The sequence below is a fragment of the Oxyura jamaicensis genome, chromosome 1 (genome assembly GCF_011077185.1).
Source record: "Oxyura jamaicensis isolate SHBP4307 breed ruddy duck chromosome 1, BPBGC_Ojam_1.0, whole genome shotgun sequence".
In the NCBI taxonomy this organism is placed as follows: domain Eukaryota; kingdom Metazoa; phylum Chordata; class Aves; order Anseriformes; family Anatidae; genus Oxyura; species Oxyura jamaicensis.
The window spans coordinates 72,520,764-72,582,854 of NC_048893.1; the positions used below are offsets into that span (position 1 = coordinate 72,520,764).

General features: G+C 39.4%; 2 protein-coding genes and 1 long non-coding RNA gene across 6 annotated transcripts; 1 reads left to right on the plus strand and 2 right to left on the minus strand.

Annotated features, from left to right (window-relative positions):
• Positions 1 to 1,672: 1,672 nt before the first annotated feature.
• On the minus strand, positions 1,673 to 20,741 carry SAMM50 (SAMM50 sorting and assembly machinery component). Of its 3 annotated transcripts, none has more exons than XR_004746240.1 (16): positions 20,588 to 20,741; positions 18,784 to 18,894; positions 17,189 to 17,290; positions 16,063 to 16,150; positions 14,595 to 14,701; positions 12,381 to 12,511; positions 12,075 to 12,162; positions 11,464 to 11,592; positions 10,690 to 10,761; positions 9,537 to 9,623; positions 6,988 to 7,058; positions 6,125 to 6,192; positions 5,502 to 5,648; positions 4,205 to 4,346; positions 2,808 to 3,388; positions 1,673 to 2,770 (listed from the first exon to the last, which is right to left on the minus strand). XR_004746240.1 is itself a non-coding variant. In XM_035310431.1 (15 exons), the coding sequence occupies exons 1-15, from the start codon at positions 20,606 to 20,608 to the stop codon at positions 3,343 to 3,345; spliced, it is 1,410 nt and encodes a 469-aa protein (XP_035166322.1). In that variant the 5' UTR covers positions 20,609 to 20,741; the 3' UTR covers positions 1,673 to 3,342. The 3 variants fall into 3 exon arrangements, 1 of the variants encoding a protein (XP_035166322.1); XR_004746248.1 differs by having other exon boundaries at positions 20,598 to 20,714; XM_035310431.1 differs by having other exon boundaries at positions 1,673 to 3,388.
• Positions 20,742 to 22,357: 1,616 nt separating this feature from the next.
• On the minus strand, positions 22,358 to 50,366 carry LOC118156369 (1-acylglycerol-3-phosphate O-acyltransferase Pnpla3-like). 2 transcript variants are annotated; one of them, XM_035310415.1, is made up of 9 exons: positions 50,270 to 50,366; positions 42,404 to 42,636; positions 41,401 to 41,466; positions 39,314 to 39,523; positions 38,103 to 38,163; positions 30,015 to 30,230; positions 28,947 to 29,079; positions 26,864 to 26,980; positions 22,358 to 24,689 (listed from the first exon to the last, which is right to left on the minus strand). In XM_035310415.1, exons 1-9 carry the CDS (start codon positions 50,358 to 50,360, stop codon positions 24,392 to 24,394), a joined length of 1,425 nt encoding a protein of 474 aa, XP_035166306.1. In that variant the 5' UTR covers positions 50,361 to 50,366; the 3' UTR covers positions 22,358 to 24,391. The 2 variants fall into 2 exon arrangements, with proteins under 2 accessions (XP_035166306.1, XP_035166298.1); XM_035310407.1 differs by lacking the exon at positions 50,270 to 50,366 and adding an exon at positions 45,919 to 46,210.
• LOC118156478 lies at positions 30,191 to 38,713 on the plus strand. Its single transcript, XR_004746289.1, has 2 exons — positions 30,191 to 31,902; positions 37,634 to 38,713. It is a non-coding gene; the product is annotated as an uncharacterized LOC118156478 (long non-coding RNA).
• Positions 50,367 to 62,091: the final 11,725 nt, after the last annotated feature.

Sequence of the window (62,091 nt, forward strand, 5' to 3'; positions counted from 1 at the left end):
CATGTGACTAAGTGCACAGCCCAAACACTTCTTAAACTCCAACAGGCCTGGTGCAATGACTACTTCCCTGGGGAGCCTGTTCCAGTGTGCGACCACCCTCTCGGTGAAGAACCTCTTCCTGATGTCTAGTCTAAACCTCCCCTGCTTCAGCTTGATGCCATTCCCACAGGTCCTATCACTGGTCACTAAGGAGAACAGATTGGCGCCTTCCCCTCCACTCCCTCTCGTGAGGAAGCTGTAGAGACCACGATGAGGTCTCCCCTCAGCCTCCTCTTTTCCAGGCTGAACAGGCCAAGTGACCTCAGCCGCTCCTCATACGTCTTCCCCTCTAGGCCCTTCACCATCTTCATAGCCTCCTCTGGACACTCTCCAATAGTTTCACTTCCTTTCACTTCCTTTTCGTACTGTGGTACCCAGAACTGCACACAGTACTCAAGGTGAGACCGTACAAGTGCAGAGGAGTGAAGGACAATCCCTTCCCTCGACCGACTAGCGATGCCATGCTTGATGCACCCCAGGATACGGCTGGCCCTCCTGGCTGCCAGGGCACACTGCTGGCTCAAATACAACTTGTTGTCAACCACAAAAGGTGCTCTTCTCCCCTCTCTAGGTCTTTTTTAGCCCATAGAAAGAACTGTAGGCACTGAAGAAACACCAGAGCCAAAGAAACTTTGCTTCAGATGGCATCTGCCACCCCAGTGCTGTTAACATAAACCTAAAAGCTCCTCAGGCATGTGGTCCAACTTCAGGTGCAGCACAATAGGCTATAAAAGCAAGGGCATCTCAATTACTCAGTAAGTGAACCAATATCCAAGACTCCATTTAAGCAAACACCATCCTTTGGAATCACAGTTATTACTGCAGACCTTCCTTACGCCTTTTATCCTTTTCCAGACTCCATGTCCAGAAATGTATCAGCTAAGAAGAAAATTACTTCAGATTCATTCTGCCACTGATTTTGCTCAGTGCTAGAGCAGATTCTACTGGGATTCTACTTTCTATCTTATCCATCCTAATTATAAGCATCTGCAACAAATTTCAAGTGGGAATATATTATTCATTTCAAAATATTCTATACAAGTAACAGTGCAATTCAGACATTGCTTTCAGAGTCTGGAATGCATTCCCTTCCTTTTTGTGCACTTGTTATATTGTGTAAGAAAATACTATCTTTTAATGTAGTGCAATACAGGTAGGGAAACAGTGACCCAGATAAAGACTCAAGGTTTTCCTCCCTTTATTATTACTGGCAATTCTATGGTATGCAGTAAAGCATAGTTTGTCAGCAGATGTTCTTGAAAGGCTTGTTTGTTCAGCCTTCAACAAAATTTTTCCATTCATCCCTTATTTTATTGTAGAGATCACAGTTTTCTCAAAACTTAAGCTAGATTCTTAGCACACAGTTTAAGACTCAGGAAGGCTACCTTGCCCTCTAGAACGGACAACTGATACTAGTTTAGGAGTCTCATGCAATATTAAAAGACAAAATGTGAGAAGACTTTAATAACAATGCGCACAAAACAGAGTTCCTAGGGTATCAGAATGCATCTAATTTTATCAACATGACCAAAATAAACTTGGAACTTAAACTTGGAACTCCTGGGAGAAAATCCTAGCAGTATTTTAGTATCTAAACATTCCCATTCTTCCCACCAAAAATATGTCAAAATATTATGTCAAAATGTAGATGGTGCTGGAGAAAAAGGTTATATTTGTTGACATTCTTAACATAGCATCATATTTTATCTTGTAACAACAAAAAATAATCAGAAATGCTCTGTTAAATATATAATTTACTACATGAACTGTTAGATACACACACAAAAAAATCTTTATATTAAATGTTGGTATTTGAAGAATATCTGATTTCTGTAATTCACACTGTTTTGAACATGTGACCCTGTTGAGAAGCTTTATAAAAAGGGGAAGCATATTCAGTCAAGTGGAGCTCTGCAAAGCTACACAGACCAGTTTCTAGGCTTTGTATTTTACAAAGTGAGTTATCAACATGAACAGATTTAGTCACTGTATTAGTACAATAGCACTGCTAAAGCAATGCATAAACCTGTAGCTTCTTTAAAGAACTGAGTGCCTGCTAGCACTAACTTGACTGGGAACAAGATTTCATGAGTCCTGACATCATTCAGCAAAGTCACACAGCTTCTCAGCATGTGTAAATCCATGCCTTTAGTTGGATAGAAGAAAGTGGGAATATAATAGTTTGTAAACTTCTGCTCAAGAACCAGTGCTAGACAATTACATGAGGAGATTTAGAGTCAAGGACAGACTGACAGACTGGACAAAGCTGGGAAGTTCTACTCTCCCAGAATATTATTTGTATTGTAATTTTATCTTTTCCACCGCCTAAAACAACAACAACAAAAAAGTAAATTTAGATGCAGGAAAAGTGGATTGCAGATTCAGTCTCTTAGAAAACCTAAAGACTGATGTAGGTCTATCTATCTAAACTATCTTCAAAGCTGAGTCATTAGGACTGAACTCATTAGGAGTGAATTACTCCAGTCTCAGAGGCCACTTTTGTGATTAGCATCTAAAAAAAGGTAGTGAGGCATGCCTCTGACACAAAAGCAAACAAGGTAGCATCATGTGATCACTTCCAGATGTCTGTTTTTGCAACTGCTACAGAAGATCTAACCAGCAAGACCCAAAATCAATGGCTTGGCTAAAATCATTACAGACTCAGAACTGCCTCAAAGTTTAGAATCTTTCAAAGCTGTTCTTGAATTTTAGCATTCACTGTGCTAGGCAGCTGGACTTGAGCATTTATAGTACACAATTCAGATTACAGGACACATTTACATATGGATGATTTTACAGTAGTGAAGTATACTTGAATCAGAACATTCTGCTTCACTTAATACCATTATTTTTTGTATCAAATCATTTTTGATGCATTTTGAAGATGGAGAAAAACTGTTACCCCTTAATTTCCGCTCTGACCATACACGCATTTGGTCATCCCAGTACTTGTGAGACTTGCAGTTGGAAGACTGAAGGCTATGCAGGCCAATGACACAGTCATGTCGAATGTATTCAAGAACCAATTTCCAACACAACTGTCTAACTTTTTAAGAAACTACTACTAAGTAAAAACTATAAATGAAAATAGCTAGAATCTTACATTCTCCCATCTTTGATAAGAATCAGAGGTACAATGAACCTTCAGAGCATAATTCTTTTAATATAGTTTCTTGTGGAGTCTGAGGCAAATCACTCAAATGTGTATTTCAAGAAAAAAAATAGACCATATCGAGCTGCATTATAGTCTTGATTTCAATTACAGAGCTCAACTTCATATTACTGATGTAAATCATTTCTGTATTATAGGAATCTGATTCCTGCTCCAAATTGAACACCATCACAGATCCTGAAAAGACAAATAATAAACAACCTAAGTGATTTATACCGTACTGATGAAATTAATTCTCCTTACCCCCAGATTTCCAAGACTTTCAGTCTCTGGAAAGTTACAGTTCAAACTTCAGGTGACAAAGCCTCTTTTAAATAAATGCTTTGCCAATCTGTCATCCATACGGAGTGCTTACATTTGTAAAATAAAGCCCATAATTTTCAAATTGCTGTTATTCATTCAGATTCCACACGAATGACAAGTAGAAACATAATCTGATTCCTGTACAAAATAGAGTTTCTCCTACAGTATTCATGGTACTTCACAGGCAAGAGCAGCCGCAATGAAGTTTTTCTATTACATATTTTAATATTTGCTTGGTGTAGGATAATTGGTTATTAACAAATTAATTTGTTCTCCCTTTCTCTTTATCTATACAGTTACACTTGTGTTCATTTTTCAAAAAAAGCCATTGAAGTTGCTATTTATCCAATCATTTGTTTTTGGAAGGCTTAGGAAAATCCCATGAGCTGTCTGAGTGATCATTTCCCCTAAAGAAATGAAACCTGCTACATAGCTATTCATACTTTTCAACACCTGATCTCAAGTTAAATGAACTACGAAACCTGATATAAACAAGTTTAAGCTAAGAAGTATTGTGAAATCAACATAAATATAACCAGCTGAAAGAAAAGAGCATCGAGTACTGAAAAAAAAATCTCTAAACTGTCACTGAATAAACAAAAGACAGCAGTTCTCTCTGCCAAAACCAGACAGAAGTGCAGTCCCTTTTAAAACTAGTTACTATTAAAGAAATTGGTGTAAAAGACAAACCTGTCACCAGACTGTACTCCCATGGGGAAACAGTAATTAAGTTCCAATCTAGCAATGTTTCCAAGTCGGAGCACTATTCCGGCACCATAAGACCATCGGATATACTCTGCCAGCTTCTGCAGGTGAGCTCTGGGACCATCACCTGAAAGCAAAAGACCAGAAGAACAAGAATCAAAGTAGATTGCCAAGATGTTCAAAGACAAGCTGGAATGCCAGAGGTAGAAGACAAACTACTTGGGAGCACCTCCTTCAAATTAAAAATTTATTACCCACAAATCTTGTAAATGCCAAGTAGTTTGGACTCAAACTACCCACTTCTAAGATTCCATTTGAGCTTCCTTTCCTACTGCAGGACACTTACTTGCAAGAATCCAGAAACGAGTACTAAAACTTAACTAAAAGTCTTTAGCAGATCTCTGCTAGTTTTAAAGCTGATTCATCTGTTTTTTTTTTTTCACTGCATAAAGTACAACCCTCCCACGTTGATGCCATCTCTCTTCATCAAGCAAGGGAGACTATATCAAATATCACAATATCCCTGTACTGTTTTTGTCTGGGAAAGTGTTAATTTTCTTCATAGCAGCCCATATGGGTGCGGGTGCTATGGTGCTGTTTTGGATTTGTAACTAGTACAGTGTTGATAACACATTGATGTTTCAGCTATTACTGAACATTACTTACGCAGCACCAAGGCTTTCTCTGTATCTCACTGTCATTCCGCCCCCAGCAAATAGGTGGACAATGGATGAGAAGCAGAGGGAAAGCACCTGGGACAGCTGAACAAAACCAACTGAAGGGATATTCCGTACCATGTAACATCACTCTCAGCAATAAAACTAGGCTGAAGTTTGCCTGGTGTTACTGTTGTTTGGGGCCTAGCTGGGCATCAAAGAAAAATCCCTTCAACTACCATACCTTCTTCTATCCTCTAACGCCACCACTTTTTATTTAGTCCATCCCCAAAAACATGAGAGTATCACTATAACATCACTTTCCAGTCTCCTTTTAGAATGTTATAAAATAACAGGCATGAATCAACTACCCCACACTAGTTTATGAACACCACCAATTCACAGATTCTGCTGTTGCCATTCTAACTCTCTTTCCTGTAAGTTGTGCTATGATTTATGCAAGAAGTAAAAAAAAACAAAACAAAAAATCACTGGCAATCTGTCAAACATACAAGTTAACAGCAACAGCTATTTGACAGCCTCCAAAATATCGGTAGTAAACAAATTGCTTTTGAATAAATACTCATAACAGTTCTCTTCTACTTTACAAGTCTACTGAGTTTTACCATAGTTAAGATTGCAGAGGTTTCCAGCATTGAGGAAGAAATGTGTTCGGAAAAGGTCTCCAAAACCTCCTCGACCCGGCCGGAAAGGTAGAGGAGTGTACAGATGCAAGCCTCCAGCCCAGTAGGCATCTCCTCCCAAGTAATCACCTATTTATGGAAATGCAGAAATCAAAGCATTTACTGCGGAATACACGAAAAGATCCAGCTCTTAAAGGTTCATCCCCGAGTTGTTCTTAAAGGAAGGGGGAGAAGGAGGGAGCTCTGGCACCTACTTGACTTTTTTTCGGAAAAAATATGCACTGGTGAAATTCCCTTTAAGAAACATTAGAAAATGGAGTGTATTTTTTATACACAAGAAGTCTAAAGTCAGTACAAAGAGAACAAAGAGTAACCTATGCAAGTACAAACACAGGCTTGGTTTATAGAAGTAACTATGTCTTAACTAAGAGCTAATGGGCTTTTTTCCATTGAAAACTAATATATAATGACAGATCAAAGACCTAACAAGTCCTGAAAGGGAGCAATTATTCTAAAGTTAATAAGCTAAAGGATAGAATTTGAATCTTTGTTACACACTAATATTTTCACTATTGTTAGAAGAGTGGGATTTATATGTTTCAGACCTTCATTCTGGGGTCCAATGCTGTACATACTGAATCCTCGCACACTTGTTGGTCCACCAAGGTAAAACCTAGTGAATACAGTCAAATTTAGTTTAATGCTTTACCTGTAAGGTTGTATTTGAAACTATCTATTCATACTTTTAACATTGCTTTTCAGAGTTACAGATGACCTTATAAAAAGTGTTGTAAAATGCATTTAAAGAAATAAAATAAATTATATAAAAATCAAAATCCTGACACATTTAGCAAAAATTTCAAACTAAATCAAGTATAAATATCAAAACTAGTTTTCCATCATTTACAAAGATGAAAATGGAAGGTACCCCAATACTGAAGAATCGGAACCCTGAATCTCAGTCTGTTGTAAGAATTTTGATAGAAATACTCTAATTAAGATCCATTACATGCAAAGTTAACACAACTGACATTTAGTACTTCTAATGAATAAATTTAAGTCTAAATGCTTTCTGCTAGTGATCTTTAAACGGAGGTGGTGGATGGCAAAATTAGAAGTACGGCTATAACGTAACGTGATTTTTTAGGTAAAGATACCTACAGTGTTAACTATGCCCAATATGAAATTTTGGAGATGGTAAATACTCATTTGCAATTGCAAACATTGGCAGACAGAGCTACTACTTAGCAGATTATAAATTTATCCCTCCCCAGTATGAAAATGAAAAACAGAATACTTGTTTTGATTATTAACATGCAACTAAAGCAAATTTTAAGTTTATGTTATTATCCTCAAAATCAGAGCTACTTCTGCTTCTCTCTTCTGCTATACCCTTTTTTTCATACATTACCTGGGTTGACTGCAAGAAATTAAGAAAAATTTAGAATGAACAAACAAACAAACTTGCCTATCAGCTATACTGGATGGTTTGTCTCCAATTGGTACTAGCATTCCACCCCAAAGTGATGCCGAAAAAACCTTTGTAGGAAAAAAAAAAAAAAAAGACTTTATTTATTTTTTAACAAATACGTATTATTTAGTTTCTCTAAAAACAGTATTAGTAAATTTCCAGTGTTTAGTGAATGCAGAGCTCCCATTAGTCTGACAGAAAGTTACAAATGATCACAGTGTGTGCATGGATATCACATCTTCAATAACTGTATTTTCAGGAAACTCTTGATCGTTGCTGCCCTCTTTCTACACTATGCAGTGCTAAATGCTGAATTAGGACTTTTAAAACCAAGTGGTACTTTCACAATAGCTAAGCGAACACTCATGCAGCTCCTACTTACTTACACATTCATGCCTTGAAATAAGACAACACCTGTTGACATCAATTGCTTCTGGCAATGTTAAGCCTGTAGAAGGCAAAGTCGAGCAAATAGCTACCAGTAAAGTACAATTATTACCTGCCTGTATATTAGCCTTGTAAGTAAATGAAACTATCTTCCATAACTCACTATGTTGACATACATTCCATATACATAATTACTGCTTATTTATCTAGTTCTTGGGAGCCAGACACTCTAACAAACACATTTAATCATTTGCCTCTTGTCTGTGTACAAAGTAGGAGTACCACTATCAAATGGTGAGATCTATTGGTAATACCAATGTTACAAGTGCTGGATAATTCCCCTCGTCTACACACCACTCCTGCTATGTTCTGCCCTGAGAGTCCCAGACACCTGCCCTGTCATAAGCACATGTGAACTCATCATGAGGTACAAGGACATCTTGTTACACAGCACATGCAAAGGCCAGTTGTACCCAAGTTCACATTCTTGGCAATGGATCACAGAAAATTATGTACACCTTATGACGAGATTTGCTTCACTTTCACTCACAGTATAGCCATATTAGTAGCCATGGGAAAGAACAAGATCCTTCTTATGTAGCCAAGAAGTCACCGAATTACTTCATACTAGGATATCCTGTCTTGGTCAACTGAAGATCAGCAAATATATATAAAATGACTAGAAGTACACATCAGGCAATGCCCTTTCTTCTATCACATGAAAGGTGCGCATATAATGATGTGATAAGAAAGGGGTATAGCAAATTGCCATAAAATGCCCTTTCACGTTTGTCTCACTGATAATTCTTAAAACTGCGTTGCACAGAGTCTATTCCAAATAAAAGTGTGGGAGAGCAGACCAACAGTTCCTTACAGCATTGGTTGATAAATATGCACACTACAGAAGTAGCTTTGAGTTTTTCAATTGTAGTGTTGGCATGATGTTAACATTTTACCAGGCTCCTAAAATTTCTTCCTTATTCAAATATTTCTTAAAATGCTATTAAGAGACAAAGACTGTCTCAACATTCCTTTTTTTTTTTTTTTTTTTTTTTTTTAGCATCCCGGGTATTGTTAGTTCTGTTCTTTAAATATTCACAATGGAAATTGCTCTGTTAACTCCCCACCCAGTTATCAGGAACATACTGCATAATCTCCATGTGATAAAGAATATCCTTTTATATACAGACGGAAATATTTCTAGGACACAGTGAAATTCTTATTTAAGTAATTAGAAAAACACCCATTTCAGCCTAATATAATGTCTATACTGTTAAAGCTGCCTGGGACTGTTCTCATAAGAAACCGGAAGACAAAAAAGCATGAACTTGATGTAGAATCCAGTGTAGTTTCCTCTCAAGAGGACATGGCTGGTGTCCACAAGAACTGCTCTGCCAATCTAATCAAGACATCATAAGGGGGGATGATACAGGAATTTGCTTCAGAACTGCACGGTAACTCCAAACCGAAGAGCTAATATAGATACCAGACCATAAAATGTGCTCTGCCTACAGGGTGGCTGGAGTTTAGCTGGAGTCTGTGTTAGACTGGAGTCTAACACAGACTTCTTACACTTCCATGTATTTTTCTTATTGAAACTTCAATTGTTCATTGTACATAAATACAAAGAAGTTCAAAACGTTGTGGTTCATGCTTAGTGTTGTAGTGAAATCAGTTTTCCCACTATTTCCCAATAATTTTACATAGGAGAAATAATTAACATATAATACACAATATCTTTCCAGAATTAGTAGTCATATAATTTACGATGACAAAAGCCAACTAAACCAAGATTAGCCAGACTATATATAAGCAGGTAAAAAAGACAGAACAAAGGCTGTAGTTAAGTTTTTCAAAAATCACTCTAACAAACAATTACAAAAAACAGACATGCCCAGCATTCCCTCTGAAAGGAAAATTGTTTCTGTTAGCCGTCAGACAAGCCCTTTACAAACTGTTCACTTCTCACATGACTGTACATGGTTATCACAGGTTAAAAATAGAAGTATTTCACTTCCAAAAATACAAATCAAAGTATCTACACCAATCTCTCACTTTCATCATATTTTTCTAATCCATGGTGAAAAATCATCGTAAGACACTGATTCAACAACCTTATTTGTTAATTCAATTCATAAGATATCTTTTTAAAAAATTACCGAATCCCAGAGAAGTTGCTTATTCAACTGAAATTCAAAATCCTCTTTCAGAAATCTCACATCTCCACCTGTATAGCCAGCCAGCTCCTGCAAAGACAGAAATTTGAAGTTGTAAAGGGTATTATGCATTTCTTCCAACACAAATTCATCATGCCTGCATCATCATAAGCAGTGTTTTCTGAATAAGAAACACAGACATTGGATATTGAGACACCTGAGTTTTGGAGCAATGAAAAAACATGCATAACCCTCAGAACTTTTTCTTTTCCCCAAATACTGTATAAGGCTATTGCTTTCTAAACCATTTCCATAAATGAGGGCACAAGAGAATGGAGCTTGAAAATTCAGCACCTGAAATCAAACCTCATTTTATTTACCTAGAACCTGAGCTTTCATATGCACTAAAACAGGGCTGAAAAACCAAAGACAAATGACTGTATTACACCAATGCTTGCTGAATAGAGTAAGTGACCGAAGCAGTGTTACAGGCAGCATGTAACAATATGCTAACTAAATCCTGAATTATAACCACCTTTCTTAATCAGAATAGTTTACTGCTGCTTATAGAACAGCAGTACTTCTAGTTCCAATGGCAGTTCAAAGCAGTCCACTTCTGAAACACTACAGAAGTTAATGCTTCTGAAACATTAACCCATACAGCAGAAAAGCCAGCTTTTCTAAAAGCTCTAAACATAACAAGAGTAAAAACCATTTTCTGTGTTAAAATGATGCATGTGTATGTGCCTTTGAGAGTTATTTTTACCCTTTCAATTTTAATTCTAAGATTTGCAAACTTTGTAAGTAGCAATATGACCACAGTCTGGTAGCTTTGCAATGCAGGGATAGGAAACAGGAGACTAATATCTGCCTAGAGTGTAGAAACTGTCAGTGATAATGCATCTCAGCTAATAAATAATTTAGTGCTAATGGCAAGAAATGAGCTGCATTGTTTTACCAATGGTATACAAATGAAAATTTACTTCCATTAAAAAAATCACGATTTTAAAAAAAGTAACTAATAGTCTTCACTGTATCCTAGTCAATTTACAATTAATTTAACTTTAGGCATTTTTAATATGAACAATAGTTCGAAATAGTAAGAGTTACTCAAACACATATAATATCCAATTATATATAAATGATTTAATACTACCTGATTAATTTTCAGCAAAGCACCTCGTTTTGGCAAGATTGCAGAGTTCCGGGAATCAATTACCATGGCATGCTGAAAAGAATCAACTGATTATTTTTCAGTTCTGTTATCTATTGAATACCAGAGTGATACTATTATTTTCAATCAAAAACTGTGCACATAGTGAAAGACAACCACAGCTCCAGGTAAGGCTTATGTAACTCCGTGGATCTGGAAACAGTATTCCTACAGAATAGCTTCACTTTGACTTTAGAGGCCACATCATATATATTTATAACTTTTGGTTGTGGTACACATCAGAAATATGGCAACAATGCCTCAGTGTGTATCACAAACTATTTGCAGTTACCATCACAAAATTCATCTCCTACAATGTTATCTACAGATCAAAGATGACAAGGAATCAAAAATTGCTTGTATTTAGAAACAGCAGAACAACCATAGGAAGAAGAACATTACTGATCTTGTCTTCTGCAAAGAAAGATAATACTGCAAAAATAGATGGCAGATGACAAGAAGGTTCTCTTACACAGCCTCGAAGAAAGAATGGGCCAGCCTGTGTAACAGTCAAAATGCAACAGTCATTTTTTCAAAGTGTTTTCTCTTTGGACCTCCTGGATGACTCTGTGTGAATGACCAAGCATGGCAGAAGACATCTGAAATAAGACATACTACCTACTAGGAAATAAGACAAAAAGCTCCTTTGCAATCATTCAAAAAGATGAGATTACTCACAATAACACATGCCATGTTTAAAATGGGTAAAAGCCTTACAGAGAGGGAAGATTTAAGAGAGTGTCCACTTTCTTCTCGAACAGAGAAGGATGCTGTTCTAGCAAGGCAGCCAAGCTCTCTCCACACACCCTCCCACTTCAGTGTGTGATTGGTCTTCCAGATTGGGAACTGAAAAAAAAAAGGGCAATTTTGCTACAATATTAAAATAAACATCTCCCTCTCTCAAGTCTTATTTATACATGAGTCTATGCTTTTTCTTTCCAAACTTCTTGTATCAGAGAGAAATACTTTTTCACGTGGGAATAATTCTGCTCCAACCAAGAGAGTTTAAAAAAAAATCTTGAACTGGATTGAGTGAGGCAACCACCTGCCTTTCTAAAATCCTGCTTTAAACATTAAAAATGTGAAGAAAAACACACTGAGCATTTTTATATGGCGAAAATAAAATTACATTCTAAGAAAGACTTACAATGTCTGTCATTTTAAAATTATTGTTATCTTTTAAATAATGACAAATTTGCTCTGTGCACAAATGTTTCCGTCACTTTTCACAAAGTAAAGCAAATATTTGCAACATATTTGCAAATATTTGTGAGCTGAATTAAATGTAAATGAAGCATGTATTCCACAAACACCTCTGCTACACTTACATTAAGTTCTGTTGATATTCCTCTATCAGTTTCACGAAGAGAGCTCCAAGGGAACTGTCCAGTTACTTTATACAGGTTAACTGAAACACTGAAACAACATTACTGGTAGATTTGAAACTATTTAAGTAGATGGAGTTTTACATTACCACAAAAAAAAAAAAAAAAAGAAACCAGATCTACTACATTACTTAAAGACTAACAGACCCTCAGTAAAGGATTAATTTTATTTATTACTCAATGAAATATCTTAATAATTGTTTTATATATCTTCATTAAAAAAGAAATACTTAGAAATGCATTCCCTACTTTCTTTCAAAGTTTCCAGGCTGTGGTTTGAAGAATGATAGGCCATATGAAGTTTCCTTTGTTCCATATGAGAACTGGAAGGTTACCTTTTCTGCACGTCCAAAGAGATTGGGGAACTTGAGCCCAAGTACCTACATAAATTAAAAAATAAAAAATAAAAAAAATACATAGTTAACAGTTTGCTAAGTTGCATCTTAATCATATGCTGAAAATATGCACATCTACCCTAAGAATCAGAAATAAAGGCATTAAAAAATACTTGTAAATGAACATGTTGTTCTTGTAAATTAGGTTTCTCTTTGCACTGGCAGCAGCCATCACAGTAGCACAAGTTACATTTAGTACCATCATCCAGTTTTTAGTGCTGTCCAATAGCTGCTGACATAATCTGCATTCTCACTGTATCATCAGTACTGCTATTACTTCAAGCAAAATTTCCCAGCCAGTCTGGAAGCATGGGATAACTATTTGGCAACTGCAGAGTTTCCAGCTGATCATCAGGAAAACTACCTGCCAGGTAGGGTTCACTGGTACCACAGCAGTAAGCCGATGGAAAATCATCAATACAGAGCTACTCCCTGGTATTTTTGTTTTGAAGAACAAAATATTTTTGCAATCAGTCCTGACTGCAGCACAATGTACCATTACAATTTTCCAGAAACTATAGTTAAATGTTTTCCTGTTCAAACAAAAATTCCCTGTATCCTATTCAGAGTACTTGGCCCTTTGGCAGAATGATGGAACAAGTTTCCCCCAGTCACAGATACATCCAGGATTGTTCTGTTGTGTGTGCTATTTTAAAATAACTTTAAACAGACAAAGTCGGTCAGGTTTTTAAAGCTAACAGCTATTGGAAGGAAATCAGTCATTTGAACTTTGTGATGGTGGCTACTATGCAATTATCCAAACAGAAACCACTAATCCAAAGGGGGCTATTTGTACAAAATATTGTATCAAGAAGCTTCAGGTGAATTTAAGGGATTAGAATAGATGTCAAATCAATTTAACTCTTAAAGAAACAAACTCTGCTGCCACAACTAGTGTATACATGAACATGCTTTTATACTATTCAAGTGTTTTACTTCTTTGTAACAAATAAAAATTAAATTGATAGGGAAGCTGAGTAAAAAAAAGAGAAACCAAGGTAGTTTTCAGACTGTCTTCACATTGCACTAGAACCGAGCATTGGGTTTATGTGGCAAGGTTGTCATAGCAAGGGAGCTGCAGGGGTGGTCTCACCAAGAGGAGAAGTCAGGTAAGAGCCAGTTCCAGTAGAATTCTGTACCATTGTTCATTCAGACCATGATACCCTGGGCAATGATCTCAGTGGCAGAGCTGCATAACCATTTCTCAGTTCACTTGGTTACTATTTGCCCTGCACTTACAAAACACCATTACCTGACTTGTGCAGTTATCTAATCCAGGTTAAAAATACGCCTAAGAAGAAAAAGATGAGTCCCTGTCCCTTGATCTGCCTTATCTAGCAGGCCCAAGAAGACCTGCACTGTGCACATGAGAAGGCACAACAGGTGCAGGAATGAGCACATGAAAGCAGGATCTACTTAAACCAGCACCACTGTTAAAGTCATGTTAACAGAACAGCAGTATGTATGTTACTTTTTGTGTCAGTTGGTAAATATTTCTCACACCATATTTTAATTTGATGCATTCTTAAGTGAATAAAATGGAAATAAGTTCCACAGTTTATAACGGTCATGGAAAAACCTAGCATTCTGCAACCCAAAATAACTGCTGCTGAGCTAAAATAAGTGAAAAATTAGAACAATTTTTAAGTCAAACCTAAAGCATTCTGATTGAGAAGAAAAATCATTTAAATAATTCTCATAGAAGCTAGATGCCAAATTGCTTAATGGTTTCTCTAGTAGATAAAGCATCTTAAATACTATCAATAAATAACTGAAGTAATTTTAAGAATTAAAAAAAAAATAACATACTGAAATGGAATAACTAATTTGTGTTTATACAAAGTTCTTCCCCCATGTGAAACAGGCTTTTGCTGAGTGAAAGCCTGACTAATACAAAGGCTCTTTATAGACAAAAGTCTGACAAAGCCTTAGTAAAGCTGGATCAAGAAAATAATTTGGCTTGGATCAAGTCCTCACTTATTTAATCATCAGATTCCTAGGTAGGTTTGAAACAAGAAAGTAAGAGGAATATCAAAATGAATCAATAAGTATTTGAAATGATCCATACCATACTGCCTTCATTGTTGCCAACCATAGTGTTATAGCTTCCAGTTAGCCTTCTTAATTCTGTTACCTCAAAGGTTACATCTAAACCATTTGGAAGGGCATCATCTCCTAAATAAATAAAAAGCATCATCTCTAGAGGGTTACTTAAAAAAAAAAAAAAAACCAACAAAAAAACCAAACCCACAGACATAAGATTACATGATTTTTTTTTTTTTTAAACTGATTGAATTGAACAATAATAAAACCCCTACATTACAAAGATAAACAGCTCGAGGAAAAGATGGTGAAGGGTCTGGAAGGCAAGATGTATGAGGAAGAGAAGCAGTCATAGCACCAAGCCTGCCAGAGTTCAACAGGCATTTGGACGACACTCTCAGACATGAGGTTTGATTTGATTTTTGGGTGGTCCTGTGTGGAGCCAGGATTTGGACTCAGTGATCCTTGTGAGTCCCTTCCAACTGAGGATATGCTGTGATTCTGAGATGTTGTTTGGATGTGCATTCAGAATTTCGTTCAAAGCGCATCTGGCTTTCATCATCAACATGCTAGTTTAATAACGAATTAACAAAATTTATTAACTAGCCACTAAAAACAAAGCCACACGCAAATTCTTATATTACAAGAAACAGAAAGTAAAGTGGTCCAGACATGTCAAGAATAATGCTCTCAACTAGAGCAGAGCTCCCAGCACTTTGTGGCTAAGTGTGGGACAACGGAAACCATCCAGTTCCCTCAGGGCTCTGGCTGCGGCAGCTGTTCAAAAAACAAAGCTGTCAGGGGTACCTAATTCTGCTTGAAGAAACTGGGACAGCAGCCCATCACTAACAGCCTGTGTGACTGTACTGCATTTCCTTCTCAATATTGCCACCTTCTTCTGCTGAACAGAACAGAGGTTACAAAGCAATCACAAGACTGGAGATGCCAAATGAGCCTTATGGAGCAACCTGCACACACTCAGCTGCCCCATATGTGTAAGACCATTTTAAATTACAAGCATTGATACAATTACTAGTATTTCCATTAAGCACAACAGACGTGTTGATATAATATCACTTAAGTGAGTTCAATACGTGGAAGTACAGGAAGTACTTTCAAGCTTTTCCTCTAGCGTTTATCCTTCCTCTGAAAATTTGCACTAAGGCATGTGTACTGTAATTATTTCAATGCTTGAAATTCACTCATTTTTGCATATATAGAAGTAATAATTATACACATAGACACAGCCATAGGCAAATGCATCTTTTTCATGCGGATATCAGATGGAGGCACATACATTCTTATGCACAGCACACCTACACGTATACCTAAAATATACAAAGCGCTCTCATATACCTTTATAAATTATATACACAAAAAATGCCTGACCTATAGCACAGAGAAATGTAGATTATAAGTATGTCTAAGTGTACATTATAAGTGTGCCCATGTGTGTATGAAAAAAAAGTGAGAATTAATGAGGCAATACATACCTTGACAGGTATCAATCAGAACCTCTACCTGTCTAAAGATTCCTAGACGAAGCAACTTTTCACGAGCTTCATGTGATTTTCTCATTACCTAAAGGATGAGAAAAGTAGCTCAGTCTTTCAGCTTACTAAAATAGCTAGTATAAAACAAGATGCTGCTAAGTCACACAATATTCACAGATTTTTTATACACAGATATATACATATATATATGTGCCTTCAAAATAATCACAACCCACTTTAACATTCAAATATACCAATAAATTAAATCCAGAGCATCTGGCTTAATTTCCTACCTAGCTTGCATCCTAATTGTTAGAATGCTTAAACCTATTATTCAAGTTGGTTTCAGTACTTAAATCTTACACATCTATTTACAGGACCCATGCTTTTCACAAAATAAAACAAACACATACCCTAATCTATTAGGGTCTAGACCAGCTTACACATAAAGACTTGATGACTCCTTTGCACTTCTTACAGTACTAAAAGGAAACATGCCTAAATTAAAAGTTGGCATGCACACTTCAGCTGTAATTTCACACACTCTTTTTCTGCTCCAACTGGAGATAAAACCCACTGAATCTCATGATGAATTCAGCTGCATGTTCAAGCACTACACGGGGACATCTACTCAGAAAATACAAACAAAACAATAATTTTGTCTTCATGGTGTACTTGACCTGCACAGCCAGAGCAAGATAGTTTACTGCCAGCTGCACTCCAGAAGGAATCACCACCTAGAAGTGCAAGGACACACAGCCTAACTTGCGCTTTCATCCATTGTGGAGATTGCCACTGGTCATTTTTGCTGAGCTCCAATAACTTTTCTTAAGCAAATTAATTGAAAATGTCCCCTACACAGTTAGCAATTCTCAAATAGGAATGCTGAAGCTGAAAATATGTGATTACCGTTTGCCATCTCTCAAAGCCTTTGAGCTGAACACATCTGAAAATATAGTATCTGGCAGCATTGCACATTTAAGTTTGTCTTCCATATGACAAGTTTAGAATCATCAAAAAACTTGGCAAAGTTGCATCACATCTGAGGAGAGTAGCCCAATGCAGGAAGACAGAAAACCATAACCTGATTTTTAAAATACGAAGTGTTATTCACTGTAGTACTTACATCAATGAGATTTTTAGCCTTGAAAACATCAGAGATTTCATACATGATAATGTCATCTTTGGTCCTTCCAAGTCCATTGAAGTGTACATGCTGAACAACCACCTAAACATAACAGATGTTGAAACACAAATACTGAGCTTGCATCTAACAATGAGCATCAAAAACAGCTATACATTAAAAAAAAAAATAAAATTTGTTTGTTTGTTTTAAGTGGAAAAAAAAACGAAGATTCGTAGGTCAATTACTGCTAGCCTGTATCATGAGAAATCACTGCTATCCACACTTCTGGAAAACCGTTCCTATAACAAGAAAAGTAAAGAGAAAAAACTCAAATACCAAATCTAATACTGTTTAGAGCAGAAGAGACAGTAGTGGAGTATTGCTGCTGGGGTTTAAGTGTTAGATGGTGAAATAAGTCACCACAGAAATCATATAAACATATTTAGACACTTAAGGCAAAGCATGTTGTTAGCTGTAGTTAGCCATTTCTTGCATCAGCTACACATAAGGAAAAACAAAACAAAACAAAACAAAACCCACCTCAAATCATGTATATTTAAACTATTAAAATTATTACTATAACTGGAGCTTTGTAGTTTAAAGTGCATATTAATACCACAGCATTATCTCTTTTCTTAAAAATATTCATCTTTTTGTATCATCATCTGAGACCATTTTATGTTAAAAATCACAACAGCTTCCAGGTTAGCTGATGCAGTAACTGTAGTGCATTTGTATTTCCCTTATTTTTCCAATCTTTTCAGTGTATTATAATTTTAGGGATAACTACCAAAAACCTCTGCAAATGCTTCATGTATTTGTAATGAATAAGATAGCAGAGTAAGAACAACCTACCATTACTGAAAATTGCTTAATAATAATAGAAAACCTATCATAATAAATATGTAATAAACAAAATAAAATAATAATTAAAAAAATATATCACCAAGCTTCTAGGGGGAATAACTCTGAATTGAATAAGGAAAATGAAAATTATATAGAAACTACAATGATGTATGATCTCTCTTCCCACTAGTATGGTTAAAACTATTATGGGCCAAGGCATGCTCTTGCGTATGAAATAAAAAGCAAAACAGAACAAAAAAACATTTTGCTGAAGTTAGTATTTACCATAGTGACATAACTCACACAGTGGCAGTTCACCCAAACACGGCTAAACATAGAATCATAGAATGATTAAGGTTGGAAAAGACCTCCAAGATCATCTGGTCCCAACCACCCCCCTACCTCCAATATCCCCCACTAAACTATGCCCCTAATATTGCACTCAAGCAGGTTAAGGACTCTTAGTTTGCTGCTAAACAGTATTGCAGGGCAGAAATCTCTTATGAGAGAAGGGAGAAATCAGCATCTGGAAACAGGTCTATTAGCTCAAAGCTTAACAATAACCCCTGTGGCAAGTTAAAAAAGGACAGAAACTAAACAACAACAGATTAAACTTACAGTATTAAATTTAATTCTTTCATGTATCACACCACAGTTTAGAAAATTCCCTCAGGAAAAACATGCAAGTGCACTAAGACATTTCTGTTAAGAAAAAAACAAAAACATCAAGATATTGATGTGGTACTTACATCTTTGTTTTCCAGAATTTCCTGCTTGGTTTCAGGTTCAACTTCAACCAGCTCAGCTTCCTCTCCCAAGGCACCAAAGTCTGGCCCACTCATTGGAAGGGGCTCCAAACTCTGAAAGTATACAAGAAAGCTCCATTTAATATGGTCTGTGATTTGCAAGTTGTCTTCTGTAAAGAAAAATGATGGTTCCTGACCCTGTGTTCATCAGGTCACACGGGGGCAAAAAAGCTAAATAGAACAATGAAAGTGAGGGGAATTGTCAGCACACTTGTTAACTACGTGCTTGCTGACAATTTTAGTGAAAGCTAAATAGCTTCTATGATTTATCAAAATAACACTGCCCTCTTCCAAGAATAACCTTATTTTTAAAGCATGCATCCTGCGTTAAATATGAACTCTACCTTTTTTGTTGTTGTTTTGTTATTATTTTAATATAAGTGAGCCAACGCTTAGCTTGGGTTTTTGGGAGTGAGAGAAGTGCAAATGATGAACAATGAAGAAAAGAGGTGTGTTCAGTGCGCTACTTTGCTTTGCGTATGTTTTTACATAACTTTTGTATTTTAATGTCTTTTAAAAGCATCCTTCTGAGTAATGTTTGAGAACCTCAGGCTCCATCCATCGGAGCTCTTCCGGTGAGTGTTATAATCAAAATGTTTTGCAGTACAATATGGATTTATTTACTACACTTGAAAAAGTCCTAAATTAATAAGACTCTTAACAGAAGACAATGGAATCGAGGAAGAGTGAATATAAGTTTATCTGCAAAAGCAGAAGTCAGGATTGGGTAACTCTGTAAATACATTTTTAGTCTTAAGTCATTATTAATACAGTACTTGCTGCATTATTTAAGGATTGCTGGAATAGCAAATTCCTGTCATATATCAGAAACAAGTTAAATAAACAGACTCCTTTCTTGCTCCTGATAGCTCTAAGGCAAACGTGGAAAGCTCTGCATCCACACGATACTGAATAACAATTCACAAATGAATGTGAAACCAAAAATATGAGAAAAATATCAAAATATAACTTAAGTTATGGTAATGAGGTTCAGCAAGGCCAAGTGCAAGGTGCTGCACCTAGGTTGTGGCAATCCCACACATGAGCACAGATTGAGAGAACTAATTGGGAGCAGCCCTGCCGAGAGGACTTGGGGATTCTGGTGGACCAAACGCTCAGCATGAGCCAGCAGTGCATGCTTGCAGCCCAGAAGGCCAACTGCATTCCTGGGCTATAGCAACAGGGAGGTGGCCAGAAGCAGGTCGAGGGAGGGGATTGTCCCCTTCTGCTCTGCCTTGTGAGGCCCCACTTGGAGTGCCGCAGCCAGTTCTGGAACCCGCAGCAACAGAAGCACGTAGACCTCTTAGAGCAGGTCCAGAGGAGAGCCACAAAGATGCGCAGAGGGCTGAAGCACCTCTGCCCTGGAGCTACAACCGCAGTTACCACGTCGCAGCTGCAGGTGCTTCCAGGTCGGCTCCCCGGGGACGCGTTAGGAGAAAGACAGCTGGGCCGCTCTGCGGGGTCGCTGACGGCCCTAAGATCAGCGCCGGCAGCCCCCAGTCGGCCGGGACAGGCCACCCCCATGTTCCCCGTGCCCCCGGAAGGCACCCGCCCACCCCCGGCGCTCAGCCCGCGGGTGCCGCCGCTCCTTGGGACCCGCCCGAAGGTCGCCGAAGGGAGCGCTTGGTGGCGGCGGCAAGGCCGCCCTCCCGTGGCTCCCGCTGCCCGCGGCAAGGCCGCCCTCCCGTGGCTCCCGCTGCCCGCGGCGCGGCCCCTGCCCTCCCGCTGCCCGCGGCGCGGCCCCTACCCGGGCGTACACGGTGCCCATGGTGGCGGAAGCGGTGGCGGTGGGATGGGCGGCGAGGACCCCTGGTGCTCAAGGCCGCGGCGCAAGGGCGGCCATGACAGGCAGCACCACCTCAGCCCTCATTGGGTGGCAAGGGGGAAGCGGCGGAGCAGAGCCGACGGCGCATGGATATCGCGAAATGGCGGCGCTCGGCGCCTACAGGAAACGGGCGGGGTCGAGGGTCCTGATGGGGACAAAATGGGCGTTGGACAGAAGGGGACAAAATGGGCGGCGTTGAGGCTGCCTCGGTCGTGTTTGGAAGGTTGTGGCAGTCAGGTGGAGTCACCGATGACTGGAAAAAGGGAAACATCGCTCCCGTTTTTAATAAAGGGTAGAAAGAAGGACCCGGGGAACTGCAGACCAGGGGCCTCCCTTTTGTGCCTGAGAAGTTCATGGAACAGGTCCCCCTAGAGGCAACGTTAAGGTACATGCAAGACAAAGGTTCACCGAGGGCAGATCCTGCCTGACCAATCTGGTGGCCTTCAGTGGTAGAGTGACAGCACCAGGTAACAAGGTAAGACCAACCTGTGTCACCTATGTGGACTGCTGCAAGGCCTCTGACACAATCCCATATGACAACCTGGTCTCTCAAACTGGATGGGAAGGGAGGACCATTCAGTGGGCAAGGAATTGGCTTGAATGCCATACTCATAGAGTGGTAGGCAATGGCTCTATGTCCAAGTGGAGGCTGATGATGAGCAGTGTCCTCAGGAGTCTGTCCTGGGAACAGTACTGTTGAATATCTTTATCCACAGCATAGGCAGTGGGATCAGGTGTACTCTCAGCAAGTTTGCAGGTGACACCAGGCTGAGTGGTGCAGTCAGTACAAGAGAAGGAAGGGATGCCATCAAATGGACTTGACCATGCTTGAGAAGTGGGCCCACGTGAACCTGATGAGGCTTTCAGTAAGGCTAAGTGCAGGGTGCTGCACCTGTGTCAGGGCAATCCCACACATGAGCACAGACTGGGAGAACAACTCATTGAGAGCAGCCCTGTGGAGAGGACTTTGGGGTTCTGGTAGGACCAAAAGCTTGGCACGAGCCAGCAGTGCATGCTTGCAGCCCAGAAGGCCAACTGCATTGTGGGCCGCAGCAACAGAGGGGTGGCCAGAAACAGGCCAAGGGAGGGGATCATCCCCCTTGCCTTTGTGACGCTCCACTTGGAGTATTGTGTCCAGCTTTTGGGTCCCCAGCAGCAGAAGGATGTGGGGCTGTTAGAGTTCAGAGGAAGGCCACAAAGATAACTCAAAGGACTGGAGATTTCTCCCTTGAAGGGTGAGAGGGATGGGGCTGTTCAGCCTGAAAGAGAAGGCTCTGGGCTGATCTCATTGCAGCTTTTCAATACTTAGAGGGGCCTTATAAGAAAGATGGAGAGCATATTTTTTGCTCAGGCAAATAACAGACAGGACAACAGTGATTGGTTTTAAACTAAAAGCACATGAATAAGATTAGATTTTGGGAGAAAATTGCTCACTCAGAGGGTGGTGAGGCACTGGAGCAGGCTGCCCAGAGAAACTGTGGATGCCCTGTCCCTGGAGATATTCAAGACCAGGTCAGATGAAGCCCCAGGCAACCTGATTTAGTGGATGGCATCCCTGCCAGGGATGTTGAAAGTGGATGGTCTTTAAGGTCCCTTGCAACCCAAGCCATTCTATGATTCTATGAAATTAATGCATTCTGATTTAAATTGCAGTCTATCAGTTATACCACAGAAAGCTTAGTAACAAGTAAATGGGGTAACAAAAGAGATGGTCTTTTTATTTTATAAAAAATAGACAAAATTGGAGCTAATTGGAAGAAGGGGTTAAGATTGATTTAAATCAATTTAGTAGAACTACCTCAGTACACAGAAAGCAGAACTTGGCAATCATGCTTAAATTCTAAAAGATATTGGTAAAACTAATTGTATAATGTTCTGTTAAATGTTACAGAAAACTTGAGACAATAGAACTCAGATCTTGTAGTTGTGGTTACAGTAACACTTCCAAATTTTCTTGCAAATTTAAAAATACATACACACAATAAATGAATAAAGCAGTTGAAGTAAAATAGCACCAGTCTTCTGTAACATAAAATTGATAGCTTGACAGTTTCTCCCAAAGCCCCGCCATTCTAAAATCATTTCAATGTTGTAAAATTTAGCTCTTTGAGCCTAGGGAAATCTGAGAAACTGAGAAACTATTTAAAGGCTAGTTTAATTCAGAAATGCTAGATTTTGCTGTCTGAAAGATTTCTACATAGCATAGTTGACACTACAGCAACAGATGTTCCCTTTTCTTCTCTCCTGAGCATCACATTCCTAAACGCTGCTACTCCTTCTACAGGATGCTTTCATTAAGCATGCATAGTCTCTTCCCTGGACTGCACCTGGGTTGCCCAGAATTCATACTATTGAAAGAGAAGGCTTCAAACATCACAGATCTGCCCCCGTCCCACATGCACAACCTGACCTCTGAAGACACAGTTGTTTCCTTCTACTGTAAAAAGAACTGTGTTGAAGACATGATACCAAAACATCAGAAAAAATAAGTAACTGCTGAGATTAACTACCCTTTTGAAGTATTCATACACTGATATGTTGTCTTTATTAAAATTATGTATAATGTTTGTAGTGGGGTATTTAAAATCCTCATCACTCAACACATAAGAGTTGGTTGATTTTCAAATCATTATTTGAGGCCTTTGCACATGGCCCTGGATATTGCTACTTTGATAAGTCTTTTTTGTTTCTTCTGACAATTGTTCTTGGAAAGCTTCCTTTGGGCTATCATACCTCACTGAGATAGAAAAGACCTTTTTTTCTTCACCCCTCTAGCAAGAGGGAAGTGAAAGGTAAGAAGAAATATCTCAAGAAAGGGGGGAGGGGAGGAAATTATCAAGAATGATTGGGTAGCAATTAGAAGACCAGAACAACATCTACCACTTTCTATACATTGACATACGTTAACATTTGCCATAAACACCTCAAATTACTTTGTGCTACTAATCACAGCCACTATTATACCTACTTTTCAATACTTAGTCAAGTATTAAGCTCTTAATAAGTACACAAAAGTCCTATGAAGTCACTGAAACTGTACCTGTTTACACCTCATGTGAAAGTGTCCCAGTTCTTACAACTTCTTCCACTGAAGTATTTAAAATGAGAAAGAGCCACAGAGGAACTTGAGCAGTAATATGAACTGTGCAGTAAGTAGAATAACCTAGAATAATACTGTTCCTACAGTATCTCATGCAGACAACTTTTCCATAAATAGACCAGTATGTTCAAACGTAAGGCAAACAGACATAGGAAGCCACTAAAAAGCTCAAATGTAGTACATGTCCAACTTCATTTAAGTTCTATAAAAGTAATCCTAAAACATGTAATTAGGAATTATATTTTTAAAAAAACTTTTGTTTTCAGTGTTTGTCTAACAAGCTGCTTACAGAATTGATCTTTTTATTCTGAAAGTAGATTTTTTTAAAAATCTAATTTCCAGAGATACATTGTTTACTGCAAGCCTTACTAGAGTCCACTGAGCTGGTGCTTTGACAGACATGCAGTCTGTTTCTTAGTAATAGCAACCACTTTTTTTTATAATCCATAAAATAAAAGAATTCTAAAGGCAGATTTTTTAGGAGACTGTGAACAAGACTCCAAGACTCCAATACTCCAAGGCAATAAAGAAAGTGACCTTTAGTCTTTTAGGATTTAAATTTAAATTTTAGGATTTAAATTTTTCTGCCAAATTGGAATTTTGGAAGCTTGGAATCTATTTCCACATTAATTTTCTGGAATTAATTCTGGACAAGTTTGGAAACTTGTCTCTGAGGAAGAGTCAAAATCTATTTCCAGTCCAGACTCATCAGAATTTGGGAGAAAATTAGGATAGGAGTCTGACTGCTCCTTTGGATTAGCAGAAGCATGCTTCATAACTGAGTCCATGTATTGTGAAGATTCCCAGAGCCAGGTTTCAATGTCCGCAGAAGAGTGAGGCGTTTTAAGATGACAGTATGAGGAATGAAATTCCACACTAGATGGGGCAGTTTGACATTTCCTTAATGATGCATAATTGTCTTTCCTGTTTAAGGAGGAAAAAAAAAAGTTTATTATTAATATTTCAATGACAATTCTATTACTGTTCAGATATTTTACAGGGAAATCTCCATGAGGAAGAACACTACAGGAAAATGGTTAATACTAAATTCATTTAATCAGTTAGGACGTAGGACAACAGGAAAATAATCTTAAAGCAATCTTACCTAGAATAAGGGCAACCTACCATTATGTATTATCCATAATAGTAGGTATAAAAATGTTACATTAAAAATCATCATACTGTTCTGATAAGCTTAGACAGGGAGATGCAGCTCGTACATCACCACTTAAGGAGTTCTGATCTCCCCCAGCTATCCACCTGGAGTGTTTGGTCACCTACCAATCACAGTGGTTAGGAGACATTAATTAGCATGGTCTCAACATTCACAAGCAAGATAGTTGTTCAACTTCATGAACACCATTACACTTCACAACCAGCTAAGTATCACCAACTTAACTAGCTGGAACAGAACTTTAAGCTTTACAACAGCACCTGAACCACCAGGTTAGTCCTTTGTAATTTGAGAAACAGGAAACTGAAGTTGTCATCAAGAATACACATCTTTTTTTTTTTTTTTCTAAAAAGTTCTGTCTCCTCTCTTTCAGTGTCTTTGCAAATAGACAACAACAAAAAAAGCACAACTATAAAAACATATCAAACCACCATCTCCCCGCTCCAAACAAACTCCCTCCCTATCACACATTTCAACTTCAGTTTCCATACTTGAATTTCACGTGCACTAGGAGATACCATCCAGAAGGTTAGGTTTACTAAGATGATGTCCAAACTGTAAACAGCTCAAATTTTCACAAGATTTAGGTCTGACTGCAAAAGAGAATTTAGATCTGATGACATAACAAGGAGAGATGAAAAAACAGCAGGGGCATTACTTTCTGCAAAAGCAGCAATAAGTTCTTGATGGATACTGAAACAGTCACCTATAGAATACAGTGCAGGGTTCTACATACAGAGCCTTGGGACCTAGCTACCTGAAGATGAAATCCACTTAAAGAAAGGCTTCAGAAAACTTTGAGAGTATTTGACAACATAAACAGTTCTTTGGGAGTTGATCACTATTGTGGTTTAACCCCAGTAGGCAGCCAAGTACCATGCAACTGCTTGCTCACTCTCCCCATGTGGGATGGGGGAGAGAAGTGAGAGGTGTAAGCACAAGAACTTGTAGGTTAAGCTTAAGACACTTTACTAGGTGAAGCAAAAGCAAAACAAGGAAATTATTCAGTTTCCCATCGGCAAGCAGAAGTTCAGCCATTTGTTAGAAAACAAGGTCCATTATACATAAGTTTCTTGGTAAGATAAATACCATCACTCCAAATGTCCACCCCCTCTTGCCCCCTTTCTTCCCCCCAGCTTTTATTGCTGAGCACATTATATGGTACAGAATGTCCCTTTGGTCATCCTGGGTCAGCTGTCCTGGCTGTCTCCTCCCAACCTCTGGTGCACCCCCAGCCTCATCACTGGCACAGCAGTGAGAGAAACAGAAAAGCTCTTGGCTCACTGTAAGCACTGTTCTGCAACAACTGAAACACAGGCGTTATCAACATTACTCTCATCCTAAATCCAAAATACAACACTGTACCAGATACTAAGAAGAAAATTAATTAACTCTATCCCAGCCAAAACCAGGACAATCAATCAATCACCTTTAAGATATGATAAAAGCACGGAGGAAAAGCCACGTGACCACCATGCCCTGTTTTATGACCAAGAGCTTGCTCTTTGCACATAAAGTCTTTCTCCCAACATTTTCCAGTTCTAAACTCCCACATCTGATTTAGAATTTCTTCTCCTCTTTTCTTACTGATTGTTCCAGCTGCTATGAAGCAAGAGCAGAAACAAGGTCTTTGTGTTCAGTCCAGTGCCTGCTCTGTAACACCCCCAAAAGCATAAGCCTACCAATGGGCAACACCCCTGCATCTCAGGTATGTAGCAGTCATTGATCAGTTATAAACAAGAAACTCCACACAATATTATTAAAAAGCAAAGATAAGGGTTAGAAACAGTGAGAACCATTTTGTGCTATCCTTGAGAAAATTATTGAGTCCTGTTTAAAGGGGGAAACTTAATAGTTCTTGAAAATCTGATAAGAGAGAATTCCAAAAATTGCATCGTTTACATGCAACAGCATACTAGCTTACCTGGATGTACAGAAAAGCCTCCTTTTGGCCTGGGAATAAACTGTGCCAGCAATCTGACAAAACTGTTCTTGCATCCATCGAACATCAGCTGGCATATCAGGAAACCAGTTCACTAACCTACAATCAAAATCAAAATACACAAGGTACTTTATAAGCAGTAAGTCACAGAACCACAGAACCACAGAAGTGTAGGGGTTGGAAGGGACCTCGAAAGATCATCCATCGGGTCCAACCCCCCTGCAAAGCAGGTTCCTCACAGCAGGCTGCCCAGGTAGGCGTCCAGATAGGTCTTGAACATCTCCAGAGAAGAAGATTCCACAACCTCTCTAGGCAGCCTGTTCCAGTGCTCCATCACCCTCACCATGAATAAGTTCTTTTGCATGTCGGTGCAGAACTTCCTGTGCTCTATCTTGCGGCCATTGCCCCTTGTCCTATCCCCACAAACCACTGAGAAGAGGTTAGCTACATCCTTCTGTCTCCCACCCCTCAGATATTTATAGACATTGATAAGATCCCCTCTCAGTCTTCTCTTCTCCAGGCTGAACAGACCCTGGTCTCTCAGCCTATCCTCATAGGGAAGATGCTCCAGGCCCCCTATCATCTTTGTGGCCCTCTGCTGCACTCTTTCCAGGAGATACCTGTCTTTTTTGTACCGGGGAGCCCAGAACTGGACACAGTACTCCAGGTGAGGCCTGACCAGGGCAGAGTAGAGGGGCAGGATCACCTCCCATGACCTGCTGGTCACACTCCTTTTAATGCACGCCAGGATCCCATTAGCCCTCTTGGCCACAAAGGCACACTGCTGGCTCATGGTCAACCTGTCGTCCACCAGGACCCCCAGGTCCTTCAGAGCTCCTCTCCAGCAGGTCATCCCCCAGCCTGTACTGATACTTCCAGTTGTTCCTTCCCAGGTGCAGGACTCTACACTTGCTCTTATTAAACCACATCTGGTTTCTTCCTGCCCATCTCTCCAGCCAGTTCAGGTCTCGCTGAATGGCAGCACAGCCTTCTGGCATGTCAGCCACTCCTCCCAGCTTTGTGTCATCAGTGTACTTGCTGAAGGCAGACACTATTCCCTCATCAAGGTCGTCGATGAAGATGTTGAACAAGACCAGACCCAGCACCGACCCCTGGGGAACACTGCTAGTCACAGGCCTCCAGCCAGACTCTGCTTCGCCAGTCACCATGCTCTGAGCTCAGCCAGTCAGCCGGTTCTCAACCCACCTCGCTGTCCACTCATCTATCCCACACTTTCTCAGCTTTGTTAGCAAAATTAGTAAAGCTAATGCACATTATATTTCCACACACTCACATCCAACGAAATAATGAAAACTGTTAACTCCCCTACCAATATCTCCAGGTCTTTCTTAACCTCTCTAAAGTTTTATCTATCTCACTCATCTCTTTTCTACAAGCTAAGAAAAAAAGCGCAGCACACAGCACTACGTTTCTGATCTATGCTTAGTGTCTGACCAGTATGTGTATTCTATACGTTACCAACTTTTAGGAAGACTGAAAGAAACTCCCTGTCTCTGAGACCTTTCTGCATAGTAGGAATTTGGTGGTCAGTTTAATGTTACATGGGGTTACATGGGAAAGGAAGAACAAGAGTAAAGCAGAAATAGAACAAAGTCATAAATAATTCTTTTTCCTTATAATGCTGTTGAACCTCAGTCAGTTACACTGGGAGGAGGGGGAACACCACGTAATTCTGTTAATTGCCTCTCATCTGACAAATATGATGCAGAAGGACCATGTTAAGTTGCAGAGAAAAATATTTTACTGCATAATATAGCAGTAGTAGTAAAGAATCTGCTCCTGGCAAACACAATTAAGGGGACTCTTTTGAGCAATTAAAAGACAGCTTTTAGTAGTTTGTTGTCATTTTTAGAAATCTTCTTAATATGTTTATCTAGCCTTAGACTATATAGGTTTTAGGAGGATGTATTACGCAGGTAGAAATTACAGTCCTTAGACAGTTAACACTTCAATTATAGAGTACCAGAGTGCCTACAAAAAATGAATCAGCATTCATTTATACTCAAGTATAATAAATATAACATTGTTCATGAAAATGTTTTACCGTAAAGCAGCAGAACAAGCAGACTCCACAGGCAGTGTATATGGTAGCATCAGATAGGATATCACCCGTATTGGGAAGAGTTTAGAGAACTGAGTGTAGAATCCATTTGGTTCTTTACAGGCTTCCTGCAGTGCTTAAGAATAATTGTTTTGGAAGAATATATATATATATTTGAAAACTGTTTAAATAATTTGCTCAAGGTTTGGTAATCTTCAGTCAATATTGTGTAGTCTTACTGAACAATGCTCAGACAGAAACTGAACTAAAACCTATCATAAACCTTCTCTACACTACCTTAAAATATGCAAAGCACTTACTAATACCACAGGGACAAAAAGGTATTACCCTGAGATTTTAAGCAATAAATATAAGCATTAATTTATGATGAGAGGATGTAAGGTTCCCCTCTCCAAAAAATACTTATGTATTTTATACAGCATCCTTGTCTTATCTGAGCCTGTGTAACTTTAAGGAGTTCCACACATTCCAGTTGTTATATATATGGTTTCAGAAGTTTCACACTTCAGATTTTGTTCTCCTAGGTCACTGGAACTAGGAATTTCAGATCTTGAAAAATACTGTTCAGCATCTACTTGGTAAAAATTATATATTAAGAAATATTAGAAGTGTTCCTGGTCTATTAACATCTTATTAAAAAGTCAAGAAAAATAGACAATTAGAAATCTACTTAAATATGGTTTAAAAATAAGAAGGTAACTGGTATTTGGAATTGGGGTTCAACTTTGTTGTGAAATATACACTTATAAAGATAACTGTGGATGTGCAAAATATATCCAAAACCAAATAAGAATCCTGTTCATGACACCACAGTGTTAAAAGTAGCTCCTTCTAAGCTCAATCGTATTTTTGTAGCTAAGTCAAGATGTACATATTCACATTTTGTTAGCATTTAAACAACATTTTTGGCTTGAGCTAGTCTCTAATTTCATAGAGAATTATAAGATTAAAAACACCTCATGCAAATTGTAAGATAAGAGTAAGGCAGAGGGGCAAGTTGGGAAATCAAAGTTTGTCATTTAAAGTTACAGAACAGTCTGAAGAACATACCTTTACGAAGCCTAGGAGGTAGACTCTCAAATATGCTTTTCTCCAAAGGCCATGAATTTTGCTTTATCTGGTTACTGAGTACTTCCACTTTTGAAGTTTCCACTCTGTTGTTTTCAGAAATATTTTTTTTCTTCATATAGTCAATGTGTTCCACAGCCTCATGAGGATTTGTTCTTGTGAAGGACAAGCTGACATAAATTGAATCATTCAGAATACCTGAAAGAGTCAAGAGCTTCCACTTAGGCTCACTCCACAGGTCTTCAGATTACCTGTACTCTGTATCTTTACAGAAGTCCTTATCCTGAGGGAACATCATCTACCCAATGTCCAGTACACTTGCTCTTAGAAGTCTATAAACATTTAGTCATATTGATGAATACTCCTTTGCAGGTTTAGATCTTACTTTAAAACAAATTCTAAAGAAAATGAAAAAGTGAAGAATTAACTGAAACTGCATTGGAAACACATAGTCATTTGCCAAAGTTGTTTTCCAGCAACAAAGGAAATAGTTAAAAAAGAAGAAAACTGTTTTTTACTTGAAAGAAAACATCCTCAATACATCAGACCAATTTGGGAAATTCAACATGGCAGTTTTCACAAGAGTACTCTGAGCTACTGTCACAATAAGGCAAAAAAGGAAAGCAAGAAGGGTGCAATATTGTTTAAAGATATATTCAAAGTATACATCTAAATCAGTATCGGTTGCCTTGCAAAAGCGTAGGATTCCGATTAACAAATAGCACTTCTAATTGCCTTAGAATTGAGCATTAGAAAATAAGCACAAAGTGAACTATAACAAAAAGAGTATTTACATTCAGTCTCCAGAAAAACAACATGAAGTTCCTATATATAAAGACTACCAAATTTAACTAGGACCCACACCTACATGCAATAGAATCTATATCCTACTTACAAGTACTCCTCAAAGATAAATGTCAAAAGAACTTTCTGCTATATTCATTGTACATTATCTAAATCAACGCGTTCTTTAGTGGTGTGTGTGAGGAGGAATAGCTCCTACAGTTGAAATAGCTCAATGAGAAAGGATATGAATAATGAATGAGTTTAGAGAGGCAACAGTTATCACTGATTCACAAACCTGTGACAGAACAAGAACAAAGGTATCACAAAGGTATCAGCAGTACGAGAAGGAGGACAATAGTGCAATACAGAGAAGATGCATGGGAAAGACACCATGGAAGACCTGCAAGCAATCTAAGACAGTGTCAGATGGAAATGTGCACACAGGAAACTTGTGAAACAGTACAGCAACACAGCCCATCTTAGCACAAGCAACCTCAAATTATAGGCTAGGTTCTTTTTGTAAAAGTTGTGCTTTTAATCACTTCATAAAGGATCTAAAGTGGGACTCTCTCAATAAATACATAATAATATTACTAGAAATGAAACTCTTAACCTGAACTGTGATGTTCTTGAACAGTGACGAAATTGCTTCAAGGAAACTTGAATATTTAATACGTAGTTATAACAGAGAATGACTAATGAGCACATTAAGCTATAACTACATTACAACACTGCAGATGGCACTAGTTCTAATAGTACACGTTATCACAATTTAATTTCCATTCCTCTAATCTGACCACGTACTATCTCCAGTTTGCTTCTGCTTCCAACAAATATAGGGAGTACGCATACCTTACATATGGTTAATTTCATGCTAATATTAAGTTAATGTCTTTAACCAGTCTGTCCCCAAGTTGATCAGGGAACAGCATTTATCAATATAAACTATTTTACTGGAATTGAAGAGCAAAATGAAGCACCTTTTAATTCTTATTCATAAACTTATCCAGATCCCAGTAACTGCTACAGTACAAGTCCTCTTCTTTTAAAGTCTTTCATAATACAGAATATTTATCCATTACTTGTGAAATGTGTTAATTTGATTCGTGTCAGTATGGAACAATGCTAGGGCCACATGATGAAGTATAAGCTCCTATTTAAGAAAAACAGAGTGATTAGTGTACATAGTTCTTGTATCATGCAAAGGAACGATCCAGCAATTTGTGTAAATAGAGGGTTTGAAGGACGAACATTGATACTCTAGTCTGGGAGATAAGAGGACCAAGGAGTTTTTTTTAGGAAACTGCAGACTTTTGCATGGGACGCTGCACAAGCCTCTGATAAACAGCAAAGAGATCCACCAAATAAGGAGAAAGGGGGAGTTGAAGGACGACCGAAGGACAAAGCCTGGGAGGAAGACTACGAGCCTTCAGCATAAGAGACCCCCAGAAAGACCACCAGAGACTGATACGCATGCATCTGTAGAGGGTTTGGATTCTGGGAACTAATTATAATAACCCTGCCTTTTCTAGGAATAGTGATGAATATGTATTAGTCTAGGAGCATAAAAATCAGCCACCTGATGTAACAGGTGTGCGTCCTGGTGGAGCAGAGACTCCCAGTGCACCCAGTGCTGTTTGCTTGCCTCTATTCGCTTAATAAATCACAAAAATCCTATTTGGGACTTAATCATTTATCACAACTGGGGGCTCGTCCGGGATGGTCTTGGTTCCTGAATTCTGACCTGATCTAGGAGGGGCGCCCCACCATTTGGTGGCTCCTGTTCGAGTCAGGTCAGGACTAACACCATCCTGAACCTGAATAAAGGCAAGCAAAGAATTTGATTTTTTTATGAGCTCCCTTGCCGGCTGCAGCATTGTATTTTGCCTGTAATTCTGCGCGCAAAGATCCGAACGAAGACGACAGAGTTGTGAGTATTTGAAGTGTGTACCATTCGGTTGGGTGGGATTCGGTTGCCTGTGTGTGTAAGAGTGTGACTGAGACGGAACCTAGTTCCGAAGCGAGTGTGGAGGTCTTCTAACCACGGTTCCAATCTCCCGCGAGGGACTTGGCCGGTGAAGGACCGAAGTGATTCCTATAGGATTCGTGGGTGGGTGATAGGTCCTAAACCCCCTGCAAGACACTCTTACTGGGTAACAAAGGGCTGTAGGAATTGCCACAGTAAAATTCCTAGATGGATCAGACAAAATTGAAGACCCGGGACCAGAGAAAAGGGAGCAAATTAAAAATGGTTCAGTACTATGCGATAAAATGGTCAAATCAGGATATCCAATAATTACTAAGGACCTAGAACCTGTGGAATCAGGACCTTTGAGTCCATCACGGTCAGCTCAGGCTTGTGAGCTGTATGCTTTATTTTGGGCCCTGGAACTATTAAAGGGGAAAAGTGGGGCTATATTTACAGCACGTTGAACTGAATGAACTCCCCATGCCAGAATCACCACCAGAAAACAGTGTTGTACAACAAAAACTGGAAGTTTCTCCAAAGATGTTGCCATTAAATTATAATATTAATTAATAAAATATAATTGATTAAAAAGTACTCATCTACTGCCATGAAATACTGTTACTATTAAACTTTATGTTCTGGTTTGGAGACAAAAAGGAATATAGTTAAGGCACGAGCATGTGATTTTCTGTTCCCTTAAGGTGGTGAGCTTTAATTCTATTCATGCTAAGTCTCAGTGAGACATACCAGCATCCTTGTGGACCCACTCATTTTAATGCTGTAAAATCGTGGGTCAGATGATTCAAAGCCTTAATGTAAATGTACTCAAGTAGGGGAAAGGTGAATTGGTATTATTTGTTTTAAAAAGTCATATGGTGGATTTGTTTAAGTTTGTACTAATATAAAAATCACATGAGCACGCTTGTTGAAAAGTAAAAGTTATTCTTATGTAAGTGCATTTACTCTATTTTTTGAACAGAAGTATCAAATACTTGTTTAAGTAATAAGTTGGTGTTTTGAGCCTGCAAAATTTAATATTGGCTCTAAAACTCTGCTTTCATAAGTACCATCTATTATACCACTATATTTCTGATGTTTGCATAATCATAGAAGGACCTCAAAACTTGAATACACAGACTGGAATAAAAGCTGAGAGCCTTGAATATGTCAGTGTGCTATATAGTGGCCTTTGAGGACTGTCATGATAACCCTTTTACATTACATTACAAAGTTAATGTTTTAGTCCTAAATTTTCAGGACCTGTTAGTACAGAAGAAAGCTTTATACAATAACTGATGTGAATTTCTCTAAAAATGTATATTTTTGTGTCCAGTTGTATTATTTAAGTTTTTAGTATTTAAGTTCGTATTATTTTAGTAAATATTTATTTTAGTAATTTTTTAGTAATTTTAGTAATTTTAGTAATATTTAGTAATATTTTAGTAAATAGTTACTATTATTAATTTAGTATTTATTTATTTAAGTATTTAAGTTATTTATTATGTTCCTTTGTATCAATTTATGTATGCTTCTGTTGTGGTTTAACCTGGCCGGCAGCTAAACACCACACAGCCCGTTCACTCATCCTCCCCCATAGGGGAGAGAAACGAGAAAAACTGAAGCCTGTGGGTTGAGATAGAGACAGTTTATTGGGACAGAAAATAATAATGATGATGTGTACGGAGTGGGTGATGCACGGTGCAGTTGCTTGCTACCTGCTGACCGATGCCCAGCCTGTCCCCAGGCAGCCGGCCCCCCCACCCCGGCTAGCCACCCCTATGCATTGTTTAGCATGACGTCAGATGGTATGGAATACCCCTTTGGCCAGTTTGGGTCTGCTGTCCTGGGTCTGTCCCCTCCCAGCTCTTGCTGCACCCCCAGCCTGCCCGCTGGCAGGACAGAGTGAGGAGCTGAAAAGTCCTTGGCTTAGTGTAAGCACTGCTCTGCAGCAATTAAAACATCAGTGTGTTATCAACATTAGTCTCATTCTAAATCCAAAACATAGCACTCTACCAGCTACTGGGAGGAAAATTAACTCTATCCTAACTAAACCAGGACAGCTTCTAAAACAAAGAAGGGAGAGTAGGGGTGTGAACCCTAGGAAAAGATAGATAAAGTATGCTATGTTCTTAAATTTTTAAATCGATGGACGGAAGGTCCTTGTAGCTGTCCGTGCAGGAGAAAAAGCGACAGACAGATCTAAGAGACAGATCTGGGAGAAACTCAGTTAAAGAAAGAGCACAAGTCATGGAAAAATAAATAAATAAATAAATAAAAATAAAAAATTACAGCACCAATTACTGGGAAGGGCCCTACACTCTAATAACTTGGGGGCCGAGGTTGTGCTTGTGTTTTAACAGAAGCCGGTCCTAGATGGATGTCAGCACCAGAAGTCTGTCTGGCTGTCTCATCATCTGCCTTAACATGATCACAGCACCCTCCTCTGCGGCTTGGACTCCAGCTCAAACAAAAAACAACGTCTGGGAGTGTCCGGCTGGCATATGCAGGACCCACAAACAAGGACTCCAGGAGATGGAGAGGCAGCCAGAGCCCCCCCTGGCTGGGCAGCACTCAGTACCTGCCTCTCCCAGGGATGTGGTTACAAAGTTTGTTAAAGATAGAATTAGTATGCCTGGTAGTTTTTCTCTGTGTTTTAGTTTGTGTTAATCGTGCTTTTTTATGTTAAAGAAGGGGGAGATGTGGGAGTGTGGCCATGGGGGTCGACAAGCCCCATGGCTGGTGATAACATCAGGAATGTAAAGAGTTTGGAGGAGGGAAAAAAGATGGGTGATTCAGGAAATGCCTTGCTGTCTCGGGTTGCTTGTTCTCCGGAACGGTGGTAAAAATGTTATTAGAACACTTAATAGCTAGATACGGGATAATCCAGTACGTTGATTCTGATCAGGGCACACACTTCTAAAATAATAAATTATTATGTCAATAATTAGGGCTTTCAGTGGGAATACCACACTCCGTGGCACCCACAAAGCTCAGAGAAGGTGGAAAGAATGAATCAAACAATAAAACAACAATTGGCTAAATTAATGATTGAGACACAAATGCCCTGGACGAAATGCTTACCATTGGCACTTTCAAATATTAGAACTAAACCACACACTGAGACTGGATTATCACCATATGAAATGTTATATGGCATGCCTTATTCTCAAGGGATGCCCTTAGGGAACAATGTAGTTGAGGATCGTAGTATCCAGAAATATATAATTACCATTGGTAGAAGATTAAAAGAGCTAAGAGAAACTGGGATGATGGTTCAGACACCACCTTTAGGATTTGCAATTCACCAGTTAAAACCAGGAGATAGGGTTCTAATAAAAACATGGAAAGCAGAAAGCTTATCTCCCCTCTGAGAAGGACCTTTTCTTGTTTTATTAAAAAGAAAACAGCCGGTATTTATTAGCTGTTATCTATTAGCTGTTATCTATTAACAAGGAAACAGCTGTGAGAACTGCTGAAAAAGGATAGACACGTGTCGTGAGTAAAAGGTCCAGTGGAAGAGTGGAAAGTAACATTGGAAACAGGAGAAACTAACTATCAGATGGACTTGAAGAAGCCTTCATCAAACAGTATAAGCTAAGCTGCTGTGGGAATTTTATTGTAATTACTCCTTTATTGTAATTACTCCAAATTTATTGTAATTATTCCTGTAAAATTAGTAAACAAAGAACCTCTTGAATAGATACCTATTAAGGGAAGAGATTTATCAATAACAGGGATCAGTTAAGCGTTATCCCCTGAAGGTACATCTGCAGTGCACACCCCTTTAAGATTAGGGAAGAGGGCAAGACCAGATGGGGAACTGGTGCTGCGGCTAGGAAGGTCTGCCAAGGGCTGCAACCCCTTTGGGCTGTGACCGCCGAGCACTATGGCCCTTACTGGACCTCTTCTAGTCCTACCTGGCATCAGTTTCTTGGCCCAAGCTACGGCCAGCCACTGCAGTCAATGTATAGTAACTACTAGAGAAGGATGGTTGAGCTCCCAAACATTGGAGTATCATACTGTCTATGACTGTAAAGGCCAGAAAATAGGAAGCTGCATTTTTAACCTAACTCAGTACGCTCTATGCTGAGAAATTAATTGGAACAAGTGAAACTGTAACCACCCTGAATACCTCTGTGTCAATAAGCTTTGATGCCTGTGATATTATAGATGGAGACCCATATACTGATTGTGGAAGCCTGAGTTGGAGGAGATATAGTAACCAGCCCAAGTACATTTGTCCTAGAAAGGGTGGAACAGTGGCTTCTACGTGTTACACTGATTGGATAAGAGATCATTCATGGGAGAGGAGTTATCATTACTATGGACCCTCAAATGGGGGTTGTGCTTGTTGGAGTACGGATCCTGGGGCTATAGGACCCCAATATATATATGCTTAATAGAATAATTAGGTTGCAAGCTGTAGTAGAAATAGTTGTGAATAAAACCGGAGATGCACTCGGATTAATTGCAAAACAAAATACCAAGATGAGAACTGCTTTGTATCAAAATTGCTTAGCTTTAGATTATTTGCTAGCACAAGAAGGAGGAGTCTGTGGAAAATTTAACCTTAAGTAATTGCTGTTTAGATATTGATGATGAAGGAAAAGCTGTGAATGAACTTTTAAAAAAAAAATGAAGAAAATTGTGCATGTCCCAGTTCAAACTTGGAATGAAATCAATTTAAGATAATTATGAGGGACTTTATGGGTGGTGGTTGGCTTACTAGAATCAGGATAGTTGTATTGGGAACATGTGGAGGGTTGTTTAATAATAATTTCATGTTTAATACCCTGTCAATAATACCCTAAATATACCCTGTCAATAATACCCTAAAATCAGTAAGATTTTACATTGTTAGCCAGCTCCCAGTTCTGGACTATAAGAGTTCACCTACAAATTTATTTGGATGATACAGAAGAGGAAGCGAAAAGATGCAGGTTACACAGGAGTGGGTAACAATAGCCTATTCCTATCCTTTAAGGATAACACAGAAGAAACTAGTAATATATTTTTCCTGGAATTAGAACTCCTTGGTAATTTCACTTAACAATACCGTAACACGCATTTCATACAAGTTTGACAAAACCCCAAAAGTGCAATTTCTACATGACAGCACAACTGCTTCAGATGACTAGTGACTATTATGATTTCTATCAACTGAAATTCAGAATGAAAATATAACTTAGCATGATGCCTTCAAAAAGCCTCTATGACTTAGCCCCTCTTAGCTACTTAAAACCGCTTCACCCATTTTTATTTTTATACCCAGGTTTAGACCATATAATCAGTAATCATCAACAAGTGTAACGTACCATTCTCTTTCAAGAATTTAAAAGCATCTGAATATCCTTGCTCACAAATCTCTCCTAGTACCTGCAAGCAGAGGGTAAATGAGTCAGTCAAATAAAAGGAGATTTAAGATCAACAGTTCACAGAATGCAAAGCCACTTACATCTACCTTTCATCCTTGTAATTGTATAAGTTTCTTACAATTGCTCTAATTTAACAGATTCACGTCAATAAACTTACTGTGTGACACACATGCAGTCATGCATATGTAAGCTTATTTTTCAACTATCACAGGTGTACTGAATTACTCAGCTAAAAGGACAACATTCTAAGTGTTCGCAAGAGTTTCCTCGTTTGGCTAGTCTATGTCAGAAGCAATGTAACAGGGTGGCTTAGTAGGATATGCTAATTCCCCTCTTCCCTCCCCAGGCTTCCCAGTTCCCAAAACAGTGAGAAGTCAGCTGTGCAATTCTCATGTTCAAGCTCAAACTTCGCCTTCCACATGAAAACATCTTTCACCAGATGCAACACCAGCTCACCTAATGTACACAGTAGTCCTAGACAAAATTAAAAAATTAACACATAGATAAGTAGAATTTAACTTTTTTTCCAAGTGGTCAAAACCCTCCCAATTAAAAAATAAATAAATCTACAGTAGTCAGAAACATTTCTCCTCTGTAGTATATCCCAAGCCAGTTGGCAAAGTCTGTTTTCATTTTTTTAGCTTCAGCAACTGCAATTCAAGCTATTTCCCTCATCAGATCTGCAATTACAAGAGCTTAGCAAAATTTAAAGACAAGCTGCCTGCATCAAGTATTAGTAAGTTTACAAAGACCTGTTGCTTTAGAACTGCAAAGTTCTGAAGAATCTGGTTAGCAGGTAAACATGAAAGGACTCTAAACTGCCTGTTATTAATTTACCGGTGTTGATTTTATGATAGAATCCTGTGTTAATTCCTAAATAAACAGAGAAAGCCAATACCATTTTTAGTCAGAGAGACTAAAAATAAGGAGAATGAATCATAGAATGGCTTGGGTTGGAAGGGACCTCAAAGATCATCTAGTTCCAACTTCATTCTTCTAGAATGAAGACAGGCTATGAATGTAAAAGAAAAAGAGAAGTGTCAACAGAAAACTTTATATGACTAGATGAAGTGCTAAGATTACTGTAGCTTTCTGCAAAAACAAAGCCTATATATATTTGGAAAAGTGTTTTAGTAACTACATGAAGTTACCTTAGGTTCTGGTGGAAAGAGTGCTTGTGTTAAACGATAAAGGTTCCCCAAACTGAGCTGAATGCTGGTGTTCGTCAAGTTCATTTCATGAAAATTGGCTGAATTCCCCTTTGGGCAGATATCACACTCCCCAGCAAAAGGCGAAACTGTGATTGTATTCTTAGATTCATACTGAGGCAAGTTGTCACTGATTCCTCCATCCACGTAGCGCTACAAAGATTAAAAGAAGTAAAAAGAACATTGAAATTTTTCTAACTAGCAGATTGCCCATTAGAGAGTTAAATATCTTTGTTATTTTTTGCCTTTTTTTCCTTCTTCAGTTTGTCCATTTATTGCTCCACAAAATGTTTAATCTCAAACACTGTGTTTGAAAGGTATAAAATAAACACATCACCCAAACACTTCACAAAAAAGGAAAAAAAGTTCATCTTGGAGAAGCACCTCAAATCCAACAGAAACTAACCTTTGGCATTTCTACTGCTTACAGAATAGCTACCCCAGAACTGAAGTTGTGTTATACAATGAACTTCAGCAAACCTGTTTCTTTTGCTGACGCTTACCACTCTATTGAATGCAACGTGGTCTGCAAAGTAATGCTGTATAAACACTCTGAACTTCAGTTGTTGCAGTAGATGCACACAAAAGAGCTGTTGCATATTATTAGTATTGTACATTTATTGGAAGTTATCCTCAAGTCTTTGGAAGACAGGGTATATAGGCACAAAGCATCAAGCCAATAAACAGCAAGATGCTACAAAGTTTAAATACCAGACATTCCACTGTGTTTACACCCTACAGAACTCATACCAAGCATACACAAGTGTAGTACTATTACCATGTTACAACATGACTTCTATGCATTAAAATCATATCAAAATAATCAAAGAACAAAAAGATAAGATTCCTTCTTTCCCCTCGCCTCAAAACAGAACCAAATAAAACATCTCTGCTATGTTGTACTCTGAACTAAGCCTTTTAAAATAACATTGTTATCTGGTGACAAGGACTGAATAGCCAGATTATCCCAGATCCACCTAAACCTTGGCTTCAGTCCAACGTCCTGTTTTCATAACACCTTTAATCTGGAGGATTTTAAGAAGACATACAAGGTTTAGAAATACAGATAAAGATAAATCCCTATACAGTTCTAATCACTTTTGCTTTAATTTCAGCAGCAGAAGAAAATACATTTCATGGCTATCCTTGACCTTTTAGCGCTTCCAGATAGCCTTCAGAACAGTCTGTACTCAAACACTGTTAAGGAATTTTTGAGTTTTCTTTCAACACACTTCCCTTCTCCTTATGTAAGGAACATCAGATTTGGAAGGAAAGAAAATGCAAGTTAGTGCAACACCATAAAAAAAAAAAGCCACTAATATGATGAAGTGCATGCCCACTTTCAGACCTGTTAATCAAAACATCTGCAAAGTATACTGATTTTTTTTTTTTTGCAGTTCTTGCCCCTTTAACGTGGGATTTTAGAAAACCCAGTACAGCCATGAAGTATTAAGAGGTTTTGTAACCAAGAGTTCCTGTGAAGTAATAGGAACAGACTGATGAGCAATCTCTTTCACACTTAACACCAATGACAAGACATTAAAAATCTTCGGTTTTATCTAATTGAATTGAACTTCAATTCAATTTTAAGGCGGATTTATCTATACCAAGAACATGCACATATACAATATAATCTCTCAGAAGATTTTTTTTCCCCCAAAATAAACAAGTGACCCTTCCTATCAATTTATGCAGGGGAGTGAGCATCACTGCCTCCATTAAATATTTATCCTTAAATGTTCACTTTTGCTAGCTTAGAATACTCTATTTTAATTACTACATCAGCAAATGAGACATTTGCGGGGGGATTTTTTTTTCCAGGATAAAGAAGACACACAGATCTTCCACTTCCAACACATTACTGTTCCCTTGCTCTTTTCAAAAGTAGTAACATACATACAGCTACAGTACTAAAAGCTCTGATGAGAGCTTTTTTATTTTATTGTAGAACAACAGAAAATAATCAAAGACAATGCGTGTACTTTGTTGAATAGCTACAAGTGTTTTAAAAATCGAAAACCAGGACTTACCACACCTCTGAATGATGGTGGAATTAATCCGCAATAAATGGGGACAAATGAACTACAGATCAAAGCCTATAGAAAAATGAGGTTATATAAATTAAATGGTAAAGGTTCTATTATTAAATTTATCGTTTATCTTTATCTCTTCAGCTGTTGGCAAGAACAACTGAACTAAAAGAAAACAACAGCAAGTTTTCTTAAATAAAAAGAAAAAATATATATTATTAACCAGCATTATTTTACATAGACAATTTACATAGACAATTATTTCTGGAATGCAACCCCAATCCATTAAAAAAAAAAGATAAGACTCACTAAAAGACCATTTGGAGAATTGCTAATTAGCAAGAAAAAGTTTATGATCATTCCCTCAAGCTACACATTTTCACAGAACCACAGAATCATTTAGGCTGGAAAAGACCTCCAAGATCACCTAGTCCAACCTATGACCTAACACTAACATGTCCTCCACTAAACCATCTCTCTAAGCTCTACATCTAACCTTCTTTTAAATATCTCCAGGGATGGTGACTCAACTGCTCCCCTGGGCAGGGAAGTAGAAGTACTTTTCTGAGTAACCAAAGTAACTAAACTGGGGACACTAGCATGATCCCAGAGTAATGATATAGAACTAACTTATTCACGGATATTAATAAATTTTAAAAAAGGTATTTTTGACTGTTTCCTGATGACTGCTTTTATAAGAACAACCTTAAAAAATTTTCTTCATGAAAGACACTGTCATTAGAAACACAGCACTTTGTCCTTTTGTCCAATCTTAAAATGGCCTTTGTCCATTTTAAGATTGATCCCACATACCTACTCCCTCAGTTCACAGATACATTAACTGGGAAAACAGAATAAATTTGGCATAATGAAGGTTGAATTAATTTTTAAAATACTTTAAAAGTAACAGTATCTTTAAATTTTTTAAATGGAAACCCAATGGAAGATGTGAAATGGACTTGAGATTACAAAAATGTCAAAAAGTTGCCAAAAATAAACATACCTGGACAACTTCTTCTTTAGAGTTAAAATTAGATATCAATGTATTTTTACCATCTGATACTCTGGTTAGTGAAATACACAGTCTGCCTGATGACAATTGGTGAGTGTTTTCTGGAAGATTTTTCATCAGTCCATCTCGTATTATCTTTATCACGTTGAAGGAAGGGTGAAGAGGTCCAAGATTTCGCTTTCTAGCTTCTTTTGCTAATGCCAGAACATCTGCACAAGCTTCAGCTGCAAACAAAATGCATTTCATTTAAGAATAGAAAATATGCCAATAAAAAAAAAGATACCCCTCCAAACCAAACATTTACAACTAAATCATCTCTAGAGCTCTAACTTTTCTTTCTGATTGCCAATACGAAAATTCAAGAGCTTTTTAATACATGAAATAACTGTCTACTAGTGTTTAACTGTGAGTTGAAAAGTCTTCTGAGAAGGAAAAAAGTAGTCACCTAAGACTTTCAAATAGTTAGAACTTGTTCTCATGAAGACCCAGCCACTAAAGTATTTATATCTGTTATTTCTGAGTATAGGTATAGAATATCCATATAATATGCTTCTGTTTGGAATTATTAATTCTAGAAACATGTTCTTTAAGAAGAAAGAAAGATGAGTAACCTTCCATAAGCATGTATGCGTAGAAGTATTACACATGCAACATCCATTAAAAAAAATCCATAAAAACTACACGATGCACGGATTTTAGTTCCACAGTATCTCTGCTGAAGAAGTTCATCACAGCCTGGGTTCATCACCGCTAGTAATACCTGCTGGACTTAAACCCAACTTAAAATTTCAGGGCATCATTTATCTTCCTTTATACATAAAGGCAATAAAGGAAACATTACATGGAAACTTCCTGCAGGGACCTTCAAGAGGGAAATTTTTAAAGCAGTGGGTAAGGAATGTGTGGGAGATCTGCAACACCTCTCACACAGAGGTCTCCATTTCAATAGGTGTTTTCACCAATATGTAACAGACATATAATCAATTTTTCTTCAATTAAATCAGTGCTTAGGAACTAGATCAAACCACTACAGAGAACATGATCGTTCCTGAAGAACAGCTAAACCATTCTGTCACCCAGAAATCTAGTCATGCTTAATGAGAATAACAGCTCATCCTCCTGTCAAGGTTTTGTTTAAATATTTAGTATTATGCTTCTCCAGGCCATACTTTGTGGATATTGCCTGATAAGCAAGTCAGCTTGGAAGAAGGGGAGGGAGGAAGGTCAAAATAACAGGTTAAACCTGAGTGACACACTACAAGGTAATTCAAAAATCTGTTCAGAACTTGCATATTTTAAGTTATGTTGCTTCTTTCTGGAATAGATAGGATTCAACTTATCAAGCTAACCATGAACACTGCACTGAAAAGAACTTTGCTTTTGAGTTCAGATTTATTTTTGAAAATACTATCTTTCTACAAAGCTTTTTTTTTTCCTCTCGAGTAGAAACACCTCAGCCTTTCTTAGCACACTAAACCTATGCTTAAAAGAGTACACACAAAAAAACCTGAGCCAATAGATTTAGAATGGATTACCACCTCACCACAAAAATACTGGATGTCCAAAGACATCTATGAAGAAGATCTAAGACAAGTGCACCTCAACAGTTCCAGTATGGATCAGCCCAAAATGCATATCATCCTCAGAAGAACAACCACCTCTGAGCTCCTACCTCCATCTTCCGCCAAATTCAATGAACGAAGCTTCTCCCTCGGTCTGGAGCAGTACAATTCTGTTTTCTTTATTTAATGTCTGTTCACAGTAAGTCAAACTTGAAATCCTACAGACTCTAAGTTTTCAACAGGTAATAAAAAGAAATCCCTTTAGTCAAAACTTCTGGCTACAAAGCTCCAAGAGGTAAAAAATGTGAATCAAGTTTAGTCAAAAACCCTCTTTAGAGCTACACATGCACACTTGTGGTTTTATGTGTGAAGACAAGCATAGTAATTCAGGCCTGGGTCTAGTCAAGTCTTGAACACCTCCAAGGATCGAAATACCACAGTTTCTCTGTGCACCTATTCCAGTATTTTGTCACCATAGTGGAATTTTTATTCTCCTCTGATCTAATCAGAATTTCCTGTTTTCCCACTGTGTCTGCTGCCTCTCATTTCTTCCACCAGGCATCTCCAAGAAGAGCCTGGCTCTGTCTTCCCTCAGGGAAATGCAACTGTGAAAATATGTGGGACTTGGAACCATAAGCGCAGAAATAAATACTGCATGTTGTATCAATTAACACAAAATTAACAACTAAAAAGATGCAGAGTTAACATCTGAATTCCTGCTAATAACCCAAATATTTTTGAATATGGCAGTTTTTGAATTGTCTTGTAACATTCCCAAGTGACTTAAAAAAACGTTTCCAGAAGAAATACACTTGTCCATAAAATATAATACTTTGGGCAGAGGTGACAAACACACTAGTTAATCTAGTGTTTATAGCAAAGCAAAAATTCCACTTGGCATATAAGAAAGATGTTGGAATTACAACTCTTAATTATTAAAATACTAAAAACATTTAAAGCTGTTAATATCACATTGTCAGGTACACAATATTTTTTTGTGTGCTTCAGAACACTTCTTATATTTATAGCAGCTTACAAGTCTTCTTGAATCATTTATAATATCTTAAAACTTAGCACTGGATATGTATTAAAACTAAAAAAGCTACTGTGGATAAACATGGCTTGTTTTAAAAGCCAGCACGAGGCTCATAACAATTTATGCATGCTGTGCTAGTACCTTCAAGTAAATTTAAATTAAAATGTTTAATACAAGTTTATTGCTAAAGCTCTGAAGAAGTTAAGCATTAGTGGCTGAGCAGCAGGGACAAGCATTTCACAGCACAAGTCCCTCACAGATACAGAGAACTTCTTTACATTTTAGTGATAAGCTCAGAAGTTTAAAGACACCACCAAACTCCAAATTCAACATAAGTGATTTTCCTCTGAGCAAGATGAAACGTGAACTTAAAAAGTCTCCTAGTTCTAAACCCCTTATGGCTCCTGTGAACAAGAACTATCAGTTTTGCATCCCAAGCCTTTATTCTGTGGATCTCTGGTTTAAAAGGAAAATAATTTTCAGATGTTTCATACACCTTTTAAAATGCACTTTAGGCACTACCCAACAAGCTTGATATTTTCCACGCATCAGGCTGCTTTAACGTCTAGCACATCTAATTTACTAAATAAACATCAATTTGTGTTCTCGTCAGCCCCAAATAGGTCGAAGGTATGCGGTTTTTCTTCCCGCCGGATAACAAGTGCTTATTTCCCGAGAGAGACTACAGCTGCAAACTGGCATTTGTTACCACGGAATATCTGCTATCACACAACACCACCAACTCAGCCACTTCAGTCACAATTAAAATCAATTAAAACCAGCCAGTCCATCCATCCCCCCACCCCTCCCCCTCCCCGCACTACACGGTTCGCACAGACCCGAGGAAGAGAAGGAAGGGGTCCGGCCGGTCCGTCTTCCCTCCCCCCCATAGCCCCACCGCCCCGCACCCAGCGAGCCGCCTCCGACCAGCACGGCGCCGGCCAGCGCCCCGGCCGAGGCGCCGTAGATGTGACGTGCGTCGCGAATGACGTGTGGGGCGTGCTCCTGCAGGCAGGTGGCCGCGCCGATGTGGTAGACGCCCAGGAAGCCGCAGCCGGCGAACGACACGCTCCAGCCGCGCTCGCGGTCCAGCATGGCCACCAGCAGCTGGCCGTTATGCCGCCGCCGCTCCAGCCACCGCGGCAGCCGTTGGCCGGCTCGGTACGCGAGTGAGGGGCTATCCTTCGGCTCCCCGCGCGGCCCCGCCCAGCCCCCCCGGCCAGCCAATGGCGTTCTGTCGCTCGCCGCCTCTCCATGGCGCAGCAGCGACCCAGCCAACCCCGGGGAGGATGCAGATGAAGCCTCACCCCCACCCCGTGCCCCCGTCCCCCCTCCGGCTTTGAGGCGGGGCCCGGCTGAGGGGATGACGGGCTAAATAATAAAGGATGGACCTATAGTTTCCTTTCGGCACCGAGTGGCTAAGGTGGCATGTCCCAACGGCGTTTTAGGGACAGAAACACGGGCAGAGGAGGTAAATATCACTCCCAGCCCAAATAACCAGCGTCGTCTGATGCAGCTTGTGAGGTCCCCGGTGGGCTGAGCGACCAACCGCAGGAGCCAGGTATAGAGGGGCCTCTGAAAGTACCTTCTGTGCTGCTTCTGTGTGTGCCTTCAGGTGCCTGAGTGCTACCAGAAAGCCTGGAACATGCTGTCAGCTTGACGGGCCATCAGTGATTAACAGAGACCCATAGCACCATCTAGGCTGGATACATCCAACCATCCACACATCCAACCATGTCCCATCGCTAACCCACCTCCCTCCCCATCGGGTCACCTGCGACTGCCTGTACAGAACTGCTTAATGCCGCGCTACATCACCACATCTAGCCTAACAGCAAGCAGGCCTGTTGACCAACACGCGCTATGGAAGAGCTGTCTCACGGCCACAAAACACCCCTATGAAGAGGTGTCAGCCAGCCCTGACTCCGGTCTGTACCACTGTAGCAATGCCACTGTGTCAGCTCTGTTGACCACCTTCCCTGCTAGCCTAGATACTTCTGTGGAGTAGGCCATTGCAGGCCAGAGAGGTGCACAGAAACATTTAGAAAACGAGTGCTCTGGAAGTCTCAAAAGCCCCTGACTGCTTCCAGGCAGGATTTATCTCCCTGCAGAAAGGCACTGGTTTCCTCTACTAGTTTAAGAGGAACTGGTAGTTACATGTTACAACTCTCCACAAATCACAGAGTTCCCTAGGTCTGGACTATGAGAAAAACGGAACAACATATCTGAAATCTTTCAGGATTTAATTGCTTTGGCCAGGGCTAATGAAACCTTCTTTAGCTATCTGCATGCACCATCATATCCTAACAACAGAATTCAAAAACATCTTGAAAGAGACATAGAGGAGCTCACACCTCCAAAATACACCTAGGAGAGAGGTTGTGTTGTGCAATTTTTTATTTGCAAGGCACGCTGCCGGAGAGAGAGCAGGGAATTGAGCTCTTTTTCAGTCTGAGTGGGCCTGAAGCCAATGCTGAAAACTTACTAGGTAGTTCTACCAGCAAGATCCTGAATAATCCTTGGACAAAACACACACTATCTGGAGAAACTCTGGATTTTGTCTGAATGAACACCACAAGCACTGGGTCACATCTTCAGTTTTCCTGTCTCTAACTTAGCTCTTCAGCCACCTACATTTATTTGCGGCATGCATCTTCATCCATTCCTCACCTTACCATTTCAATAGGCAGAGCAGAGTGTCCTAATCCCAAATATATCTGTCACTGAGGCATTTCTCTTAATTTAGGGAAGAAGGTGTGAGACTGAACCCATTTCAGCTCACAGGGAAAGAGAGAGCTGTAAATAAAGAGGGAGCCACATCCCATAGTTCATGAGTCCTATTTCAATTAAAATACAGTGAGCACTTTTTTTTTTTCTTTTCTTTTCTTCCTTCCATTTTCTTCTAAAAGGCCAGCTCCCCTGTATTTTGTATTCTGTCCATGTGTGTGTATTTACTCAGAGCTTATGTACAGGAGAGTACCATTTCTTAATCCATACTTTTGGAAGAGAGGCACAGAGGTGCTCAGAGAGGAACAGTTCTGTCCAACTGCAGAAATACATAAAATCACAGAATGGCTCAGGTTGGAAGGAACCTTAAAGATCATCTAGTTCCAAACCCCCTGCCATGGGCTGGAATACCACCCACTAGATCAGGTTGCCCAGGGCTTCATTCAACCTGGTCTTGAACACTTCCAGGAATGAGGCATCCACAACCTCTCTGGGCAACCTGTTTCATTAATTAGATATGGAGAGACAGTTAAATGGTCAGGGATTTTCAAAGGATTATCACATCATTAGTTTTTTCATGACTAATCTGTTTTGCAGGCTGAGATCAACTCAATTTAAAAAATAATTTTAGTCCTAACCTGTCACTAGAAAGCTGTTCCTGAACCTAATTTCTTTAATAGGTGGGAGGAGTCTTTGCATTTCTACCATAAAATGATACGCAGCCAGTTTGTAACCATCTACTTTTTCACTGTCCTTTGACTTTAGTAACTCCTTTCTTTCACTGGCAATGCTTGGAGCGATGAACCTTATTCTCAGCCAGCCCTCATGCATGACACTCAGGTAGCTGGGTTCCTCCGTCCCTCTGTCACCAGAAAGGCACTACAAATGTGCCCTGATCAGTCCATTAACCAGTCCTTCAGATGGGGTATCACTAGAGCCTTACAGCCTTTGCTAGGGAAGCTGAATCACTAATTCTGATTAGTTATAGTCATATTATGATCAGCTGATAAATTCAGGTCCTTCCTCATCTTTGCTTATTTTTTTTTTAATTCAGTTCCCGTGTACACAACACCAATTTTTCTCTCTACACTGTACTCCTCTTCCTGCATATGCTTATTGTTTTTCAGTACCAGTTTTTATCTCTGGTTGCTCCATAACAGATCTTACAACTTCTCCACTACATCATCTCCAGCTTAGTACATAGTTTTTAATGCAAAATATCACCAGAGGTACACAGACATGATGACTGCTAGTTCCCTTGCCTGGAAAACCAGCTGTTTCATCAAAAGCATAGATTAGTTTGACACAGTGAGCCTTTGGCTAATCACTTGTCTGTCTCACCTCCCTTTTATCTCCAGGCCTATACAGATAACTGTCCTTCCTCTCAAACCCTATTCTAATTCTTTTTGTTGTTGTTGTTTTTCACATTTTTAGTTTACTCATTTAATTCCAAGTACAAGTTTATCCATCCTGCACCACACAGTTGTTTAGAATAAAAATCCTCAAGCTAGCTCTAAAAACTGGGCCATCCAAGAAAGATGATGCAACCCATCACAAGCACTACCAACTAACCCTACTGTGGTTGTACAATATGTGGTTTCAAAATTGTCTCATTTATCTCATATATCACTACATACACTGCACTGCAATCAGTGTTGCAGACATCCTAAATCCTTTGCTGAATCTGCTCCATAATAATTTCCCAGTAAATACAGGGAAATAAAGTAAAGCCTCAAGCAAGTTAACAGAAATTTAGTGAAGTCTGATGGGGATACAATCTACCAGGAAAACTGCATGCAGGTTAAACATCTGTAAACAGATGTTTAAACAGATGTGTTAAACATCTGTAAACATCTGTAAACAAATCTGTCAGCCCAGCCCAGTCAAGGGGCTGGGCATAGAAATTCAACAGGTATGCCATCTGTCCATCATTTAGCTTCTTCCTTAATCCTTTCCATGTAGCTACAATACTAATTATGATTTAGGTGTGCCATTTTCCTAAGATACTGATTAAATATATTGGAAAAGAACAGAGAAAAGCAATAGTGCATTTGTAAAGTGCTTTTAACTCCTTAGAAGAAAGATACCATTTAAGTATTAAGTTTAATGAAGGCATATAATTTATAGGTAAAGGAACCACATAGGACTGAACACAAATAGGAGGCAACAAAGGAGCATTACTGGACAGGTGACAAGTGATCAGGTCTGAGACCTTGGAGGAGAAAGAGTATGAGCCCTGGTGTCTTTGTTATTCAGGTGACTCCTTTTTATGCACCCTTGAATATGCTCATTTACCAGAGGAATAATTTAAATCTTTTACAGATGAATTTTACTTCTTTCTTATAGTCTTCCTGTGTTTTCTGGGCATACCCTACGGGAATACCTACTACATTGGTGGCCAGAGGACTGAAACCTTGACTGTTAAAAATGCATGAGGAACCACAGGGTAAGTGTTGAATTACCACATGAGGAACCACAGGAGAGTGTTGAATTACAAAGGGAGGTGAATTGAGGACAAATACTAATCATAACTTGGACAAGGAATCCCATTACATTCCTCGTGCCAAGGCTCCACATGCACACCGTGCTGCTCTCTTCCCTGACTTCTGCCACAGGGCTGCATTTCTGGGGAGCAAGGATAGAGAACATTATTTAAACTTTCCTGAGTATAGCTTTTTACAGTTCATCATCTGTTTGCAGCACCACCTGAAATACCCTCTACTCTATATTAGCTTTTGCAGAGAATTTGCTCTTGGCAAAAATATCATGCTTGGTCCATAACTGGCTTCCAGTTCTTTCTAAAACAGTAGTATCAATGAGCAAAGACACAGGCAGTTTGTGTGGTTATTTTTTTTTTCTGTTCACATGTCATAGCATGGCTCATTAAGCTTGCAGACATCTCAGGTTAACTACTCTCAGGTTTCATTGGCAAGAGATAGAAAGTAGGTCATTTTAGTGGAAGATACTGACCTGCTTTTCCCTTGGGCCTTTCCTTTGGGAAAGATTTTGGGTTTGGGTAATGTTTAATGTTTTTGTAATTATGTTCCTAAGCTATTATGGCAGGGAGTAGTAAAACTGTACAAATTAAGGGGTATGTTCTCAAAAACTGTGCTGTACGCAGCTAACACAGACGCTGGTAGTTTGAGCAATTTCAGTGCAGCTTCTAAACTTCACAGGATAATCCTAATGCATGCTTTGAACTAAAGCTAAGAGGCCTGTTCTGATTTTCAGTTGACGGTGGACTGAGCCTCAAAACAGACAGGAGATTCTTAGATCTGGGTGTACCCTATGTTTTAAAAATGCTATCTGTTGAAATGCTGAATTCTACTGCCAACCTTCACTTAAAGCAATGTGGGAAGGGGAAATGAAGCAAACCAAATTCTGAAAAGATAATACACAGTATTTGCTAAGTAACAAAACATTCAGCATGTTTGGCTTTGACCATCTTGTTTGTTAGAAGGTCTCTGTGAAGAACAGAACAGGTTTTAAGTGGGGTGCAAGGGACATGGACTCCATCATGCACGCTGCATCACTGTGCTGCTAGCAGGAGTCTAGTTAATCCACAGCACATGCAACCCATTTACTGATAATCAAGAGGTGGCTATAATCAAAGGTAGAACTATCCACTGCATGCTAAAGAAATTAAAACAGTGACTGAACTATGTGACTATAGAGTCTTGCTTTGTCAATTTATTTCTAAAAGTCAATAGAAATTCTCCTGCACATAGCATATTTTCATATTTAGAGGGTGGCTGGAAACCAATGTAACTGGTTCTGGTAGAAGAAAATGAAATTTCCTATCTTGAATTCCTTGGTGCAACCTGTGGTTTTCATTCTCAAAGTTAAATCTTGAGGGTAACAATTTGCTTCTCAGGTCTGTTACCACAGCTGTTGCCTTTACTCTTCATAACTATTGCACAGAATAAATAGCTTAAACTATTTCACATTAACAAGGTCAAATTTTAAGTCAACTATATTTTCACAGCATTTTTGTTTCACAACTTTGTGGCCTGATTTGTATGTGGCAATACTTTATTGCCAAAGATCCCTTGGTGCTTTATATATCTTACAAATGAGATACAGCAATGACCATGCCCATTGCTAATTTGCAACCTTAGCTCTTCTGATTAGTTATTTTTAAAGTACTTGGAATTGTTTAAAGACAGGATGCTAGGAAAAAAAAAAAAAAAAAAAAAAAAAAAGAGGGAGAGAGAGAGAGAATGACTAACAAACTCTGAGGAAAATTCAGAGAGCCACCAGAGTTAGATTTTTCAAATCTTATCTTGTAGAGAAAGAGTTACTTTTTCTGTTTGTGGTGGGACTATTAGAATGTATTGTTTTCTCTTTGTCTGTTTCTACATTAACTATATATATTATTTAATGGCGATTTTGGATATAACTATGTATGGTAACTGCTTTGTGGCAAATAATGTGCCCTAAAGACCTAACATCTTATCATTAAAAGGCCTAATAATCAGCACCTTACAACAACTGAGAGACACTCAAAGCTTCCCTCTGTGGTCTTGACCTAAGAGAAGTCTTCAAACTTGCTATTGCTCTGAAGACCAGATATTTGTCTTCCCAACTCCAAGACCAGTAATATTCAGAGAATTGTTCTAGAGATAGATATGTAGATAATGAACTGTTTCTTTAGCAGAAAACTTCCTCAGAATTATGATACATTTTGAATCTTTACTGATGGTTGTTTTGTTGTGCTGCAAGACAAGATTGAAGATTATTCTATATAGAAACAGGTCACAGAAACAGTTGGTCCTTCATTCAGTACCACTGAGAGGTGGAAAGAGAAAACTGTGGAATTAACATTTGTAATAAAATGAAATTATTGCTTGTTTACACAATAGCAACTAGTAGATTCTTTAAACACCAGAGATTTGAAAAATTCTGTATTTCTTGCAGTTAGAGAAAGAAGCTGATACCAAACAGTTGTACCTTGCAGATGGCTAAACCAAACCACAGACTGGATAAGAGCTATGTAATGCCAACACAGCAGGAGCAGGGACTTCAGGTGCCACAGAAGATTGCCCAAAGGAGTTCAGATGGTCTTAGTCTTTCAAAGCAAAGACTGCTAGTGAGCTTTTGGGTAGTAATAACAACCTGATCAGTCACTGCCCTTTGCTGTGCTCACATGAGCATCTGTACACAGTGGAGTGGCTGGAAGAATTAATCTTCCAAGAAATAACTCTTTCCTCTGGGGTGTTTCTCAACCTAAACTATGCTCCTTCTCAACAGCTAAACCCATGGCCTCACTGTGGACAAGCTTCTTCGCTGTTTTTGTAAAATGGGTGACCTGGAGAAAAGGGGCCATGCCAAGAACCCCAGAAGGAAGGAGCATTCACCACTCAACAGGGAAAGGAAGTTGAGGCTGGGGGTAGCTTAGGTGGATGCGATGTATGCTATGCTGCACAGTGTTTAGGGACCCTTCTGTTCAAAACAACAATGTTGAAGGCTCGGGGTCTTAACTTATCTTTGTGTTATGGAGAAGTCGGACAACTACTCTGTGTGCATCGTGACCACTCACACTAATTTAATACTGCAGCTTGGAGGCTTCTATTTCTCCTAAAAATGGGGATAAAAAGCAAAGACTCAGTGGGTCTGCCTTTTCCCAAAAGGTCTTGGAGGACTCTGTTACTGACATAAGTTGCAGAGCTGGAAGTTTGGACCAAATAGTGGAGAATACTGCTAGAAGAAAGTGGCTGAAACCATCACAGTTGGCTACAGCTTCATCTGTGGGCCAACAAGCTGTTACAGGAATGATCTTCAGTGACCTTCCTCTGCCTGGACCTCTGTTTTAATCTCTGAATTAGTGTGAGGAGGATGATGGGGAAGGCTCATCTCCCTGCAGCTATGCTTTAACAGGAATATAGACCTTTTTGTTTACAGAGGAAAGATGTTATTCAAGTTCATCAAGGAAGGCATCTAAGCTATGCATGTCTCACTGGCTTAAAGTAAACATCCGCCCTCAACATTCTCCTGTCAGGTATTTCAGGCAGTTAACTGTGCAGGGGCCTGGCTATTATAAAGCCCATTTTGAAGAATTCACAATTCCTCAAAATTCTTGCTGCATAGGAAATTTAGGCTTAGCTTTAACTCGGTGCTGTAAATGTATGCCCCGGGCATCAAGCATTTCAAGTTAGCTGTTGAAACAGCAAATAGAACACCCATCTCCCTTTGCAGGTCTAATTATTTCAATTTTCATCTAGCTGGCACTAGATAATAGCTAATTGTTTAGCTGTTCAACAGGTAAATCATATGCACAGAATAAAGTGGGAACCTATTATGCTCCCAGCTTCCCAGGAATCCTATGGAAGTTCACTACCAGCAAAAGTTTTACTCTAGACTTCCAATGTTGCTGGTTGTTTGAGTGCCATTCTAAATCAACAACTCCTTATCTTTTTGTATTGCCAGGTCCAGATCTTCCATTGCTGCAAACCAACACACTCACACTTCAGATCTACTGGTAAACTTGCATTTAGTTTTAGAAATTGGCCAACTTCTCTGCTAGAGTAACACCTTTACTTTCAGTGCTTCCCCCTTGCTTCAGTGATGCTTTTCGGTGACAAAAAATAGCATAAAATTTGTGCCAGAAAGACAAAATGTTCTATACCCATAAAATAGGATGGCAATGATGAACTGAAAAGAGACTTATCACCTACATGGTACGCCTGCTAGAACCTCAGCTGGGGATCAGGGTAACTAGAAAAAAAAAAAAAAAAAAAAAAAAAAAAAAGCTGCATCTAGTTATGTTATAGTTTGCAGTGAGGAAGGAGCTGTGATGCTGAACAAACATGCTGTCCTGGGTGGTGAATGACAGCATGGGGACTACTGCCATTCAAATATGTCCAGTGAAAGGGACCCTAGCTCCACTTTCCCTCAGAGAAAACAGCAAAAAGAAACAAAGGGGAGAGAGAAAGAACATACGTGGTCACATCAGTTCTCTCCTACATGTACAAGGCTGAAGAGCTGCCCAATGTTCCTAGTCCATGATTAGTGTGCTTGACCGATGTAGCCCCTTATCAATTTTGAAACAGCTGTGTGAGAAGGTATTTCTAATGGTACTCAAGCTCACTCTAATTCTATAATAAATCAAGTCAGTGAACGTCTTTCCTTTGACTAGAGACCCTGGAACACATCCATTAAGTAGAGGCATAGGGCTTTGGAGGATTAAAGCCTGGCTTTCATATGACAAAAATGTAGGATGTGATGGTGAAGAAGCAGTTAAACAACTCTCTAGACAAAGCGAGCATTTGTCAGGACTTGCCACTTCTCCTACTGTTGTGCAACAGTCTTGTAAGTAACACAGCTTAACAAATTAATGAAGGATTTCAGAGCATGTGTAAGATTACAACTGAAAGATGGGCTTTTCCTAGCCGTTAGTGTTTGTAATCAAAATGTAAGTAGGGTTACATTTTTGGCTAAAGACAATTTGCATAAGCTATGGTAAGAGCTTATATCATATGGGAAACTTCTATTGGCCTCCACAGGAACAGACTGAAGGCCTCATTTAACACACCGGGAAGGCCAAAGCTATCTAGATTAGAGCCCATCCCAAGATACTTCAGCTAAAATACAAACATCTCATTTAACTGCTAACTGAATCATTTTGAAACTAATTCCTGTAACTGATCCAGGAGCTTGACTTTGTATATGCAGAGTTCAGTTTAGAGATTTTTCTTAAAAGGTCAGTACTGCCTGCCACAGATATTATTGTTGCTGTTGCTCAAGAAAAAAAAGGCATGCATATTCCCATTTTATATTTGCTATTTTTTTACTTCTAATGCAGTTATTTCAGTCCTAAATTCATACTGCACAGTTCATTGACTAGCGTTAAGTCAATCTCCCGTAGTAATACACCTTTTCAGATTTTCAGATTTTACTTTGGTAAGCATATATGTTCAGAATTTGTCACTAGAACAATAGACTCATACATCAAAGTTTTGGCTAAATTCTTGAAAACTAATACGGAAGATTTTTCAAGCAAGCAGTGTCAATTCATACAATGATGCTCTATTTTTTATAGCTGATGTTCTAAATTTATTTAAATGAAGATCTGATGCTACACTGAAGTATTTGTTGTAGTTCAATATAAAACTTTCCCTAGCATGTTTTTCACTCTTGACTTGATACTCATATATGATAAAACCTATTCTCGTATCACCAAAAGAAAAGCTGAAAAATAACAACAGAATGAATGCATACCCTCATGGCTATTTCACACTCATTTTTAATGATTTTACAGCTTATTTTTTCTGAGATAGTCTAGTATTGTTTGCATTCTTTTTTGCAAACACAATTTGCATGTGTTTGCATTCTGATTCAGAATTTAAACCCAGATTATTTTTTTCTTTACAATGCAGAAAAAATGGCTATTTGGAAATACGTCAGTGTGAAAATGCAAGTGTTTCCTTTGAATAAGCAGTTTTGGTAATGTTAAACTGTATGAAGAGTAATATGCAACTAAAACCAAATGAAATATTTTACCCTACTGGAAGTGAATTGGTTGTTGAAGTTAAATGTAAGTGTAGAAGCACTTTTTTGTTCTTTTCCCACTGAATACTGCTGAAATTGTCACATTCCTGTGATTAACTATTATTTCCATGAAGCTGGGTTTCTGAAAGATACTATGTTGTGTGTTATTTAGTTGAAACTGATATAAATTGATTATGTTTAACGACTCATACTTTTGCTTTTGATCTTCACTTGTGCTGGTAGACAAGAACAGTAGCAATTAGCTCAGAGCCACATTCAGCAAGTCATGGCCTTTACTCAACTTCAGCTGTTCTTTTCTCACTAAAAGGGGCCATTGGCATCTTTGGACAACAACAGTTTTCGTAATAGAAATATGTGAATGTATTCCAGAATGTATGGGTAGTTGTTTATCACCACTTCACTGACACTTTTATAATGGTTCATTGTCCATTTTCTCAGAATTGCACAAGCCCCTCATGTAGAAGGTCACCCCATGCTCATGGACTTTCCTCACCTTTTCATCCTTGTAAAATTTCTTATTCTGGGTAGCCGGGCCCAAAGAGTAATGGTGAATGGAGTTAAATCCAGTTGGCGGCTGGTCACTAGCGGAGTCCCCCAGGGCTCAGTACTAGGGCCAGTTCTCTTTATCGATGATCTGGATGAGGGGATTGAGTGCACCCTCAGTAAGTTTGCAGACAACACCAAGTTAGATGCATGTGTTGATCTGCATGAGGGTAGGAAGGCTCTGCAGGAGGATCTGGATAGGCTAGACCGATGGGCTGAGGCCAACTGTATGAAGTTCAACAAGGCCAAGTGCCAGGTCCTGCACGTGGGGCACAACAACCCCAAGCAGTGCTACAGGCTGGGAGATGAGTGGTTAGAAAGCTGCCTGGCAGAGAAGGAGCTGGGAGTTTTGGTTGATAGTCAGCTGAATATGAGCCAGCAGTGTGCTCAGGTGGCCACGAAGGCCAAGAGCATCCTGGCTTGTATAAGAAACAGCGTGGCCAGCAGGGGTAGGGAAGTGATTGTCCCCCTCTACTCGGCTCTGGTGAGGTCGCACCTCGAGTACTGTGTTCAGTTTTGGGCCCCTCACTACAAGAAGGACATTGAAGTGCTTGAGTGAGTCCAGAGAAGGGCAACTAAGCTGGTGAGGGGTCTGAAGAACAAGTCTTACGAGGAGCGGCTGAGGGAGCTGGGATTGTTCAGCCTGGAGAAGAGGAGGTCCAGGGGCGACCTTATCGCACTCTATAGATACCTTAAAGGAGGCTGTAGCAAGGTGGGGGTTGGTCTATTCTCCCACATGCCTGGTGACAGGAAGAGGGGCAATGGGCTAAAGTTGTGCCAGGGGAGGTTTAGGTTGGATATTATGAAGAACTTATTTACTGAAAGGGTTGTTAGATATTGGAATAGGCTGCCCAGGGAAGTGGTTGAGTCACCATCCCTGGAGGTCTTTAAAAGATGTTTAGATGTAGAGCTTAGTGATACGGTTTAGTGTAGTACTTGTTAGTGTTAGGTCAGAGGTTGGATTAGGTGATCTTGGAGGTCTCTTCCAACCTAGATGATTCTGTGATTCTGTGAAGTAATTATGTAGCTTATGGCAGGTGTTCCTTTGGACCAGGAGTACTGACATCTTTCCCAGCTCTGCTCTACTGCAAGACCAAGGACTCTCAGCTTCCTGCCACTTCCGTATTTTGTCCCTTTGCCCCTCACCTTCCAATCTGTGTTCCTTCCTCTTCTGCTTCCATGTTCACATGCTCCCCAGTCTCCTTTCCTCCTCCTGCCTCTCCTCTGCCACTTCTCTGATCCCATGCTTACCCAGTTCAGCCATGTAAGCTCAGAACAACAAGAGTGAATAGCTTTCTGTTTTAAGAAGGTAAATTGGCTTTGCAAGAACTGGACAAACAGGGAGTCTTTTCCCCTTCTTGTCAGGAGCCAACTGGTTGATTGGCTCAGTCTAACACAGAGACTGGGGCCAGTGCAGTGAGGCTAGGGATGCTGATGCACTTACAGTGATCTCATCTTGTGAGCTGTGGAGAGCCCCTCCTTCCCTCCCTTGGGTGTGAGGGGCAAAAGGGACAGCACAGTGACAGCACAGTGCCAACCAAATCTGGTCAGTGGGTCAGATATGAGAAGTGACTGACATTTACTTCCTCTGCCCTCCTTCTCTCCCCCCAAAAAATGCCATTGAAAACAGACTGCTGTTGTATCTGACTTCAGTTCTTTCAGAAGCCTTTTGTTGTTGTTTCTATTTCTGCCATGACAAAAGAGTTGTGAAAAAATAAGATTTGTGGATTTTTTTATTTGTTTGTTTTGGTCTATCCCTCCCTTGCACCCTCAAATCCATTGCTTAACCCAGGAACACGCAGGTGCAGCCCTATGCACTTCCAATGCCTGTAATAGTGCAGTGGACCACCCTGTGTAAAATTTAAGTCTTAAGTTATATACAACACAGTAATTTTCATTGTCTTCTCGGTATATGGAAAAGAATCTAAGGCATGAGAATGCACAGAATCTCTTCCCTCCCATAATCCATTCCTGTTTACTAATCTAGGTCACTGTTTCTCCCCCACCCCTCCCCAGCTTCCCATCTGCCAAATCTGGACTTAGTAAAGGGAATTTGACTGTGGAGCGATAGATGTGTCAGTTAGGTTGTGAAACAGTTCTTAGCTGTTAGATTTAGAGAAACTCCTATCTTAAACTTTACTCCATTAATAGGACTGGTCCTGACTTGTCACATCAGGAATGGATTATACTACTCATGGAATGGATTATACTACTCCAGATACAGAAGTAAAGACAACAACCTTTCTCTAACCAAATAATACTACAGCATTGATTTGGTCAACACAAGAACAAGGTGTTTGGTTCAGTCACTATCAAAAGCAAAGAATGCAGCTTAGTCTCACCAAAGCGAAACTCTGAATAAGAAAATTCCCTGTTTCTATCCACATTTTGAGGCAGGGCTGTATCTGTCTGCTACCCGTTGACTTCCCACTCAGCCCTCCAGATGTGCACACAGCTAGGCACACTGCAGTCCCAAACCCCTAAAACCTAGAGGTGAACTGTGCTTCTCTTTTAAACCAAAGATAAACCCAGAGTAATACAGTCCTGCTAGATTAACCCTTTCTTTGCCACTTCTAAAAGGTGTAACATATCTCATTGCACACTAAATGAAGATAATACTGATTATTCCCAAGAAAAACCACAAGGTCACAGGAAGCTTGTAAACACAACACATGCCAGGAAGAGGATTCAATCTCCTACAGCAAATCCTTACATTTCCACTCCCCACCCCCAGCACTGCAGCATTTTTTTTCCTGCCACAGCAAAAACGTTTCAACATTTCTGGATATTCCATGGAAAGGGGGACCCAATTCTAGACTAGGGCAGAAGAAACACCACTACTTTTCTTTCCCTTAGACACACAGCAATACAACTGAAGATTAAATGGGAGATGAGGGGGAAGAAAGAATACAGGTAGTTGGGATAAGCAATCTTATCTTTAGATGCCCTTCTCTAATCTCATTTGTTGCCAAGATCAACATAAGTACAAGTTCTGCATATTCAGAAAACAAAAACACTCTTGGTAGCTTTCATCTTTATCTTGCCTTAAATTTGCCAAGCAAAACTAGAAGCTTTACATGATTTCATGGGTTCATTTCAAAGTTCAGTTAGATAATCATGATTATGTGCATAAAGTTTCAGTCTAATATCAGGGTAAGCCCTTGATGTCTGCTTACATTTTTTTCAACTTTTTGTGAGTACTGAGAATATTGCTCTGTGTTCCAAGCATAGAAACTTGGTCCCAAACAGCAAGATGCAGCATCCAAAAACACCAAGATTCACTTGGGATTAGCTGCCACAGAGATTAATACAATTCATCTCACTTCACGCCTGTTGGCTGTTACTGGGCAGCTAATTCACTTTTGGCAAATCTCCCTGACCACAGCTATACAGGCAGACAGGAGACCACACTGCACCCTACAGCAAGTGTTTTCATATCCAGAGCTGTATAAACATCTATCTAATGTTTGCATTTCCCATCAACTAGTTACCGAGGTTGAGGTATGTTTGGTTACACAATAACATTCTAAGAAGCAATAACTGAAGTTGAGGTTCCAGTTTCTAGTTGCTATCCCAACGTAAGAGGTTATTTCTTGAAGAGGCACTTGAGACCTGTGTGCTCTGAAGTCAGAAAGTTAAGGCACACTGGTGCGTGTAAGAAGTAAGAAGGCTAGCTTAGGGGCATATTTATCTAGGCAAAGCTACACAAGGGACAGGATGAAGGTCAGAGAGCAAGGCAGAGAAGGTCAGACTGGAAACAAATATGGGTCTTGGGTGCCCTGTGTTTTGAAGACACTTGGCTCTGCCCTCTAGGCTCATGAAGCCTGCCCTGCTGTAGCCAGCCAGGCTGACACCTCATGACTTCAGACAGTGGAACAAACTGCAGCACCTGCTCGAGGCTCATCAGCTGCTCTTCTGGTGACTCATTACAGTGACTGCTGGCAGAGAAGGTGACACCAGCTGGGCTACTGTTACTAGGTATGCATTCTTGCAGGCATTAGGACTGCTAATACTTGTACTTCTGCCTGTCCTTGAACACCCCTTTTTCCTTGACTTTGTAGGGAGCAGACTGTTTGCTCTGTTGCTCTAACATGAGGCAGCCCTCCAGCCTTCCTCTAGCACACACTAAAGTTCAGTCCCTGTTAATGTAGCCAAAAGGCTTTTCAAAGAGAAAATGTTGGTAAAGATAGGACTTTCTGACTTTCTCCTGTTGCCAGGTGCAAGCATTCTATTCTCTTCATATAAAATGTCTATTAGCAATGTGTGAACTGTGAAAGCTACCCCCTAACATCAATACTCCAGGAACTGTCCAACACATGGAAAAAAGAAAGAAATCTACATGGACTTTTTTTTTTTTTTTTTTTTTTTTTCCAAAAAAAAAAGCCTTAAGAGGTTTACTCAGTCTCCAGCTAAAAATATTTTCATGGAGGTCACCAGTGATGGGTCAACTCAGATTAGTTATAATTCTACAGTTCTTTCAAGGAGCTTGTGGAGACAAGCCACGTTTCCTTTTCCACTTCTAAAACACATGCAAATACATGTACATTTAAATCAGGATGATGGGGGATGCAAGTAGTTTGAAACAGTCTTTAGAGAAGTCTGAAGTTACCATCTACTTCATAAAACACAATTTCATATAATCTACATTCCAAATGCAATGTCCAACAGAGAGTACACAGAATGTTTTTTCCCTACAGTTTGATGTGAAGGCCCTAGTGGAAGCTCTTTTTTGTCCAGCTGTTAATCACTCACTGATGAATCTTAAAAGTATAAGAGGTCCAATGTCAGATGAAGGAAACCTATTGCACACATCTTGTCCAGTGTATATCCCAAGCTGCCCAAGCAGTTCATTCACAGAATCATTGAATCATAGAATATCCCGAACTGGAAGGGACCCATAAGGATCATTAAGTCCAACTCCTGGCACCACACAGGTCTACCCAAAATTTTAGATCATGTGACTAAGTGCACAGTCCAATCACTTCTTAAATTCAGACAGCTTGGTGCAGTGACAACTTCCCTGGGGAGCCTGTTCCAGTGTGCGACCACCCTCTCGGTGAAGAACCTCTTCCTGATGTCTAGCCTAAACTTCCCCTGCCTCAGCTTAACACCATTCCCGCAGGTCCTATCACTGGTGATTACGGAGAATAGGTCACTTGCCTCTCCATTCCCCCTTGTGAGGAAGTTGTGGACTGCGATGAGGTCCCCACTCAGCCTCCTCTTCTCCAGGCTGAACAGGCCCAGTGACCTCAGCCACTCCTCATATGTCTTCCCCTCTAGGCCCTTCACCATCTTCGTCACCC

What these genes read in the sequence shown, in the direction of transcription:
- LOC118156369 (XM_035310407.1), bottom strand. Translation starts at nt 46,105, where the DNA reads ATGCTGGACCGCGAGCGCGGCTGGAGCGTGTCGTTCGCCGGCTGCGGC. An exon ending in CACCATCATTCAGAGGTGTG is followed by an intron (nt 39,524 to 41,400) that starts GTAAGTCCTGGT and finishes TAATCTTTGTAG; the next exon opens with CGCTACGTGGATGGAGGAAT. An exon ending in TAAATTCTTGAAAGAGAATG is followed by an intron (nt 30,231 to 38,102) that starts GTACGTTACACT and finishes TGACTCTTTCAG; the next exon opens with GTATTCTGAATGATTCAATT.
- SAMM50 (XM_035310431.1), bottom strand. Translation starts at nt 20,608, where the DNA reads ATGGGCACCGTGTACGCCCGG. An exon ending in CTCTTAAATCTTCCCTCTCT is followed by an intron (nt 10,762 to 11,463) that starts GTAAGGCTTTTA and finishes GATTCTTTTCAG; the next exon opens with CATGCCATGGTAATTGATTC. An exon ending in CTTTGCTGAAAATTAATCAG is followed by an intron (nt 9,624 to 10,689) that starts GTAGTATTAAAT and finishes CTGTCTTTGCAG; the next exon opens with GAGCTGGCTGGCTATACAGG.